At 37.6% G+C, this 61,664-nt stretch overlaps 5 protein-coding genes across 10 annotated transcripts; 3 read left to right on the top strand and 2 right to left on the bottom strand.

Moving 5' to 3' along the window:
• The first annotated feature begins 27,978 nt into the window (after positions 1–27,978).
• LOC108996448 (protein FAR1-RELATED SEQUENCE 5-like) lies at positions 27,979–33,259 on the top strand. Of its 3 annotated transcripts, none has more exons than XM_018972349.2 (8): positions 27,979–28,299; positions 29,655–31,816; positions 31,913–31,990; positions 32,099–32,170; positions 32,296–32,367; positions 32,442–32,517; positions 32,741–32,763; positions 32,871–33,259. In XM_018972349.2, exons 2-7 carry the CDS (start codon positions 29,678–29,680, stop codon positions 32,749–32,751), a joined length of 2,448 nt encoding a protein of 815 aa, XP_018827894.1. In that variant the 5' UTR covers positions 27,979–28,299; positions 29,655–29,677; the 3' UTR covers positions 32,752–32,763; positions 32,871–33,259. The 3 variants fall into 3 exon arrangements, 2 of the variants coding, with proteins under 2 accessions (XP_018827894.1, XP_018827890.1); XM_018972345.1 differs by having other exon boundaries at positions 27,992–28,299; positions 32,694–32,763; XR_004801994.1 differs by lacking the exons at positions 32,296–32,367; positions 32,442–32,517; positions 32,741–32,763; positions 32,871–33,259 and having other exon boundaries at positions 27,992–28,299; positions 31,918–31,990.
• A 2,538-nt stretch (positions 33,260–35,797) lies between these two features.
• LOC108996451 (60S acidic ribosomal protein P2-like) lies at positions 35,798–36,175 on the bottom strand. The gene has a single exon (XM_018972356.2). It carries the CDS (start codon positions 36,134–36,136, stop codon positions 35,798–35,800), a length of 339 nt encoding a protein of 112 aa, XP_018827901.1. The 5' UTR covers positions 36,137–36,175.
• A 7,059-nt stretch (positions 36,176–43,234) lies between these two features.
• LOC108996450 (tubulin gamma-1 chain) lies at positions 43,235–49,769 on the top strand. 3 transcript variants are annotated; one of them, XM_018972355.2, is made up of 12 exons: positions 43,235–43,648; positions 44,465–44,665; positions 45,281–45,392; positions 45,772–46,172; positions 46,446–46,499; positions 46,573–46,677; positions 47,258–47,332; positions 47,434–47,478; positions 47,698–47,826; positions 48,254–48,358; positions 48,431–48,508; positions 49,459–49,769. In XM_018972355.2, exons 1-11 carry the CDS (start codon positions 43,520–43,522, stop codon positions 48,497–48,499), a joined length of 1,425 nt encoding a protein of 474 aa, XP_018827900.1. In that variant the 5' UTR covers positions 43,235–43,519; the 3' UTR covers positions 48,500–48,508; positions 49,459–49,769. The 3 variants fall into 3 exon arrangements, with proteins under 3 accessions (XP_018827900.1, XP_018827899.1, XP_018827898.1); XM_018972354.2 differs by having other exon boundaries at positions 49,335–49,769; XM_018972353.2 differs by having other exon boundaries at positions 49,297–49,769.
• A 1,640-nt stretch (positions 49,770–51,409) lies between these two features.
• Positions 51,410–52,223, top strand: LOC108996465 (arabinogalactan protein 20). Its single transcript, XM_018972384.2, has 2 exons — positions 51,410–51,764; positions 51,932–52,223. The coding sequence occupies exons 1-2, from the start codon at positions 51,626–51,628 to the stop codon at positions 52,036–52,038; spliced, it is 246 nt and encodes an 81-aa protein (XP_018827929.1). The 5' UTR covers positions 51,410–51,625; the 3' UTR covers positions 52,039–52,223.
• A 1,093-nt stretch (positions 52,224–53,316) lies between these two features.
• Positions 53,317–59,615, bottom strand: LOC108996463 (mitochondrial carrier protein MTM1). Of its 2 annotated transcripts, XM_035692299.1 has the most exons (10): positions 59,141–59,615; positions 56,674–56,748; positions 56,404–56,526; positions 55,900–55,959; positions 55,592–55,762; positions 55,259–55,358; positions 54,914–55,005; positions 54,675–54,824; positions 53,990–54,048; positions 53,317–53,822 (listed from the first exon to the last, which is right to left on the bottom strand). In XM_035692299.1, the coding sequence occupies exons 1-10, from the start codon at positions 59,372–59,374 to the stop codon at positions 53,690–53,692; spliced, it is 1,197 nt and encodes a 398-aa protein (XP_035548192.1). In that variant the 5' UTR covers positions 59,375–59,615; the 3' UTR covers positions 53,317–53,689. The 2 variants fall into 2 exon arrangements, with proteins under 2 accessions (XP_035548192.1, XP_018827928.1); XM_018972383.2 differs by lacking the exon at positions 59,141–59,615 and having other exon boundaries at positions 56,613–56,702.
• Between the last annotated feature and the right edge of the window lie 2,049 nt (positions 59,616–61,664).

The following is a 61,664-nucleotide window of genomic DNA, read 5'->3' as shown; positions in this document are numbered from 1 at the left end:
CTAGTTCGCCCTAAGTTTGGCAAACTTAGGAGAGGACTAGACTCATCCACAAGTTCCACAAAGCAATTTTGAGGGAGGACTAGGGTTGTTGAGGTCGTGGTTCGCTGGGCTGCAAGTCCCTCTTACTCCAAGGGGAACTTAAGGTCGTGGGTCACCCAAAGTTAGGAAAGCTCCAAGTTTAGGACTAGGGCATGATCGCAGATCGTCCCAAGTCAAACTCAAGAGAGAAATAGGGTTGTTGATGCCAATCATCTGAAAGTGAACTCAAGGGAAACTCAAAGGAGGACAGAAGGACAGTCATTCCTAGGAAAACTAGAGGCAGAATCAGGTGAGGCTATAGGCTATCTCGTTGCAAACTCGAGGGAAGACCGGGATGGGCTGCAAGTCACCATGTGGCTCCCAGTTCCATGTTAAGGAGTTGCCTCTAGGTATCCCACCACAAAGCTGCTTCTCCCTGAAGCAAGTAGCTCGAATATAGTGCACCTACACACCATGAATGTCCTTTCAATATCGGCCTAGGCTTCAAGCTGTACATCCTATGGAAGGCACAAAATAGTTATGACAGGTACTGGTACTAAGATGGGCCTTGGATTTCGTGTTCAGGACTCCGGCGGGACTTACTCCTCTTCCTCACGCATCAAACAGGGGTCTGTACCTGCATCAAAGTGTATGGTCCTCAGAACGAAACCATAGGTAGGTTAGGCGACTATAACAATATTGCTAATGAGAGATAATGTTATCGAATATGCTATGAAAACTTTTCATGTGAATACACGACAAACACGTATATGCATGGTGAGGAATCACCCTTACTATTATAGTTACGTGCCTCATCAAAATCTGGTGAGGAATCACCCTTTTAGTAAACATATATATATAGGCAAGACAATTATGCAAAATAGGTTAAAACATACTAGTAGTATTGTGATCAGGAGTTACCCATCCCTACGTTTGTACAAAACCTGTCAGAACTAGTATTCAGCTGATTTCAACCTCTTTATATACTCCCCCCATACATGTATCGCCTCTATCGGGATGGATCGGAGAGTTACTACATGTCACCTATAATCATGTCTCCCACTACAAATATAATTTTCAAAGACTTGAAAACAAAAACATAAATTCATCTATTTCAACTTAATGCATAAATTCCTCTACAAGGTCATCAATGTGATAAATCCAATAACATAAATCAACATTGCCACAATCTCCCAATAACCTCAACATAATGAACTAATAATTACATAAGTCTCAATAAACCAGATAATATAATGAAATCCAATCTACCAAATAAAAATATTCTATTACCAATGGTACCCTTAGTTACCCAACTCCTTATCCTTAGCTAATCTTACTCACGTTTCCTATTCTTTATCCTCAGCTGAACCATCAATACCATCTGAAAATATTGTGAACATAAGGAGGTGAGTTATCAACAACTTAGTAAACAAAGAGCATATACTAATATGTAAATATGAGCCTTTTCACAGAGTTCAGAATGCAGAACAAAACATTTGAGTTTCAGAATGCGAATCCCAAGTCATAAGTCATATCGAGGCAAACTGAAGCAAGGATCGTTCTCTACTGCAAGTTGCTCAACGGAAAACTCAACAGAGCACCAAGAAGGGTCGTAAGGTGCTTTGAGGCTAGTGTTAATGTAGCCACGATTATCATGAAGCAAACTTGAGGTGGGGTCAGGTGACGCTATTTGTCGTCATGAGTCGTCATTAGGCAAACTCGTGGAAGGATTTGGGAGGCCTCGGTCATCCCGAGGTAAGCTCAAGGAAAGATTGGGTGAGGTCCAAGTCATCCCAAGGCATACTTGAGGGATGACCAAGCTAACCGCCAAGTCGACCCTAAGAAAACTCAAGTGGGCTTCTAAAATTGCAATCATCTTGAGGCAAACTCTAGGAAGGATCAAGTGCTAATAGATATTCCTAAGGAAAACTCGAGGGAGGACCTAGGCTGCTGAGGCCATGGGACCGTCAAGGTCACATGTTGTCCTGAGCAAACTCAACCGAGGACAAGGCTGACTCACAAGTCATACGAAGCAAAGTCGAGGGAGGAGTAGGGCTGCTTAGGTCCTTATCATCCCAAGGAAAAGCTTGTGGGAGGATTAGGCGAGGTCACAAGTGGTCCCTAGGCAAACATGAGGGAGGACCGGGCTGGGCCCCAAGTCCCAACTAGGCAAACATGAGAGGCCACGATCATCCCTATGAAAACTCGCAAAGCATCAGGCATGGTCGAGTCATCCTAAGCAAACTAAGCGGATGACTTGGGAGGGCTTCAAGTCTTCCAAGGTAAACACGAGAGAGAACAAGGCTTGTTCTAAATTCGCCCCAAGGTAAACTCGACGGAGGATTGAGCACTACCAAAAGGTGCGCCAAGGCAAACTTGATGGAGGTAGGATCAGGCGAGGCTACTGGTCAACCCAAGAAAAACTGGAGGGAGAGTTTGCGGGTCATCAAGAGGCAAACTATTGGAAGGCTTAGGTGAGATCACAACCATCCTAAGGCAAACTCAAGGGAGGACTAGGACGACAGATGAGATTAGGACACGGGTTGTTCCAAGTCAAACTCAAACGAGGACTGGGCTTTGCCACAAGTTGCTTGGAGGAGAACTAGAGGGAGAATAGGGCTCGATTGCAAGTCACCCCCAAGGCAAACTCAATGGAAGATCGGGTACCACCACAAGGTGCTCTAAGGCAAACTCGAGGGAGGACTAGTGCTGCAGAAACCAAATGGGACGAACAATTAGGCCGGGCTGCTAGTCATCTTTGGACAAACTCTAGGGAGGATTGTGTGAGGTCAAGCTGCAGGTTGTCTTAAGGAAAATTCAAGGGAGACTCTAGCAAGGCTGTCCAATCATCCTGAGAAAATAGAATAGAGGACTAGGCTGCACCACAAGTCATCCAGTAAACAATAGAAGACTAAGGCTACTTATATTGCGCTCATCCCAATGCAAGTTCAAGGGAGGATAAGGCGAGGTCGCAGGTTGTCTCAAGGAAAACGTTAGGGGGACTAGGCTAGGGCTCAAGTCTCCCTCAAGTTTGAGGAGGGATTAGATCAAGCCATAGGTCATCCCAAGGAAAACTCAAGCGAGGACCAGGGTTCGCCACAAGTCGCCCCAAGGAAAACTAGATGGAGCACTGAGCACTATCACAAGGTGCTTCGAGGCTAACTCAAGGGAGAACTAGTCCTACTGAAGCCACGATCGTCTCAAGGCAAACTTGTGGGAGGATCAGGAAAGGTTGTTGTTCTTCCTGAGGCAAACTCAAGGGAGGACCTAGGCTGCTGAGGCCACAGGTGACCCTGAGGCAAACTCGAGAGAGCATGGAGCAAGGTTACAGGTCATCCAAGCAAACCAAATGGAAGATAGGGCTACGTCGTAAGTTGTCCAAGGCAAACTCGAGGAAGGCCTAGGGCTGCTTAGATTGTTATCATCCTAAGGCAAACTTGAGGCAGGATCGAGGGAAGCCCCGAGTCATCCTAAGGAAAACATAAGGGAGGACGAGGCTAGGCCTCAAGTCACCCCAAGGAAAATGTGAGAGACGATTGGGGCAACGCCATAGGTTGTCCCGAGGCAAACTCAAGGGAGAATCTGCTGAGGCCATGGTTCATCCCATGGGGGACTTAAGGGGGACTAGAAAAGCTGAGGCTACAGTGTGATCATCCTGAGACAAAATCTTGGCATGGTTGAGTCATCCCCAACAAACAAAAGGATCAACCTAGGCTACAAGTCATCCGTAACAAATTCAAGCGAGAATAGGGCTTGACCGCAAGTCCGCCCAAGGCAAACTTGATGGAGGAAAGGGCAATGCCATAAGGTGCTCCGAGGCAAACTCAAGGGAGGACTAGTGGAACTGAAACCGTGATCGTTCGAAGGCAAACGAGAGGAGGATCAATCAAGGTTGTTTTTTGTCTCGAGGCAAACTTGAGGGAGGCTTGTGCGAGGTTGCGAGTTGTCACAAGGACAATTTGTGGAAGGCTCAGGCCACGATCGTCCCATGGCAAACTCGAGGGACGACTTGGTATGGTCACTGGTAATTTCGAGGCAAAATCATTGAAGATCATGTCATCCAATGCAAACTTGAGGGAGAACCTGGGTTGCTTAAGTCGTTATCGTCCTAAGGCAGACTAGAGGTAGGACTGGGTAGGGCCTCTAGTCGGCCTGAAGAAAACTTGAGAGATGACTGGTGAAGCCACTACTCCTTCCAGGGAGAACTCAGAGAGGGACTAGAGCTACTAAGGTCGTGATAAACCCAAGGCAAACCCATGAAGAATTAGGCAAGGTCAGATCATCCTGAGCAAACTAAACGGAAAGGATCGAGCAATGCCACAAACTTCTCCAAGACAAACTCGAAGGAGGACTAATGATGCCGAAACTGCGATCATCTCGAGGGAAACAACAGGGAGGACCAAGCAAGGGTGTTGGTCATCCCAAGGCAAACTCGAGGGAAGATTCTGTGAGGTACCGAGTCATCACGATGCAAACTCATGGAAGGCTCAAGTCAAAACCCACGATCATCCCAAGGCAAACACATGGTAAGACATGGGCTGGAGAAACTGCTATCATCTAGAGGCAAATTCGAGGATGGACTAGATCACGCTGCAGGTCATCTGAGGCAAACTCTAGTGAGGATCAGAAAATGTCACAAGTTTTATAGAGGCAAACTTGAGAGAGGACCGAGCTCTGCCGCAAGTTTCCCAAAGGCAAACTCGACAAAGCACAGGGCACGACTGCAAGGTGCTCCCATGAAAGCACTTGGAAAACTCAGATGAGGTCATGATCATCCCTATAGAGGATCAAACTGTGACACAAGTTGCTTTGAGAAAAACTTGAGGAAGGACTAGGGCTGCAATAGTCCCAAGGAAAAATTAAGGACGAATTAGGTGAGGTCGCAGGTTATCTAAGGAAAACTAAAAGGAAGGTCAGGAGAGGTCACAAGTCCCTCAAGGAAAATGTGAGGGAGATGTAAGGGCTATTAAGTAGCAACCACCCCAAGGCAACCTCCAGAAAGGATCTGGTGATGCCGCGGGTTGTCCAAAGGAAAACTCGAGGGAGGACCTAGGCTGCTAAAGCCATGTGTTGTCTCGAAGTAAGTTTGAGGGAGGACTAGGGCTACTGAATCTGAAATCGTCCTGAGGAAAACTCGAGGAAGAATCTGGTGATGCCGCAAGTCTACCTAAGGCAAAATTGAGGGAAGACCTAAGCTACTGAGGCCACAATCTTCCCTATGCAAGGCTAGATGGCAAGTTGCCCAAGGCAAACTCAATGGAGCATCGAGCACTACCACAAGGTGTTCCAAGCCAAACTCGAAGCACTAGTGCTGCAAAAGCAACGATCGTCCCAAAGCAAACCCGAGGGAGGATGAGGCAAGGTTGATGGGTCAGGATAGGCTACAAGTCATTCGAGGCAAACTCGAGAGAGGATTGGGCTAGGCTGCAAGCCGCCTCGAGGCAAACTCGACAAAGGACCAGGCACGACCACAAGGTATTGCAAGGTAAACTCAAGGGAGGAGTAGTGGTGCTAAAGCCACAATTGTCCCAAGGCAAACTTGAATGTTTAATGTCACAAGGTAAAGTCGTGGAAGGATCGGGTGAGGATGTGATCGTTCCGAGGAAGGACTGGGCTAGACCACAAATTGCTTTAAGGTAAGCTTGAGGGAGGATTGGTGTTGCTTAAGTTGTGATCATCCCAAGTCAAGGCAAGATTAGGAGAGATCGCAAGTCGACCAAAGGCAAACATGAGGGAGACTGGGCTAGCCCACATGTCACCTCAAGGAAAACTCGAAGGAGCTCTAGGGATGTTGAAGCCGTAATCGCCTCGAGGTAAAATCCTGGAAGGGTCAAGTGATTTCGTGGCTTAAGGAAAACTTGAGGGAGGACCTAGGCTACTAATGCCATGGGTTTTCCCAAGCAAACTCAACCGAGGACAAGTTTGTCGAGGCAAACGTGAGGGAGGACCAGGTTGCTTAGGTACTTATCATCCCAAGGCAAACTCAAGTAAGGATCAGGCGAGGCCGCTAGTGGTTCTATGTCAAACATGAGAGAGGACCCAGTTGGGCCTCAAGTCGCCTCGAGGCAAATTCAAGAGAGAATATCGCGAGGTCGCGGGTCGTTCCATGGAAAACTCAGGAGGACTAGAGGTTCTAAGCCCGCGATCATCCCAAGGTAAAGTTGCAAGGATCAAGCAAGGTTTTGGTCATCCCAAGTAACTAAACGAAGGATCGATCTAGGATGCAACTCGTCCGAGGCAAACTCGAGGGAGAATAAGGCTCAACCGCAAATCGCCCCGAGGCAAACTCAACTGAGGATTAGGCACTGGCATAAGATGCTTCGATGCAAACTCAAGGGAGGACTAGTGATGCATGATCATCCCAAAGCAAAGGCGAGGAAGGATCAGGCAAGGCTGCTAGCCATCCCAAGTAGAGGTGTTCAACCGGATCCAGATCCGGATATGCGGCCATAACCGGATCCGAATGCTAAAATATGGGCAGTTATCCACCCGGATTAATCCGGATTGAAACTAGGTTACAATCTAGATTTAACCCGGATCCAGGTTATAATCGGATTTAATCCAGGTTATAACCGAATAAATCCGATTTTTTTTTTTTTTTTTTAACTACTTTAAAACTTTCCATTGGGGATGAACCTCGGGAAGAAAAATATATATATATATATTACAACAACTACAGAATCATGATCAAGTTTTGTTTACAAACTAGTTTAGTTATGAATCTGCCTAAAAACTTTTGGTCCTCGCAATCCAAGCAAGTGCCGAGCTCTTTCCATCCTGTGCTCATTTCTAGTGGGTCTCAAAAACACATGCAAGCTTAGAATTAAAAAGTGAGCGTCCAAGTATGTTCCTAACCAGTGAACAAGACATGAGGATGAAAATTGTAGTAGAAGGGCGGCCACCAAGTCTCATCATTGCTCATTGTCTTGTCCTATGAAAATTTACAAACCTTACTCTAGCAGGAAAGAAATGCAGGAACTAGTTTAGAAATTGGGAGACAAAATTACCAATTAACAGCTAATGCCTCCGAATTTATCTTCCTTTTCATTTTTTTCTCATAAAACTAGAGATAAACAATGCTACTTACTGCATACTGAATCACAAATTACAAAGGTTGAAAAAAAATTGTATACAAGAATGAGGAGAAACTACAGTACAAAATGAATGACAAATTGACAATGAGTTGCCAAATGATGCCTGCTACTTTCCCAATCTCTGCAATGGGTCACCGATCCCACTACCCAGAAATATGGCAGGGCTATGCTTCAGGCATTACACCATCTCCCTATCTAGTGAAGAATTATTTAGAACAACATCCAACATCAGGCTGCCAAAAACATTTGAGGAGCTCTTAAACGACCATTAAACATTCAAAATTAAACATGTTTGCTAGTGTTTTTAAACACACCAATGGGTAATCCCTGCAACCTTAGTGGATCCCTTCAAATTCATCAATTGGGAAAGCTTGAGTTAATTTGAGATAAAGGGCAAGTTTTGAATACTGTCACAAAACCATAGGAAACCAAATATAACTTATTACATAAGGAGAGTTTTCAATGCATAGGGGGGAGTCCATATGCTTAAGTTGCTGAAGTTGAAGGAAGAGGGTTACCTTAAATAGAAAAAAAAAATGTAAAGGTTAAGTTAAATGGATAAATTAGTAATAAAAAAAATGTATGGTTTGGGTCACTAGCACCTAAATCGGTAGACAGCTTCGGTGAGCTAGCCAGGCTGTTCCTAACCCAGTTCATGTCCAGTTGGAGGAGGCTGCGTTCGGCTGTGAACCTCCTCACTATCAAACAAACAGAGGACGAAAGCATGAAGTCCTACTTAGCCCAGCTCAATAAAGAGCACATGACCACTGATGACCAAGACGACAAGATAGCCTTGACGGCGCTCTTGACAGGGGTTTGGCCACCCTCCCAGCTTATGGCAGAGCTAGCCAGACGGACTCCCACGACATTGCGGGAATTCATGGACCAGACCGACAACTTCATCAACGTGGAAGACACTCTCCGGGCATTGACAAAACCACGAAGGAAGGAAGTGGAGCACGCGGAGAGGAAGGAGACATCCCCAACCAAGGCCAAGCTCTATGAGAAGGGGAGAAGGGCTCCCAAGAGAAGTGGCAAGAGGACGTCCCAGCAAAGGGACCTGGATCGCGATACGACCGGACCATATTCACCATTCAAAAGGAAGATGACCGGGGAACAATGCACCGCTACTGCACGTACCATCAGTCCACCTCACACAACACCAAAGACTACTTCTTCTTTGGAGGAAGGAAGAAATATGCATAACAGCAGAGACACCACCTCTCGTCGACCAGAAGACCAGAGCAAGAGAGAAATGGAAGATTGAGGGAAAGAAGTACGGATCGAGGTGACCGGCACAGATGGGCGAATAGCCCTCAACGACTGGCGATAAAGGAGCCTCGCCAGGTCGCCCCCATTCACCACCAAGGCAACAGCCCCCCTTGTGGAAATTCAAACCATAGCTGGAGGGTTCGTAGGCAGGGGCATCACCTCGTCGAGTAGGAAAGCATAGGCCAGACGGGGCCGATACTACGAGGTATACTCGGCTGAGTATCATCCTACCAAACAACGAAGGATGACCATACTATGATAATCTCGTTCATGGAGGCTGATAAAAAAAGGGTTCTATACCCTCACGATGACACCCTAGTGGTCATAATGCTTGTTGAAGTCCGAGGAGAGCAGATATCGATGAGGGAATGCTATGTCTAAGAGCTGAAGTAGAAAGATGAAGGGCCAGCCTTGGACGGCAACAATGAAACAAGATAGGTCGGGCACCATCGAAGAAACTACGACAGGCCTCTGTCCACACCTTGCCCTGCCAGTTTTGAGGGGGGAAATAATGGTGCACGGCTTCAAAGAGAAGGATGGACGATGACCTCCCCATACCGAGATTCTGTGTCCCTTAATTTTGTAACACCTCTTCATCTAGCTTGTACATTCCTTTTTTATTTAATAAGATACGACTTTTTCAGGACAATGCAAAACATCTACTCACGCTTCCATATTACCAAGTAAGGCGCCAACAAAAGAAAAGAAAAGCACGGTCAATGAAACCTACGGCAACAAGATCATCAACAGATTACCTCATCGTGGGGCACCATAGGGAAAGGCAGGCCTAAGGGTTGCCTTATCCCTCCCATGGCGGAGTGCGGGTCAGCCTTTGGTGGCCCGAAGATAAAAAATGTACCTTCCTTGCAAACATCAACAGGTGAGTGAGGGTCCAATCATAAACTACCCGAAATTACCTCCCCATGGGATACTATAGGGAAAGTTCAGCCCAAGGGTGGCCTTATCCCTCCCATAGAGGAGAGCGCGATCGGCCTCACGATCCTCCTAAATAAATTACCACGACCTTCGTCACAACGAAAAGTGGGATCAGCACCAGCCTAACCCAACACTTACATTTCCTGTGATATCAACGAGCAAGAGCGAGTCCAATGACAGACTACCCGAACAACTTACCTCCATGCGGGACTCAACAGGGAAATGTCAGCTTAAAGGCTACTTTATCCCTCTAACAAAGGAGAGCGGGTCCTGCTTTTAAGGTTGTCTTGTCCCTCCCGCGACGGAGTGTGGGTTAGTCCTCAGCTACCCAAAATTAGAAAATATACATTCCTCATAAGTGTCAACATGCGGGAGCGAGTACAGTGACAAACTACTCGAATAACTTACCTCCCCATGGGATACAAGAGGAAAGGTAGCCCTAAAAGGTTACCTTCCCCCCCACACCCGGGCCCCCGGAGGAAGGGGGTTTGCCCCTTACAACAAATCAAAAACTTACCCCGACTTCCATTACAAGCGAAAAGTGGGTCTAGCACCAGCCTGGCCCAAGATGTTACATTTACCTGTGATGTCAACGAGCGGGAGCGGGTTCAGTAACAGACTGCCTGAACAGCTTAACTCCTTCCTGAACTCAATAGGGAAAGGCTGGCCTAAAAGCAGCCTTATCCCTCCCACAAAGGAGATCGGGTCCTCCCCTCAAGGCAGTCCAAAGAACTTACCCCGACTCCTATCACGGTGAGAGAGTGGACTGCCCCAATAGCAGCCCGAAGAAGTTACCTCCTTGGGGAGCCAAAAGGGGCTGGCCAATTTGAGGTAGCCTAACCTCTCCCAATAGAGTGCGGGTTTTAGTCTTTCGACTGCTCGAAGTAAGAAGAATCTACAAAAGGGAAGCAAAGTACCACAAAAAGGCTACACAAGCATCAGCAAGCAAGAAACAAATTGAGATTATAAACTCTCCAAATACCGAGGCAAAAGATACAAGCAAGAACAACAACGGCACATAGCGGAAGGCGGTAAGTGCGGAACAATGCAAAAAAAAAAACTAAAATAAAAAAGAAATACAACATGAAAAATGTGGAAACCGTACAACCAGATACAGAAAGTCGTTGTATTAATTATGACAAATTATATCATGAAGTCGCAAAGCTATAAGAAACAAGTTACATCATAAAGTCGCAAAGCTACAAGGAACAAATTACATCGTAAAACCCCAAGACTACAAAGAGCAAGTTACACCATTAAGCTTATATTTTCAACAAAACAAGTTCCAGTGTCAGACCCTAAACCAAGACCGTAAAATGGCCAGGGGTAATCTAAAAGATCCAGAAGACCTCACTGTTCTCAGACCCAAGAAAACCAAAAGGCTGTGATTTTAGTTCACATTTCTAGATGAAAGAAATGAGTTTGGGGTTTACAACCGTGTGTGTTTTAGACAGCGATGGTCACCATGGCACCATAGCAATGAAGGCAAATCACCACGGCAACGAAGGCATTCACCACTGCAACCAAGCAGGCAGTGAATGCGGAGAATGACTTCAAATTCGAGCCCTGTAAGCAAAAGGGCGAGAACAAGTGAGGCACAATAAGCAAAATGGCAAGAATGAAAACAAGGGGTCCAAGACCACAACAATGAAGGATTAGCGGTTCAACCCTCTGTAGCATAAGCCGCCACGACTAGCAATGGAATGAGTGCCACCTGAGGACCCGTCGCCCACTAGGGCATAAAGACTTAGTTGAAGCCATGAAGGGTATAAGAAAATGCAAAGAGATTTCGAAAGAAAAGCAAAGGAAAACAAAGGAACTGGGAACTCAAGAAGTAAACCAAGAGTCACAAGGCAAAAGTCAGTATAATGGATTTCCTAACGCTGAGAAGGGTCCTTATATAGGCAAGGTTGACATGTAGCCTCCCAAGGCACCATAACTCCACGAATCACCACGTGTCCCCCTAGAGAACCAGAATCCCTTGATTATCACAACCACTGCAGAGCATATCTGCTAATACGATGTGCAAAATTAGTACCAGTAAAGAATGGAGCCATGACAAGGAAATTGAAGGGATGCCATTTAATGCGAAAACGTAACTGGCACTGTGCTGCCTCGTATGCAAAATGCGAACAGTCACTCAGCATGCGACCAGGCAGGCCAAGAACTTGATAGGGCATAAGGACAGAGAAAATAAGAAGAATTCTCTCCACAACTTGAAGCCCCGCTAGGCCTCTAGCCATTACCCGGCCCGAGGGCACTGAACAGTCAACGAGACAAGTCATCCTAGCAATTCATGGCTCTTTCAGAACCCAGAAACTTGCAAAAAAAATGAAGGAAGCTAGTATCAAAGACACGAACAGACGGCTAAGTAGCTAACGGGGTTGGGAAGGTCAAACCGGACTCCAGTGGGGTGGGCAGAGAAAATTCAAAGGCACAGCCAGAAATGGCCACCCAAATAACAATTAAAGCGATGGCCAAATTCCGAGAACAACTATCCATAAAGGAAAAGCAAGCATAGCATGACCAGCCAGTGGGGTAGGTGGGAGCCCTAGGGACCACTTCACCATGGTCCCCCAGGCCGACCACCCAAAAAAAAAACAAAAAGGAAAAAGAGGCAAAGGCGAGACATGACAAGAAAAATATGTGCATTAGTCAGTATGTATATATATACAAGCCGCTGAGAGGCAAAATGCGGATACATGTGTAAAAAAAAAAGTATAACGAGACAAATAAAATCAAGTCTCAGCTCCAGGAGCATTGGTCTCAGCGACAACAGGAGTAAGGTCAGCTGGCTCCACTAATGTCGGTGCAAGTGCAACTAGACGAAGGAATGCATTCGGCATCTCTCTCCTTCCTAAGTCCCGATTGGTTTGAAAGGATGCCTCACTGGTGGGAATATTGCCAACCACAAGCCGCTAAAGGTACTTGGTAAAAGATCTCGAACGCAGCTCCAGACTCTCCAAAAGGAATGACTGCATTGATTTACAACCTTCAACGACCTCGCGTCCTCGCACCTCGTCGCAAAGCTTCAGGAACCACCTTAGCTGCCCTTGTAAGGAGAGGGCAGTATCCTGAAGATTTTGGTTCAGCTGCTCCAATCGGTCATTCTCCTCCCATGCTCGTGATAATCGTCCTGAAGATTTTGGTTCAGCTGCTCCAACCGGTCCTTCTCCTCCCGCGCTCAGGATAAGTCACCTGGAAGACTTTTGTTAAGCTACCTGGAAGAATTTGGTTAAGCTGCTTCAATCTGGTTTTCTCCTCTCCCCACTTTTGCTTGTTTTTCCTCTGACGGCGCTCCAGCTTCTTCACTCTCTTGGGCTCACCTAATAGGTCAAGTCTCATCCTCTCGAGTTCGCGCTTCAATTGTTCCCTCTCCTCCAAGCTTTCCTGAATGGCTACCTCCTAATCATCCACGATAAAAGTCGTGAGCTGAGAAGTACACTGGCGACGTAAAGGAAAGACTAAGAAAAAGGAAAAGGAAAAATGAAAAGAATAAAAGGTGGGAGGAAATGATCAAACCTCGTGCAATAAAACACGACAAGCACTCAACAACCCGACCAATGGCTTCCTCTCGGCTCCCCTCCATGGCTAGCCGAGACAGAAAAGGAAAGGCCTCTGCAAGGCCTGCAAACTCAGGCAATCTCGTAGAGACTTCAGCAGGAGCAGATGTGTCTCCTCTCAAACCCCCCGGACGGGGGCTAATCGCAACATCCGGAAGAGAGTCGTCCCCTTCTAGATACTTAGCAAGGGTAAGTGATTCCTCATTCAGACCCTCCAAGGAACTCCACTTGAACAAGTGGGTCGACGACTGGACTCCTTGGACCATCGCCGGCTGGAATGTGCAGAAAGGGGCTCCCCCTCTCTGGGAATGCGGCTCGGACAAAAGAATCCGTAGCAGGACTCTTCAAACCCCCAAGGACTGCAACGTTTGGAGGAGATTTACCACCTGCCTCCACACGGTTGATGGAAGAAGCTTCCACTCCCCTCATTAGCGGCCTTAAGAGAATGACACCCGATGGGACAAAGAAAGAGGAGAGATCCATGAAGAAGAGTGTTGTCCCTCATCAGGAGTGGTAGATGCAAAAATACTCCAGAGAGGGCGTCCATCTCGACCGTCACCAGTAGAAAAGGCACCACGAGAAAACTACTCCCCAGCTCGCCCGCCACAATATGCGCTAGGACCACCACTGTAATGGGATGGCTGGTCTCCAAAGTAGCCGGTCCCTGCATTAAGGGGTCCTATACCCCAGGAAGCTTTCTTCCCCTTATCCAGCAAAGGAGGAACGCTTCCAAAGCGGAGCAACTTGGGGCCACGTAACAACCAGCCTATCATCAAAAGGAAGGTGCCCCAGGGGAGGCAGAGAGCTCCTCAAACTCTCCTCGGAAAGGAGGACCTCAAAAAAAATGTTGTCAGAGTGATTCTGCACCCGGTCTTGCATGATCGTAAGGCGCTTTGCTTCATAAGGAGTGGCTTTCGGATGCACAGCCTTGTCTTCCGAGATTTTTCCCCAGTTTGTTCATATGGGGAACTCCTAGTGGTTCACCTAGCCCACCAAAAACTCCCATCCACGGCCAAATATAATGAAGAATTTGGGAGACCGGTCTTTTACCATGCGGTATCGCGACTCCAAGGTGACTAGAGCATGGGAAGCCTTGAAGCTGCTTGCATTCCCCTTTAGACATATCACCCTATGAGCAAGAAGAAACTCATGGCTAGTAAGGTTCGTGTCGTCCAGGAAGGATTCCAACAAAGCCTGCCGCCAGATAATGCTGCAGCACATCAATAATCTCCAGGCATTCAAGTGTAGTTGGGAAGGGGCCAAGCCGAAGCGGTTCAGGAGGTCACAAACAGGGCGAGAGAACGGCAATTTCAAGCTGCATGAAAACATGGAAGGATACAGGGCCACCTTGGTGGAATGGCCCTTTGAATCGACAGTGCCTTGGTCGGGGCCAAGAACTTCGAAGGAAACGAATTCTAGTACTTGGTAGATGAGGGCTAAGGAGACCAACGTTGGTTTGTTGGTAGTCGAGCGCCATTTGCTACCCAAAAACAATGACGCAGTATTGGCGGAGCCCCCGCCGGAAACATTAGGTTGAACAGATTTTTCAGAGGCCATCACTACCAGAACACGAAGTAGCAAAGAAGACTGGTTGAAGAGAAGAAAAAAAAATCAAGGGAACTAGAATATCAGGACAATCACAACATAGTGGGCAGAAACCAGGTCCACTCCCACACTTTATAAAAAGAAAGTGACGGTTAGACTCTCATGCATTGTGGCAACAAGGATACTCATTGTTTCAGATTCGGGGAATGTTTACGAAGCAACGCAAATAGCCCCCTGACACCCCTTCATTAATGAGGTTGAAAAGATGTTATGAAAATGTGAGCCCAGCTTGGAAGATAGGAACGCTGTCAGAAATGTCAATCCGCAAAAGCCTCCCGGACCTCAGAAAACCTAAGTAAGGTTCCCGGCCTTGGTAAGAAAGTGGGATCGAATCATGATAAATTCCCACCGTACTTATCTAGTGAGAATTAGCGAGGTAACTATAAGAGGATTTTCCCCTCAAGGCCCAAGGGCGCAATTAAGCCCGGTCGAAGCAGAATGCCATTAACTTAGCCCACTAAGAGGCTCATCTGTATATGACCCATAGGAGGGACGGTGCTACAGAGGATGGGACTTGTTGATCTGAGGACCCCTTGGATAGTGTCTAATCCTCGAGTGTCCGTCCGCACAACAGACATGATATACTTGGAACTGTTGATCTACTGAAAGAGAAGGTATGAACGGACCAAAGGAAAGGCAAACTGGGAGGAGAAGGTTGGAGAACCAAGCCACAATAATGGTTTCGCCACCCTGACAACACACCACATTAATGACGCCGTCACATAACCGTGCCGCATTTAAAGGCTCTGATAAAAGGAACAGTAACGGGAACACGGACTTCAGAAAAGCAGGCACGATCTACTCCTCAAACTAGTAGTATAAATAGCAGATCCCAGGTACGAGAATACTCTATTTGATCTCTAGATTCTCTTATTTATTTGCTACACTCCAAGAATATTACTAATTTTGGCATCGGAGGTTACCCAGCCCAGAGGCCTCCCTCTCAAACTGCAGCCTTTTCTACCTTGTGCAGGGCCCGTTTTTGAAAACCTGAGTTGTTGGAGATTGACCCAAAGGTGTACGAAACACGACGTTAACAAACATAATGTGTTGGCATATTCTAATGTCAAAGTTTAGTCCAATTGGATTGTAAATCTGTGGGCAGTGTCGATATTAGAATTAGAGCAAAAATACAAAAGTATCAAGTTGGTTCTTAGTGGATAGTTCTAGTCAAAGTAAAATGGTCATAGCACTAGAATTCAACATCGGGTTAAGGCAAACTTGATGGTGTTGGAAAACTAATTCAAATTTCTTAAACTTCATGTTTCACAAAGATCTTCAAACTCCAATATTTACTAGGTCATAATTTGAATTCAAGTGACACTCTTGGTCGAGTGAATGAGACCATGAGAAGACTGCCACCATAATGCTCTCCCACCTAGTACTCTAGGTAGAGTCTCATTTTGACAACCATATAGTTCCTAGTTGCCACCGAGCTCTTTTTCAACTTTCTTGGCTTTTACGTCCACCTTTTGAAGGGGCTCCATGCTCTTCCTTTCAAAAACATGGGTTTAGTGTTCTACAGAATTTGTCTCAACTAAAATTGTATAGAGCACACTTCAAAGCAATCCATCATTGGATTGTGCTGAAATCCACCTGAGTGGTGAAACCTTTTTGGCTTCATACCAAGGAAAATGGCCCGAGCTTTTCGTACCCATTTCACCATTCCTGTTTTTTATTTCCTACTTTGTATTAACTTGTTTATGGTAGTTGTTTGTACGTAATATCCTTTAATTTAACATTTTTTTTCAAACAAAGCATCATTGGTAAAGGCAAAGAACTAAAAAAAAAAAAAAAACCATCGTGTTTGGCTAGTGAAAATTTTGAGATTTTTGGGAAAAATACTTGAGTTGTATTTTGTACTAAGCTTTGTGAGTAGAAAAAATAAGGTGTTTGGTACACATGTTTTAGCTGTGTTTTGTATTAAGGTTTGTAAAAGTGAATATGTAAACTTGAAAAGTTTCTTAAATAAAAGACTTCTTATATGTGTTTGTGAGATTTTCTAAAAGTTATTTTATTTTATATGGTTTTCTATACAAAGATTTAGCCAAATGATTAGATAAGATATTTTTAAGAATCGTAAAACTTTTTTTGGTGGGTAAAAGATGCAGTTTGAATTGAAATTGATTTTTTTTAAATGTTTGACAACTTTTTTTATCAAGTTTGACAAAAACTGGAAACCAAGCATCGCATCTTAGCCAAGCTGATTATGTGCAAGAATTAATAATCGAATGCCTTTACTAATAATAAGAAAATAGTGAAGTCTCACATTTTAGTTGCTATTATTCCAGCAAAGATCGATGTCTCGACAGGACAATCAAATAATGCAATAGCTAATGAGTCTAAAACACACTTGAAGCGTGGAAGACCTATTGGTGCAAAAGATAAGACTCCCCATAAGAGAAAAACGCAAATAAAAGAAATCATTGCTCCTGAATAGGCTGTATCCACAAAATGAGCAACAAAAGCTATACATCCATCTAAACTTTCTATACAAAATTCTCCCATAATAGAATCCTCTGAAGAAAAATCTCCTGAAGAGTTATCTCCTGAAGAGGAAAATGTACTTGAAAATAACACGATCTTGATACATTATGTAAGTACTGGATCTGAAGAGAGCCGATGAGATTTGGGCGAGGAACCTTGTCCCTTGTGTAGCAAAGAGGTTTCTCTCGCCCGAAGGCAAGAAGTCTTTCCCCTCGATAGGCGAGAAAAGGGTCATGTGGTCTTTGTGACCTCCACGCTAGCCAGTTTTATTTAGCACACACAGCATCTACCCGATGGGATCTTCCCGAGTTCCGTAATCAATTTACTGACTACCAAATCCACCTGATCTCCGTAAATCAAGCCACATATCACTGAATCTTCCATTTTAGATAATTCCGATATTATTGGGATAATTTCTTTTTATGTTAATATCTATCTTTAGAAACTATTTACCAGATTTTTAGGTTAGATTGTAGTCGCATTTATTTTATTTCCGAGTTTGAGTTTTGACATCTATTTTATCTCGTCTTATGGGATAAAATGGGAGTCTTGGTTCGTAATCTTAGTTTTAGTTTTGATTTTTAAAGAGTCTGAGTTTAAGTTTCGATAGTTTAGAGTTTATTATTTGAGTTTCTTTCAAGGAGGCAGATCTGGGGCAGCAGAGGCGAGAATTGCATGTTTCATCAACTGACACCAACGAAGAACACCAATTTTATTCTTTTTCTTTTAATTTCATTATGAAATAATTTTATTTTCTAGAGCTTTGATGTAGCTGCATTGAACACACAATTTATATTCCAATTCATTTTATTTTCAATATTTTCATGATTGAGTGTTTATTCTTTGTTCTTAATGCTCACAATTTTCTAACTAACTTTTGTTCGATCTTTTGGATTGCAATGAGATCGAGATGTGATTTGCAATTAAAGCTCTAGGATTAAACACCATTAGTTGAGCGAAAGCAGAGATGCTTTATTGCGACTAGTGTGATTTTCAAGAAAAATTCAAAGAACTTAATGAATCTCTAATTAGTTAAATTTACATAGAGATATGGAGTTATTAGTTGGAGATATTTTTGGTATTGTTCGAGAGAAAATATTGAATAGTCAAGAGATTTTTATCATCAACTTGGGATAATTGAGATTCTATAACAAGGAATAATAACTTGTGTGGGATTTGCTAGGTGAAGTCAAATGCTCTAGATCTATTTTTATTATTTTTAAAATCTTAATTTTAATATTCTTTTCTTCAGTTTAATTTAGATAAACCATTCTTCAAATTTCAGTTTTCCAAATAGTAATTAATTTGGTCAATTTCAATACTCAATAGCATAATTATTCTATGTGGGTTCGATAACCGTTTTCTATAAAACAGTTTACTACTTGTTACGATTCTGTGCATTTGTAGATTATATTTTTATGCGAACAATGATGATGAAAATGAACCAAAAATCATCAAAGAATGTTGATGTATAAATGATTGACCAAAATGGAAAGAAGCAATTCATGCAGAATTGATGTCACTAGCAAAGCGTGTAGTAGCTGGACTTGTAGTCCAAACACCTAAAGGTGTGATACCTATTAGATATAAGTGGATACTTGTACGTAAACATAATGAGAAAAATGAAATTGTAATATACAAAACACGACTTGTTGCACAAGGTTTCTCGATTTTGGTTTCACATAAAAATCTAGTATTAATTATGAAGAAACGTATTTCCATGTAGTGGATGCAATTATATTCATATTTTTTATTAGCTTGGTAGTCATAAAAAGTTCGGATATGCGTTTAATAGATGTTGTTGCAACATATTTATATGGATCACTAGATAATGATATTTATATGAAAATTTCTAAAGGATATAAAATGTCTAAAGCATGTAATTTAAAATTCTGAAGTACTTATTCTATCAAGCTAAAAATATATTTATATTAATTTAAGCAATTTAGACATGTGGTACAATCATCTCAATGAATGTTTAATAAAAGAAAGATTTGAGAATAATCCAATTTTTTCATGTGTTTTAATAAAAAAGTCAAATTCCAGATTTACTATTATTGTGGTATATGTAGATAATTAAATCCTATTGGCACTCTAGAAGAGCTCATGAAATATGCAAATTATTTAAATAATGAGTTTGAAATGAAAGACCTTAAAAAAACAAAAAATTTTCTTGGTCTGCAAATTGAGAACTTTTCAAATGGGGTTCTTGTCCATCAATCAACATATACAAAAAAAAGTCCTAGAATACTTTACATAGACAAAGCTCATCATCTGAGTACTCTAATGGTTTTCCAATCATTTGATGTGAAAAAATATTAATTTCACCCTCAAGAAGATGACGAATAAATTCTTAATTCTAAAGTACCATATCTAAGTGCAATTGGTGCTTTAATGTATATTGCAAATTGCCAACGATCATATATTGCATTTTCAGTTAACTTACTAGCAAGATATAGTTATGCATCAACTCAAAGGCACTAGAATGGGGTCAAACATATTCTACATTACCTTCGTGAAACAGTTGACATGATATTGTTTTATCCAAAAACATCAAATCCTCAATTAGTTAGTTATGTAGACTCGGGTTACCTTTTCGATCCACATAAAGGAAAATCACAAACAGGATACTTGATCACTTGTCAAGGTACAATTATTTCATGGAGATCTATCAAGAAAATATTAGTTGAATTCATAAAGTATGTCGGGAATGTATTTAGTTAAGATCAGTGTGGTTTATCCACAATCAAATATAGCCCAACAACATTATATGAAAATAATGTTGATTGTATCACACAAATCGAAGGAGATTATATCAAAGGTGATAGAACTAAACATTTTTTGCCAAAGTTCTTTTATACACATAAGCTCCAAAAGAGAGGTGTAGAGCGTGCACAGGAATCAGCAAGAAAGAATGTAGAAGGTGCATTTAGCGTCCTTTAACAATGTTTTACAATGGTTCGTGGACCAGCTCAAATGTTCAAAATCAGTGATCTAAAATATATAATGAAAGCATGTGTAATTCTAAATAACATGATTATCGAAAATGAGCAAGATGATAATGGGATTCCCAAATTCAAGTACAAACAAGTTGATAATAATCCTCCTGAGCTGTCGCACAATCCTATATGTGAACTTATAGAGTTCATTCAACTTTATCATCAAATTAGAGATACTTCGGCTCATCATCAGCTCCAATCAGACCTAATTGAACATCAATGACAATTATATTCCCAAGTTTAGAAAATTAGCCAGCTAGTTTAATATCGGTAGTCAATTTGGACTCAAGATTCCTACGTATGATTTCAATTCCCTAATAAAAGTTATCACACAAGATTTAGGCTAATATTTTTAAATGAATATCTATAATATTTGTTTACCATGTTTCCTTCTCAAACCAAGTTTACCATATTTTCATCAAAACAAACATAGTCCAAAATCATGGACAATGTTCTCAAATCTAACACTTGTGAAATAAATAAAAAATGAGATACAAATTAACTAATGCTTGCCATTGGTGAAAATTGTTCGGAATCAATTACACACAATTCTCACAAAACAACTGTCATTACTTATTTGCATTACGTTTTGCCCTAATTATCATTTGACGTTACTGTTGTGCATTGTATTCCAAGTAAGGCAGTAACATCTATCAACATGATTTGTTCCTCCCTTTCTAAACTCCCTCTCCGCTTTCTCCTCCGCTTTCAATTGGGCAAATTTAAACCTATTCGCTTCCAACATTAGCCTCTCGTCCTCCTGTCGTATTTTATACTCCTTCCTTTCTCAATCATAATACATTTTCGGCTCCTTAAGACAGAAAAACTTTTTCTCTTGAGTGCTTGACTCTTCAAGAAGAGTATACTTCATCTTAGAGACCTCGAAAATTTCCTCAGTTGACCTAGTTGGGGCCTTCTGTTTTGTTTTCTCAATTTTCCTTCTCATTAGCCTATCTAATTCAACATCATCATTTTCAAGAGCATGCTCCTCATTGGCATCATTTACTGAATCTACCGCAACAAAGGTACGAGTTGGGGTTAGTGAAATCGTGGATCTTTGCTTAGGACCATCTTTGGAGCAACACTGAATCCATTTTGGTTGGTCCTTCAAAAGGTGTCAACAATGCTTGAATGGAAATTAGCTTTTCTCCAATAATTGTACATAAGCTTCGCTTTGTCAAACTTGCAAAATACAAATAAACAGAAAATAATTAGTGTGTATTTTTCTTCGACTAGCTTCATAGATAATTTATTGGTCACTTTTTGAATCATCGATCATCGATGCATTAAGGACCTAATGGTCTAGTCCGTTATACTTTGCTTATACTGATTGAAGTGCAAAAAAATTTTCTCTCAAAGTTAGGAGTGTTTTTATCGATCCATTGGATTGCATATAACTAGTATTTAACCATGTTGAAACAAGTATTTTGTGTTCCTCTTGAGTGAAGTTGGCACCCCTTTATGATTCCTTTTGTGGTAAGAACCTCTACTTGGGGTGGGGGTGAAGAGTCTTCTACCAATACTGGATTGTGTTAAGTTTGACTTAAGAAAGTGTATTCAGTGTTAGGGTCCTCATTCAGGAGGTTCGTGAAGAACATATTTTCATGCATTTGTGAGTCTATCTTTATAAAATCGTAGACAATGAAGGAATTTAGACATGTTAGAAACTCAAAATCAATGGTGACAGTTTGCAAACTGGCTCGGGAAAATAATGGTGACATAGAGGAAGTGGTAATGTCCTCAATGGTTGTAAAAATCGATTGCCAATATTCTGAGACTTCACACAGATATTGGCCATCCACATTACCCTGCCATTGAGTATGTGCCAAATTTTCCTTATCCTCAATGAAGTTGGACATCATCACTGGCAAAGGAGAAAAAGAACCCAACAAACAAACAAGCAACAACCAATGATTTAATGAATAAAGCATTCTGAACACATAACAAGTCATGATATTGAGCACAAGGGGCTGACATTTTTAATCAAGAAGAAAATATGTTAAGCATGGATATATCACAACACAAAACGACAGCCAACCAACAAATCCAAAAAAAAAAAAAACATCATGCTTTGTGGATCAGTGTTCGACCACAAGGGGCTGTCAAAAGTTTACCATATATTATTAGCAATTAACAAAGTCAAATACAACAACTAATGATTCTAAGCACATAATAGGTTATGATATTGAGCACAAGGGGCTCATATTTTTATTCAAGAAGAAAGGATGTTAAGCATGGATATATCACATCACAATAGGAAAGCCATCCAACAAGTCCAAAAAAAATGGGATGCCTAATGGATCAGTGTTCAACCACAAGGAGCTGCCAAAAGTTTATCATATGTTCTTAGCAATTATCAAGGCAAATACAATAGCCAATGATTCAATTAATAAAGCAATAAAAGCACATAACAGGTTATGATATTGAGCACAAGGAGCTGACAATTTTAATCAAAGAGAAAAGATGTTTAGCATTGATATATCACAACACAAAAGGAAAACCAACCAACAAATCCAAAAAACCAACATGCTTAGTGGATCAGTGTTTGACTGCAAGGGGCTGCCAAAATTTTACCATATGTTCTTAGCAATTAACAAAGTCAAATATAATAGTCAATGATTCAATGAATAAAGCATTCTAAGCACATAATAGGTTATGATATTGAGCACAAGGGGTTGGCATTTTTAATCACGATAAAAGGATGTTAAGCATGGATATATCACAACACAAAAGGAAAGCTAACCAACGAATCCAAAAAAATATAGCATGCTTAGTGGATCAATGCTCGACCACAAGGGGCTGCCAAAAGTTTACGTTATGTTCTTAACAATTAACAAAGTCAAATACAACCACCAATGATTCAATGAATAAACTAAGCCAAATACAACAACCAAATACCATATGTTCTTAGCAATTAGCAAAGTCAAATACAACAGCCACATATTCTCAAGGACCTTAAAACATAAATAAAGTCAAATACCACAGCCAAGTATTATAATTGAAGAACATGGGGCTCAGAATGGTCCAATTTCAAACGCAGGAAAGGACCACAAGCTCGAATGGCTGCAAAACATTTAACCCTGGTTGCTTTTGTGAAACTTTCACAATAAAAATGATCATCCGAATTACTCTACCATAGTGATCGGGCCTAGTTTACAATACCTACTGATTTTGCACTCCTTATATTTCAATTCAACCGTCATCATAACCTCATTACATTACAAATACAGCCCCAACGACAACTCGTGCATATCAACACCAAAAGTGTAAAAGACAAAGCTACTCAAGAACAAAGAAAGAACCAATTATTCAAAGAATCAGAGACCCAACAGCACAAAGGAGAAATCAACATATCACAAATCACAAATGTTGAAGCAAAATATCATAGCAACTGTGGAAGCCAAATATCACAGCAACAGCAAAGCCAAAAAACATGCTGAGCTTGCCCAAATTTCTTAAGTTTACAAAAACTTATCAAACAACATGATTGACGAAATTGTCACATGAATCAAGCAAAGCTAGTAATCACAGAAAAGCCAAGGTAGAGAACATAACACAAACACTTCTGCAAAATAAATCTCAAATCACACAAATTACACAAAGCACAAATCAAACAAGATATAGAATCAAATGGCAACCGAACTGATTGAACACAAATATTTCCAAATTACAAACAAAATCTTAGTTGTAGAAACCCTAGACAAGGACAAACAGAGACCCAAAACCATTAAGGCTAGGGTTTTCGTCATACGACTCAGTAATCAATGGAACACTAGACTGTGTGAGAGTGAGTACAGAAGAATTCAAGAATTCATTTCTCTCAGAGCATTCCCATGAGAGAGAGAGAGAGAGTGTGTGTGTGTGAGAGAGAGAGAGAGAGAGAGAGAGTGTGTGTGTGTGTGTGTGTGTGTCCAATTTAATTATGAAACTCGCTTTGGTCCAACAGAAGAACTCAATAATTTCTTAATATTATTTTTGTTTTGAGATTTGAAAATATTGAATTGTTTTTTATATTTTGTTTAGAAGTTCGAAAAAATTGTAATGATTAGGTAATGATTAAATGAAAAGTTAGAAAGTTGGAAATTTGAAATTAAAAAGTAGCTTTGTTTGAGTTGTATTTGGATATTGGTATGAGATGAGTTTAAGACTATTTGTGAAACCAAACAATGCCTAATTTTGAACTTATTATACAACTCAATCTTGTCACTTAGCCTACCACGTGGTTAAGAGCATTGGCATTGATCTCGCCAAAGCCAAAGCCAAAATTTGACTAAAACTAGATGTTTTGCCTAAAAGTCAACGCCATTCAAGTATAATCCCACATTGGACAATGTAACTATAAGCCAAAATAATAATGTAATATTATTTTCTTTTTCATATTTTGCAATTATATTAACCATATGTTAATTAATAATTTAACTTTTAATTAACTTATTGATTCTCAACTTTTTTTTTTCAACATAGACGACATCTACAATTCTTGTGAGGAATGTCTTTGTCTTTGTCTTTGCCTTTGGCATACATTCCCTGAGTTCCACTTCCAATTGCACTGGCCTTTCTTCACCAGCTACTCTCTGTTGAAAAGATTCATCTAATTCTTGCTTCAGGGATGCTACTTTTGCTTCTGCCTTCTCCCAGTCTTCAAAAAATCAGTCAACAAAGGGATTACTATATTGTCAAATTAAGATATAATTGTGAACTAGTAGATTGAACTAGTAGATTCAAAACCTGATTCCATCAAGAATAATGACTAAAAGAATTCACTTTGCTTGGTCCCCTAGCTTGAAGAGATGCATATCCAATTATTATCTTCTTCTTTTTTTTATATAAGTAAATAAGTAGTTTTATTGAATAGAATGAAATTAGGCAAAGCTCAAGTACACAAGAAGTATACAAAGTGAGACACCTAATTACATTCTAGTAAGCTGAAAAGAAGATAGAAACTCATGGACATTCCCACCCTTCAATACAATAGTAGAAAACCACTGTAAAATAGAGAATACAAAAGAATTCCAGATTTCCCCCACTATACACTCCTTGTTACTAAAACACATATCATTCCTTTGACCATAAATACCACATTAAGCACAAAGGTATCATACGCCACGCTACTACCAATTGTGCACTGATATGCCTCTTGTTCCAGCACAATCTAGTAGTTCCAACACACTCTTAGGCATTACCCAACTAAGTCTTGCTCTATCAAGGATACCATCCCATAATTTCCTCGCCACCTCACAATGTAAAAGTAAATAATCTATCGATTCTCTATTCTTTTTGCACATGTAGCACCACTCAATGACCATCATACCCCGCTTCCTTAAATTATCAACCGTCAAAATCTTTCCAAGAACAGCTTTGCTGAGTATTGTGTCAGCTGAGATTATGATCATCTCTGAAGATTTCTTTCTCCAAAGCCATGTCTTGTGGTCCATTATGCTACCCATTCAAGATTGAACAGTTAAAAGACTTTATAGAAAGAATCTGCATAGAACATTGAACAAAAAAATGCATGACTGTTGTTTCATATCAGAAACTAATATGGATCACATAGTCATATACAGAAATCTTTAAAAAATCTTCTTGCAACAAACTTTCTTGAAATTATAGTTCCAATCATTAGATATTTTTCAAATTTTTTTAAGAGTAAAGTAAACATTAAAATGGAAAGCACAGAGGAGTGCGATCTAAGCACACAAGTAACATACTGTCTCAAGAGCATTGACGATTTACCACAGGAAACTACATCTCAGCATGCCAAAGATTGAAAAAAAAATTGGAAGCATAACAGAAAGCATGCATGTACCCCAATCAAAATGGTTACTAGCCAAATGCACACCACTAATAAATCAGTTACCATATCCTGAAAAATTGAAGGCAAACAAAAAGGCCATGACACTGCCTATCCCTGTATATACAAATCAAAATCTTAAGATTAATATCTTTTTGCGATGGAACATTCTGAATGTATTTTCCTTTCTCTCCTAAATCTAAAAAAATTGCTATCAAAACAATACCTAAAAAAGAGCACACCATAATCTCTTCTTCCGAATCAAACCAGTAGAAGCACGACAATTGTACTTCCTATAACTAAATTTTGCAAATTTACACAAGCTTGTGCCTTCGCATTATGGCATAGACCCCGTATCAAACATTACATTCAACAAATTTAATTAATAAACTCAAAACCCACAAGTAAGAGGTAAGACTAGTGGTTTTGCCACTAAGCTTCAGTCAATAAGGCAGTAAATCTGATTGCTTTTAAGGCAGTCTCTCACCTTTGACAGTGAAGCCATCGGGTTTCATTGTGCATGGATTATCAGAACCGAGAGCAAAGCCTAGAAAGCGGAGATATATGGCTCTAGAGTTGAAACTGGCTATTTCCAGAAAGTGCAACAAGGAAGCAAAGAGAACCCAGAGACATCATGCATTTATATAATAATGTATAATAATGTGTGACAGGTTTCGAACTCACCGACACACCCACTTGCGGAAAGAATGGGTAGGAGGAAAATATCGCAACAAAGCAAGAAAGTGGAGAGAAAGGGAGACTAAGGGATAGAAACGCTCCAGGAAACAAAGAAAAAAAGTTTTTTTCCCTCAAATAGAGGGACAATGGCGATTCGGGAGAGAAAATGGAAAGAAAGGTAGAGAAAGTGAGAGAAAGGGAGAGAGAGTAAGTTTCATATTAGAGAATGTACCTCCAGGAAATGGAACCAAACGTGACTCGAGAAGATAGAGAGGGAGAGGAGAGAAAGTGAGATAAGGACCGGAACCAAAATTACGCAGGGCTACAAGGGACAATTAATTATTTTAATTGAATAAAATATTCCTTAGACTTCCAAACAGTAAGAGCAATTAACTTGGGCAAAGTTGAAAATTGGCCAAAATTTAGATAAGTTGTACTAAAAAGACCCCACATTGGATTGGGCATCTCTAAAATAATTTGAATTTCTGCTACAAGGATTAGCCTAATTTGAAGAACCAAATTGATTTACCAAAAGTTAAAATAATAGTTTCTCACTCCATTGAAAATATGGTTAGTGAATATTTAGATAGAATATTAGATATTTGGTTAATGAATAAGAAATTTAGATAGAAATTTAAATAAGTTTAATCTCAATTTTTGGTTATTAGTATTAAATGACCATTGAAAATGTGATTTTTTTAATATTAATTTAATTAGAATATAATTAGTATTAATATTAAATTGGTAGAATTATAAAATGTGATACAAATAAATTAAATAAACAAATTATTAATTTAATAATATTTTATTATTTTATAGAGAGTAAATTACTAATCCAATGTGGGGATTGAATTTAAATGGAATAGGTAAATATAAAAAAGTGTGATATTGACTAAATTTTGAAGATGCATTTGGCCAAGCCAATGCTAGTGCTCTAAGGAGTGGTTTGGATTCAGATATGAGTTGAGATGGTTTGTAAATAGTAGAATAAAAGTTGAATTATTTATTATATTTTGTGTGGAAATTTAGAAAAGTTGTTTTGAAATTTAAAAAAGTTGAATTGTTTATTATATTTTGTGTGAGAATTAAAAAAAATTATAATAATGAGATGAGATGAATTAAGGTGGATTGTGATGGATTACGAATACAAACGAGTCCTAAAACGTCAAATATGATTTTTGCAATACTGTAGTTTAAAGTTCCACTTTTTAAATTTTAGCTAGTTTAATGCTGGACTTTTAACCTAAAATTATATATATTTTGCAATTCATTTACATTTGACTAGATTAATACTAATATTTTAAGTTATTAAAAGAGTAGTGCTATTATGTTACTCAGGTTTGATTACTGGACGTGCATTTAGTGTAATTTGTATTTTTATTTTTATTTCAAACATTTTTTAGGCATGTTTAAAAATTTTAAAAAATTAATAATTATTTTTTTAATCATTAAATAAAAAAAATATTAATATATATATATATATATTTATATATAAAATGGTCAAATTGAATAAGCAAATTCAGGGATACAATCATACAATATCACTTCAAAAAAAAAAACACAAAAAAAGGTCCCCCCAAAGTAAATGCGAGAGCCTCTGTCCCGCACAAACCAAACTCAGCAAAGAGAATAGTGGTTGAAACCCAGAACCCACCATGAAGATTCCGTCCGCTACCGAGCTGCCTGAACCCACCAGCTGTGAGACCTCTTTCCCACGCCTGAACCCCAGTAACCACGTGAGAGGCCCTCGTCCCGTACCCTTTCAAACCAAAGCAAGCAGTGGAGACTAAATTTTGAAACCCTAGCCTGCAACCTCTCATTCCGTCCAAGGAGCTATTCCTCGTTCCCACCGGCTGGTTAGTTCCTACGTTGCTATTTATTGTTGTCTGTTTCATTCTGCTTTTTATTTCAAGCTTCCTGAGTCCGTTTGGGAAATATTTGGTGGTAAGACTTTCATGATTGATGCTAGTTTTTGGGTTCTTGTGTTGGACCAAAGAGACTTCTGTTTGAATTTTTTTGGGTTGTGAACTTTGGAGATGTTGATGATATGTGCAAGGTTTGGGTTTCTCGCAGTGTCTGTAATTTTTTGTTTAGGCATTAAATTATACGCTGATATTATTTAAATGAGTAGTGCTATATGTACTTCGAATTTTACGTACAACATTAAATTTGGAAATTGAGGTAGAATTACATGGAGTCAAATTTTATTGGTTTAAATAAAAAGCGTTTACAGTATCAATTTATACCTTCTGTGAAAATAGCATCAATTTGAATTGATATGTGTGTTAAAACATGAGAATAATTTTTTTTTATTGTCACTGGGTACTAATCCCGGCAGCGCACAGCCCCTTGACTAGGAGTTTTTCACAAGTGCACAATGGGTAATTCAATGAGAAAATCTCCGTCCGATAGCCCATAGAGATTGTTTGCACCCAAGAGGATCTGAACCTTAGACCTAAAGGAGAGCATACCTCAAACCCAAAGTCTTTCCCACTTGAGCCAACCCCTAGGGGTTACATGAGGATATTCTTAAGAGCAAAACTAAACATTTCAGTGGTGAATGAGAGTACCTTAATCATTTAATACATATTTCCATTATAGTTTGTGTGATAATTGTACTAAATCATATAAGTGGGGAAATAATATTACCAATCCAAAAAAGGCTAGTTTCTGAGAGGCTAGTTGAAAGTATAAAGTATTATTTTCATTCAATATTAGACCCAACAGCTCATTGCAACTATTATTATAAACAGAAAAGGCTAGTTTTTGAGAGGCATGAGAATGTTCTTTAATTATTCAAAGAACTGTGTCACAAGCAGCTTGAGAGTATAAACAGGGTTCTTAGAATCAAGAATATAGGTTGAACTTATGTGTTTCCGAAGCTTGAATCAGAAATTACTTCAAAGACTACAACTAATACATAAATTATTTCAATGTGGTTGAGTCGATAACATGACTTGTTATTATGGTTTTCTTGCACTATTCTTATTGTTGTTTGGGTCCTCTGATACGTATCCAATGAAAATTTCCTTGTTTTGTGGAAATTTGCTACTTTAAATAGTTATATAAATTCAATAATGCAAATCTGGTTGTGACATCAATTTATTATATGCGACTTATGCATAATTACTAAATTTATTGAAAATCCCTATTCCCATTTACTTCGAGTTGTTAAAATTTCCAATTTTTTTTACTGGTTGGATCTTCTTAGAAAACTCCAAGGCTGGACTTGCTATGGATTCCGACATAGAGCTCTCTGATAACAAGCATGATGAGGTAAGCGTTGATAATGGGCAAGATAACAATGAAACTATTGAAGAACCTAAGATTGGAATGTCATTTTCAACTGAAGAAGAAGTTCGGTCTTACTATATGAAGTATGCTAAGCATAAGGGGTTTGGGGTGCGTAGAAGAAATTCTAGACAGGGAGACGATGGGAAGGTTAGATGGTTTACCTTGGTATGTGCGCGACAAGGCACACCAAAGAGTCAGGCTACCAGTTTTCTCAAGCCAAGACAAACAGAGAGGATAGGGTGTAAAGCTAGGATTAATGCGATTTTAAATGATGAAGATGGATATACCTTGTCTAGTGTAATATTGGAACACACGCATGTTTGTAGTCCAGAAAAGGCAAGACATTTCAGATGTTTTAAGAAGGTAGATGCTCGTGTGGCTAAGGGGCGTGAAATAAATAATGCGGCAGGAATACGTATGGGAAAGAACTTCAAGTCTCCAATTGTTGAAGCTGGGGGAAACGAGAATGTGTCATTTGGAGAAAAGGAGTGTCGAAACTATATTGACAATGCACAACTTCGTCTTGGGGTTGGAGGTGCTGAAGCTCTTCGTAATTACTTCAGAGAAATGCATAAAAAAAATTCAGAATTTTACTATGAGATGGACGTGGACGATGATATGAGGTGTAGGAATGTGTTTTGGGCTGATGCCCGAAGTAGAGCTGTGTATCAATCATTCGGGGATGTAATTACATTTGACACAACATACTTGACAAATGCGTATGAGATGCCTTTTGTATCGTTTGTGGGTGTGAATCATCATGGTCAGTCAATCCTATTAGGGTGTGGATTGATATCCAGTGAGGACACACAAACTTTTGAGTGGTTTTTTGAGTCATGGTTGAAGTGTATGAACGACCAAGCACCAAATGCAATTATTACAGATCAAAACAAGGCAATGCAACTTGCAATTGCGAGGGTGTTTCCAAATTCTAAACATCGCTTCTGCTTGTCGCACATTATGAAAAAATTTCCTGAGAAGTTTGGATCACATTCTCAATATGAGGAGATCAAGAGTACTCTAGAAAAGTGCGTATATGACTCTTCAAGTGAGCAAGAGTTCGAAGAACGTTGGTTCAATTTGCTTGATACCTATCATCTTCATGAAAATGCATGGTTGGGATCGTTACATAGTGATAAGCGTTTTTGGGTGCCGGCATACGTTAAAGACACATTTTGGGCTGGAATGTCAATTACACAACGGAGTGAAAGCATGAATGCATTCTTCGATAACTACGTTAACTCCAAGACCACATTGAAACAATTTTTAGATCAGTACAATTCAGCCCTTAGAAGGAAGGTAGAGAATGAAGCTGTTGCTGACTTTAATTCATTTAACACCGAGATTCCGTGCATCAGTCACTATCCTCATGAGAAGCAATTTCAAAAAGCATACACAATTGCAAAATTCAAAGAAGTACAAGATGAATTTAGAGGATTTTTATATTTATCTACCTCACTGCTGGGATGTGAGGGTGCAAAATATACGTACGCAGTTGCTGACGAGATTAAAGTGAGTGATGAATTTATAAAACATGCAAACTTCATTGTAGCGCTAGATGAAGATCCGCTTGAAGTTAAATGCAGTTGCAAGTTATTTGAGTTTAGGGGCATATTATGCAGACATGCTCTTCGGGTCCTGGCTCTGTTAGGTAAGAGTAAACTACCATCAAAATACATCTTGGATCGGTGGAGGAAGGATATAAAAAGGAAATACACCTTTATCAAAAGTAGTTATGAGGCAAACTGCAACCCTGAGAGACAAAGGTATGATAGGATCCTAAATTGCTTTTATGAACTGGCCTCAAATGCATCGAAGACCGAGAAAAGTTGTGTGAAACTGATCAGTCAGGTAGAGCAGTTGAAGATAGAGTACCTTGAAGACAATTCAAGGTGTGGTAGCAATACAGATAAGCCAGCTACATCCATGGATGGCATGACAACAAGTACAAGTAAAGCTTTTAGTCCCTTGGTAGTTCAAAGTAAAAAAAGGCCACCATCTAATAAGAGAAAAATGCACCCCGCTGAGAAGGATCTTAGGAAATCATCTACAAGGAGATTGCGTTGCTGTGAAGTTGAGGTTGTTTATTGTGTTTTTTTTTAATTAAAAAATTAGTTCTTTTGAAGAACATGTCTAATTTACATATCTTGCATTTTTTCATTCCATGTACTGCAGAGTAGTCAATTATCAAGAGAAGATAGAGCAGATGAATACCATGAGAGCGGCCCACAACATGAGGCTCCTCAAACCCAAGTACACTTAATAAATCCATTAGTGCTTGTTAATTGCTGTTTTTTTTTTTTGTTATGCATAAAATACATGCAAAATGATGAAACCGTTGCTCGGATTAAATGGGTACAGGATCAACAAAGTCAAGCTTGGACTCATGTGCCAAATTATTTTTGTACTTCTTCGACTGCTCCTCCATTACAGGTAATGTCGACATGATCATGGTAGAGAATGTGGGTTTAGCATCTTGTTGGTTCTTACTACGTTTTTGTATATGTATAAAATACGTGCGAAATGCTAATAATTTTATGCGAATTAAATGGTTACAGGATCAACAAAGTCAAGTTTGGACTCATGCTCCAGATTATTTTTGTACTCCTTTGACTATTGCTCCATTGCAGGTAGTGTTGACCTGATATGGTGCTCCATATGGCTTTAATTTTTTGTTGGTTCTTACTATGTTTTGTTCATTTAGATGCAACCTTCTCGATTGCATCTCTCAGACCCGGATGGAGGCAGTCATGATAATCAGCTTAGAGACCTTAATGATGGTATGCATTGACACTAAGAATGGTTTTCAAATATTGACTTAAATGTGCACTTTTTGTTTATGTAACGGTTCTAATAAAAATCATGTGGGTTACAGATAGACTTGTATTTGCTTTTTTTCATGATCTTTTTCTATTTAGATTTCCTTTTCAAATTCCATATGGATACTTGTGAATAGGTAAATTTTTCCCTCTAAATACACAAGCTGCCATTTTCTTGTTTCAGGAGGTCATTGATACATCTGGAGGGTAAGTTATCTGTTGCAAAAGGATGCACTGTGAATTTCAGAAATTTCCTTTGATTTTTTGTTTTGTTTCTCAACTCCTTTTACTCAAATAAAGCCACCTGATTTCAGAGGTGGTGCCCAGAAATTCGTGATGCCCTGGAAGAAGAAATTAAAGAAATTCATGCTTTATCAATTAAGAAAGCTTTGACCCCAGAGCAGTGGAACCAAAAGCGTTATTCTGAAAAATCTCATCCTACTTCTTAGAACATGGGTTGAGGATTTTGTATGATAAGTGAACATGGGTTGAAAATAATTGTGACAAAAGTGTGTGCTATTGCTGATAAGCATGGAATGACTTTGCAATATGTCTTGAGTTTGTTGAGACTTGGGTCCAAGTTTATTTATGTTTGTTGCTCGGGTCCAGGATTTAGCGTCATTCTGAAAATAAGCCATGGATCTTGGCATGAAAAAGTGTGTATGTTCTGAAAATAAGCCATTGTGTATGTTTTTTCTCAAAATTTGATTTCATTGATACCATCGTGATAATTATCACTACTAAAAACAAAGAGAGAGATCCGGTGTGGACAGATGATTTACACACTAATGACCTTGTGACACATCACGTCACATCACCGTTTGAAAAAGAATAGAGCTGGCCTAAGTAACCAAATCCCAACCTCCCTCTTGTTTTTTTTGTTTCTCCCAACTCTCTCTCTCTGTGTCTCTCTCTCTCGTGCCCACCGGACAACACGATAAGAATTTTGTTGCGCTTTTAAGCTTCTTTCCCATTTTAGTGTTGATAGAAAGTGGGGCGACGATAAGAACCATTGGGCTGCAATGTCAAGAACCAGTGGATGACGATGGTAAGAACTAGTGGGCGGTGACAGCAACAACCAGTTGACGTCGAAGGCTGATAGATGTCGTGGTTTAGAAATGCCTAGAGAAGTCGGATCTGAACATATTTGGGGTTGCCATTTCAAATTTAAAGAATATTTCATCTACGATGCGTGCAGTACAGAGATTATGAGAGAGAGAGAGAGAGAGAGAGAGAGAGACGGGGATTGTATGCGATTGGGGCTGGTTCTATTATTTCACTTTTTAGAATGGTGTTGTATCACAATATCCTAGAAAGGTGTTAGGTTTCGTTTGGATAGCCAATATATTTTAACACTTTTTAAGTATTTTTATACTATTAAAAATATTTCACATGCCAAACAACTTAAAATATTTTTAATGGGGCTCACTACCTCACTTTAATCTCTACTCATAACTATTTGCAAACATTCTATAGTATTTATTTGAATAAAATTGTTATAATATTTATCATTATTAAATATAAATAAAAAAATAAAATCAATAATATTTATCACTATTATATATAAATCACTATAATATTTATAGCTATTAAATATAAATAAAAAATAAAATCACTATAATATTTATCGCTATTATATATAAATAAAAAATAAAATCTATAATATTTATCACTATTAAATATAAATAAAAAATAAAATTACTATAATATTTATTATTATTAAATATAAATAAAAAAAAATGAAATCACTATAATATTTATCACTATTATATATAAATAAAAAATAAAATCACTATTATATATAAATAAAAAAATAAAATCACTATAAGATATAAATAAAAAATAAATTCACTATAAGATATAAATAAAAAATAAATTCACTATAATATTTATCACTATTATATATAAATAAAAAATCACTATAATATATAAATAAAAAATAACATTACTATAATATTTATCACTATTATATATATGAAAATAAAATCATTATAATATTTATCACTATTATATATAAATTAAAAATAAAATTATTATAATATTTATCATTATTATATATAAAAATAAAATAAAATCACTGTAATATTTATTAATATTAAAAAATTACTATAATATTTATTATTAAAAATAAAATTACTATAATATTTATGAGACCCATACTTTTTTCAACTACCTATCTAAAAATTAACAACTCAATATACTTCACACATCCAAACAACTCAAAATACTCTCAATAGAATTTATAAATTCACTTTAATTTCTACTAATAACTATTCACAAATATTTTTAATACTTCTCAAATATTCTTCACTACCCAAAGATACAGTAAATCTCCTCTTCACATTCCATCCAGTTTGAAGTTATTCTAAAAAAAAATGCAGAACTTTATTGGCCTGTCGGTTTTGTCCTTTTTGGTGTCGTGTACTATACTAGTTTGGTTGATCTCCTGGCATTTTTTTTTTTTTTTGTTTTTAGGCCCGTTTGAAATTAGTTTAGCCTAATTGAATTTAATATTTAGACATTTAATTTTTAAATCACTAAAATTCATTTTAATTTAAAATCTTTTTATCGTGAGATTGTATACTCAACATTTCTTTACATGCAGAATTTATAATTTTTTTTTTAACTTCTCATAAATACATTTAAACTCATCTTAACGTCTAAACGCATCTAAATTCATTCAAATGAGCTATACAAAATTCACACCATCATCTCAACTCACAATTATTCACAAAAAAAATTAACTCATTTTAACTCAACTCAACATCTAAATAGGACCTTAATGTTCTTTCATGGATGATTAGACATTGTTGCGGGTTAGGTAGCCCTTGGATATGCATGTGGATTTAGAGTATTGACATTGATTTCATCAAATTTATCTCTAAAAATTGATGAAAAGTATATATTTTATATAAATCAAAAACCTCTTTAGCCGTAACTTCGCATTGATTTTTTTTTTTTTTTTTTTTTTTGGGGCAAGATATAAGTAAGATATATAATAAATCAAATCCTAGGATAAAATAATAGACCAAATTCAAATATGACATTAGAGTGGTAAGTACTGATCCAGCCTTTTTTCTGCCTAAAACTAAGCTATAAACTACAAAATTATAAGCTATAAACTACTAATTCATTCTCACGCCGGCGCCGTATATTGGATATTGGAGCTTGTATAAACTAGATCCAATGACAAGCTCCAATATCCAAGGTTTCATAGACTGACAAATGAACCAAGTACTCCTTAATCAAAGAGACTGAAGCACATTTCTTCATCAGATTCCTCTTTCTCCTCCACCTTTTCCAGCTCTTTCTTTGGCTCCGCAGCGGCAGCAACAGCACCACCATCTGCAGCGGTGGCTGCAACTGCAAAACCATGAGCAGAAGACATAACGGCCAACTTCTCCCTCCCAGTAGCAATAAGTTCTGTAATGTCTTTGCCCTTGACCAGTGACAGAAGAAGCTCTATCGTATCATCATCAGCTTCGGCTCCAACCGAGCCAAGGATGTTCTTGATATCTTCAGCTGAAGGGCTTGTGTTCCCTCCCAAAAGAGCCAGCAAATACGCAGCAATCACCTTCATGTTTTCTAGAGAAAACGGGGAAAAGAGCGAGAGAGCAAACAAAAGCAATAGAGCGAGATCAGAGAATAGTAGTACTGGGCGTACAAAAGTTATACGTGAAAAGATAGGATCTTGTAGCATTATATATAGGAGTCTCGTCCGTTAACTATATATATAGTCACAGAACTGGAGACGTTTCGGAGTTGGACTGGGAGAACGCTAATAATCCCAAGTTGTAAGAGCATTGGCATTGGACTATGCATATGCATATGCATAGTTATATTTGGATAATATGACCTTAAAATCATCCACATTGGATTATGCATATCTATAAATTTGGCTACCTATGAACAGTTGTTATCTAAATTTAGATAACAACTATTCACCCTACATATTATATTTTAATAATTAATTCTCTCTCTTCTCTCTCGACCGACCCCCCCCAGACGGATTATTTTCTTTTCTTTTCTCCCTTTTCGTTTCAGTTCTCTGGTTCTCCCCTCTCTCGACTCGAAAACCCAACGGAGATAAAACCCGTGCACCTCTCTCTCACGACGGCTGTCGACGCTCCTTGCGACGGCTCTGGGCTCATCACGGTTGATTTTTCTATTTGGTTCCCTACATTTCAGGTATGAAATAGCTCTGGGCTCCCTCTGTTCTTCACGGTTTCGATGTGTTTCTATCCCTTCACGGTTTTGATTTGTGCTATTTCTTCATTTCTTGTTCTTAGTTTTAGATTAGGGTTTTAGATTAAGCCTAACTAACAACATATTTTTGCACTGAGAAAGAGAGGGTTTCTGGTTTCGATGGCTTAAATTTACACGAAAGACTAGGGTTTCGATGATGATGATTTCGATGATGCTGGTTTCGATTATGCTGGTTTTAGATTAGGGTTTCGATGATGATGATTTCGATGATGCTGGTTTCGATTATGCTGGTTTTAGATTAGGGTTTCTTCAATGTACAAACTGGTTCTGGTTTGGGGCCAAACCGAATATTGGGTTAAACTTGGTATAACTGAATGCATTTGGTTCTGGTTTTGGCCCCTGTTTTTACTTGATCTATGTACACTTATGGAACTCATGTTTTGGCCCCTGTTTTTACTTGATCAAATTGCTGGTTTTGCTGGTATTTAACTGGTATAACTTGGTATAACTGAATGCATTTGGTTCTGGTTTTGGCCCCTGTTTTTACTTGATCTATGTACACTTATGGAACTCATGTTTTGGCCCCTGTTTTTACTTGATCAAATTGCTGGTTTTGCTGGTATAACTGGTATAACTTGGTATAACTGAATGCATTTGGTTCTAGTTTTGGCCCCTGGTTTTGGTATAACTGAATGCATTTGGTTCTGGTTTTGGCCCCTGTTTTTACTTGATCTATGTACACTTATGGAACTCATGTTTTGGCCCCTGTTTTTACTTGATCAAATTGCTGGTTTTGCTGGTTCTCTTTGGCTTGTGGTTTGTTATTGAAGCCCTACAATATGTGCACCCTGTTTTGCTTAATATGTGCAAAATTTAATAACATTTTGTCCTTCAATATTTTGTTGAAGGATGAATACTTTAATTGATGAGGATCCCTTCTTCACCACACTGTTGGAAAGTGATGAGGGTGGCAGTAACAACCCTACTATGGATGCTGCTTTCGTTGATGTCCAAGCGACACAACCCCAACGGGAAAAAAGGGCATCTAAACAAAAATCCCAGCGGGGTGTGTCATTTACTATTGAGGAAGATACTCTCCTCATTTCAGCTTGGCTTAACGTTAGTATAGATTCCATTCGGGGGACTGACCAAACCTCCACACAACTGTGGTCTAGAATTTATGATTACTATTCCACTTATAAAAAACCTAACAGTCAAGAACGTTCCGTGAATTCTTTGACCAATCGGTGGTCAGCCATTCAAAAATGTGTGAATAAATTTTGTGGTTCCATGGCCCAAGTTGAAGGAATGCATCCAAGCAGTGCAACCGAGCAAGATAAGGTATAATCGTTTAAGAAAATTGTTGCTGTTTATTTTTTGTTATTGTTCTAATTATGAATGATTTGTCCCACTAATTGTTAAATAAAATTTCAGATTGACAAGGCAAAAATCTTATACCGAGAGACCCAAAAAACCAACTTCACCATGGATCATTGTTGGAATCTTTTGAGACACCAAGCGAAATAGCAAACACACGTGGACAGCATAAGAAGAAGAGACAATGTCTCACGTCCAGGTAGTATTCCAAACTCAATACAATTAGGAGAAGAGATGGAAAATGTGCCCGTGGAGTGTGAGAGACCTCCGGGCAAAAAAGCTGAAAAAGAAAGAGAGAGAAAAAAAAAATCTAGGGAAATAGAAGATACTGAATTTAGTGATGCCTTAAAAGAAATGACACATGATAGGAAGATTCATATGTTGGAGAGAAAAGAATCAAATTTGAGGTTAGACAATGAAAGGTCTGAGTTATTGGCTGTTAAGAAGAGAATGGTTGAAATTGAAATTAAGGCTCAAGAAGAAAGATCTATAATACTTGCTGAAAAGAGGAGGAAAAATGATATGGAAATTATGAAATTGGATATTGGGACCATGAATTCTATGCAGCAAGAGTATTTCCATAATCTTCAAATGGAAATAATTGAGGAACAAAGGAAAAAAGCTAGAGCTCATATATAGTTGTATGCTTTGTTTTGTGCAGTTTTTGATAATTTTTTTTTACTGTGGTGCACTGTTTTGAGTATTATTGTATTGCTGAAACTCTATATTAAAGTGTATTTTGGTTGGTGGTTGGTGTGATGTTCTGAGTATTATTGTATTGCTGGAACTCTATATGAAAGTGTATTTTGGTTGGTAGTTGGTGGTGGGTGGGTACGAATCAATTGGGTGAATTTTGTTGTTGGTGGGGTTTGGTTTTGCTGGAAAGTTGTGTTGCTGGAAATTTGTGCTTCTGGATGTGGTTTTCGGCTGCTGCTGGATGTTGTGATGCTGCTGTTTTGTGGTTGCTGCTGCTGAACTCCTTGTTTGTCCCAATGATTTGTGGTTGCTGCTGCTGCTGGAAATAAATGGAGTTGTGTCTGCTGCTGGATGTTGGACTTCTTGCTGCTGCTGTTGCTGCTGCTACTGGATGCTGGATGCTGGAGTGCTTAATATTTCGATGGCTTGAATCAAATTTCTATTGTAATGAATTTGTATCAAAATCAACTTTTTGGAACTTGTATCAAGTTGATTTTTATACATGGGTTAATTGCTGCTGTTTATTAGCACATTTGATTCATTTTTTGTGTATATAAATTTGATGTATTTATTATATATGGAATTGCTAAATTTGGATGCATGAAATTGTATTTAGGCAAAAAATTAATAATAATAAAATAATAATATTTTATTATTATTTTGTCTCAAATATGCATAAGCCAATGTGGGAATTTTACTTAAATGTCAAAGTGGTTATGCAAAATGGGTGATTTTACATATGCATATGCATAAACCAATGTCAATGCTCTAAAGAAGTCATTTTTGGGTAGGATTGACAAATCCCAAGTTGGAAAGAACTCAAGCGGGCCAGGGCTGACTACCACGTTGGATTAAGGACAATGTTAGAGCCACCCTTGAGATTACTAGGAGATCTTGCTCTAGTGTGTGCTTTTTCATATAATATTTTTTTTAAGTTATTTTTTATATAAATTTGTTTAACACTTTTAAATATTTTTAAAAAAATAAAATAAATTTAGAACATCATTAAAAAGTACTTCATTAATCATAAAGTAAAAAAAATTATTAAAAAAATATTTCTGATTAAAAAAGTATTTTTTTAATGATTTTATAAATTCTTTATATTTTTTTAAAATATTGAAAATTGTTAAAAAATCTATATAAAAAAGAACTAAAAAAAACACATAAAAAACACATGCTAGTGCCCAATGGGAGCTCCCATTGGTGGCTCTAGCATTATTCTTGGATTAACTATTGGATTAGTCAAAATAATAATATAATATTATTTTTTTAATAATAATATTTTTAATTTATTTTTTTTTCATATATTATAATTATATTAATTCTATGTTAATTAATAATTTAATTTGATACTTAAATTATTATTTCTCAATTTAAATATATTGTGGCTCAAAATTGAAAAATAATAATTTAAATAAATAAAATAATAGTTATAGAGTATGAACAGCTAGTCTTTAAATTTAAAGATGAATTTATATGTATGTAGTTTAAAATTAAAAATTTTAGTATATGCTGAATAATTCAATATAATGATTTTAAATATAAATTTATCAAATTTGAAAGATGTCACTCATGATGAACCTAAATAGTAAAATGATGAACCCGTGATCGAGTTCACGTGTCAGTCTCACAATCTGCACAATCGCCCTTAAATGACGAACACGAAAGAGCATAAAGCAAGCCTGGTTCCAGCACGCCAGCCGTGGATTCCCCCTTAATGCTTTTAGTCCAGAATCTCACTTTATTCGTCCTCATATTATTTATTTAGTTTTTAGAAAAAGGGATCAAAGCCATTCCCAAATCCCAACAGACAAGTTCACCAGGACAATATTTCCTGCATTTTCATTTCTAGTTGTCCAACAAAAATAAGGTCGATGGAAGCTCACAAGGTAATCTTGGCACTGCAGGGGCTGGAGGAGTGCTTAGGGATGCAAATGGTGATCTGATCATGGCCTACTCAATCTCACTTGGTACAGGTACGAACAACTTTGCAGAGCTTATGGGTTTGTTACATGGCCTTCGCTTTGTTAAAACTATGGGAGTGGTGCATATTGATTCGGAGTTAGATTTCATGTTGGTGGTCAAATAGGTGAAGGAGGAAGGTTGTGGAGTGTGCCAGCGTGGTACGTAGAAGACTACTGGGATGAAATAATGGAGCAATTAAAAGGCTTTTATGTACAAGTCACACATATATATCAGAAAGGGAATACCTTGGTAAATTTTTTTTTGTTTTTTTTGATGTAAAATTCTTAATCTATTCCATTAGAGAAAAGCTACAATACAAATAAGAGGATCCTTCATAGTTACAATGAAATCAGATATAGTAAGAGCATTTTTTGTAAATAAATGGGCTATATGATTGCCGTTTCTCTTAATATGAGAAACTTTCCATTTAGGAAACAACTTGAGATAAAATCTAGCCTCACTCCAGAACATACTGGAGCTACTCAGTGCTTCTCTATCTTCGACCAAGGCCTTTGTGACTTGCAATGAATCACCCTCGAGTATAATCTGGTGCAAACCGATCTTCCATGCAAACCAAGTATATTGGGAGCGGGAGGTTGAACTCATTAATAGTTTTCTCATGATATTCTTACCAACCTTAAAGGGCTCTTACGTATGGATAAGCATGGGTTTCCCTTTATTAGGCTTGTTTAGCAGGTGCTATGTTTTTTTTGTTAGGGTGTGTAGGTGTTATTTGCTTGGTGTTTATTTTGATAAGCCTTGTCCTTTGTTTTGACAGTTTTCCTCCCCTATAAATAAGGTAATTTAATAAATAAAGGAGGTGTTGTCCTCCTTTACACGAAGAAAAAAAAAATCTATTCTAACATATATTCACTAGTATAGAAATTGTCTATTCCAACAAAATCTATTCCAACGGATTTTGATTTATCAATTGATTGTCTTTTGATCATATATTGGTATTTCAACGTCATACCAACAAAAAAAATTTGCAATAATACTCAACCTACAAAATCGACTAGTACATATTAACAAATAATGCTACCAACACATGAAATGAGGGCAAGAAAAAATTTTACCATATAGTTTTGGCATAAAAAAAATTGTTGCCTCTCATCAAAAAATTTAACCATATACTCGAAATAAGTCTAGTATAGAAATACCGTCAAAAGTGAGGGTTGATTAATAAAATTGGGATAGGGGCCACTATTGGATATGGGGCCTAACTCTTCCAAAAAAAAAAAAAAAGTCTAGTATAGAAATAATTTAAATACTAATATAGAAATAAGTGTAATATAATAAGTTAATAACACATAATATTATAGTATAATAACATATAATTAGACATAACAATATGTAATACTATAGCATGATAACATTTAATTAGACACTATATTATAAGTCTAGTATAAAAAAAAGTTAGATATTAGTATATAAATAAGTTTAGAGTAATAAGTTAATAATACATAAACTAGACACTAGTGAATGAGTATTTATTAATAATCAATACTCACAATTGTAAAAACTATAAATAAAAAAACTTATGGTTAAAACAAAAATTAAAATTAAATTTAGGTTATATAAAAATAGGGTTTAATTTAGGGTTTAGGAAAAAAAAAACCATAACAGGGTTTTGAGAAAAATTTTAGGTTTAGAAGCCCAAAACTGCACCAGCTCAACCCAAGACGCCTAACCTAACCCACATTCCGTCGTTTTTAAAGGAAAAAAGGCACCATTTTGACTAGGATTGGGGCAGGTTTGGGGACACCAGATAAAATATAAAATTTTCATCTCATCTCATCTCATTATTACACATTTTTTAATTTTTCATACAAACTATAATAAACAATTCTACTTTTTTAAATCTCAATATATTTTTTTCAAATTCCAAAACAATAATAATATTAAAATATAATATTTTAAACTCTAAAATAAAACACAAAATTCTCATCTCATCCCTCAAACCTGCTAACTTTCTAACCCAACCCACATTCAAGCAAAATGCCGTCGTGTTTTAATGAAACTTGTACAATTAATATATAAACCTTATATCCAATTATAATATTATAGCAATTTTATGTATATATTTTTTATATGGTCCCAAGTAGTATATGACGTTACCAAGTCCTATGTACTAACTATTATACAAATAATTTTTTTTTTTTATACGTTGGGAGTGGGATTTTGAAATCATTTAGAAAATGGGGCCGAATGCCATTAAGCCATCAAATCCTTGACTATACAAAAAACTTAAGTACTTAATTAACTAACTTATAATTAAGGACTATATTCAATATACAGGAGTAAAGGATTAGGCATAAATAACGGGTTATATATTATATGTTTAATTATAAAAGTTATTATACTTATATATACTTATATTATTTAATTTAATTTACATGTTTACATTTTATAACACATCATAATCTACGCATTGCGCGCACGCTAGGGCGTTTCTGTCGGGGTCAGATTACTGCGTTTACAGTGCCGCTCGAAACAGACTCCGACGATGACATTCACTTTCCTCTATATTTCCTCCTAATTTCCCCGTCATTTCCTTTCCCTTTTCAAAAATCTCCCCGCGCCACAGCAAGAGGGAAGGAAGGGCAGAGGGAATCCCATCTATTTTCTTCTTCCTCTTCTTCTTTTCCCTTTCCCTTTCCGGTTCAGAACCCTAGCTATTTAGTTTCCCCCAGAAGAGGAAGAGGAAAGAAGAGAAGAAATGCCGAGGGAGATCATCACGCTCCAAGTTGGACAATGCGGGAACCAGATCGGCATGGAGTTCTGGAAGCAGCTCTGCCTCGAGCACGGGATTAGTAAGGAGGGCATTCTCGAAGATTTCGCTACTCAGGTCCTTGCCTTCCTCCTCCCTCCTGCACTCGTGTTTGTATCCGTGGGCATGCGTATAGCTACTGAATTCGCCTACAAACGTATTTCAATCGCTGGCTACTGAGAAATTTGTGCAGGAAGAAAATATATTGAATTTTAAAAAGTAGCCCAAACTTTTTTCTTGTAGGTTTGTTCGGCTTATTTGAGCCCTGATTTTTAATTTTTTTAAGGCACTTATAATTACTGAAGTTTTAATCAACTCGCTCAAATTATGCATAATTTGTCTATTAATGTGTTAAGTCGGAGATTATGTGTATGAGTATGTATTTATTGTGAAGGAGAGACCCACCCAAAAACTATTGAGCAAATGGAATTGAAAATGGCCTAATTAAGCTCAATAGGTTTATCAGGGTTAGGTGAATGGTAATTTTGTTTTGTTTCGTAATTAAAGAGAAGCTTAGTTTGATTTTCTCTTCTTTATTTTTCGTACATTTTTCATTTTGGAACATGATTAGGTATGATTGCTTGCTTGCATGGGTTAATGTGTATTTGGGCACATCGCCTGTGTTTTGTTTCCAAATTAAAATTGAGGAATATCAGAGGAGTTTTATTTAGACTCCTGTTCAAAATAAGCGGAGTATGTGTTTTAGGTTCAGATATGAGGTAATTTGGCTTACTTGGATGATGATTAATGCAATTTTTATCCAGAGCTTCCATATTTTTTCTGACCTTTTATCATCAAAGTAATGCTAAATTTGTTGTTGGGGTTGTCAGTAGGTATTATTCTTTCTTATAATTGACATATAATTTGTAGTAATTTGACTTTGAGATGCTGCAGGGAGGTGACAGGAAAGATGTTTTTTTCTACCAAGCTGATGATCAGCACTACGTCCCACGGGCTTTGCTGATTGACCTGGAGCCCAGGGTAATTAACGGCATCCAAAATGGTGAATATAGAAATCTTTACAATCACGAGAACGTCTTTGTTTCAGATCATGGAGGAGGTGCGGGAAATAATTGGGCCAGTGGTTATCACCAGGTTTGTTGCTTTGTTTCCATATAGTAGGTTTTATGACAATCTTTGTCGATTCTAAGCCAATGCTTTGAGGGCTCTGTGTGCATAAGATTTACTCGTAGGTGGTTGGTGTATTTGCATGTTAATTTAATTTATTCTTTACTATGTAACAATTATGCTTTAAATTCAGAACTAAGATGGCTGCAGGCCAATGGAGTGAATTTCTTGTGTGGTGTTGAAGAAAGACAAGCTGCTTTTCTGGATGTTGTCAAAGTGACAAAAGTAGGGAATGCATTCAAAGATAAAATATATTTGTAATCTTGCGAAGATCCTGACTAATAAAAACACAGATCTATGATTTTTGGCATTGGATGACCAGTCAAATATTTCTATTACACTTAAATTCTTTGTTTGTTGAATTTATTATTCCACATGTCCATACTTCTAAGTTGAGTTTTATAGTCAGAATTTCTTTTGAATCACACATGCTTCAACCATTCGGAGAATCATTATTTGCACCAGTTTGTAAGAAACATTGTTATCTGAAATTCCTTCTATAAGCTTAAAATTTTTCGGATTTCACTTGCATGTGATGGTCTGCTTTTCATATTTTTCATATGGTTTCTAATTTATGATCAGGGGAAGGGTGTTGAAGAGGATATAATGGACATGATTGATAGAGAAGCGGATGGTAGTGATAGTCTTGAGGGTTTTGTTTTATGCCACTCTATTGCTGGAGGAACAGGATCAGGTTCTTTACTTCTCTGTCTTTTGCATTGTATAGCACATTCTTTTTATGGCATTACTGAGTGATAAAGTAATTCTACCATTGGCATTGGTTTCATTGGAGATTAAAACTAATTCATAATTTCAAATTTTGAGAAGGAACTTAACTGCCTTTTGTTTTACTGAAGTTGAACAAAATTCGGATTACTGATATCTTAAAGATGAATAAAACATATACATACAACCTTGAGCATCATTATGCTCATTAGCTCAGAATTTTGCCTCAATATCAGGGGATCTTTTGCTTACTTCACATTTTTAGTATTTGCATGATGACATCTACATGACTGCAAGTGCTCCCTTGCCTGTTCGCTTGTTGACTATGCTCACCTTAAATAATGTAGGTATGGGTTCATATCTGTTGGAAACCCTTAATGATCGCTACAGCAAAAAACTGGTTCAGACATATAGTGTATTTCCTAACCAGATGGAGACAAGTGATGTGGTGGTCCAGCCCTACAACTCGCTTTTGACGCTCAAGCGACTAACATTAAATGCTGATTGTGTTGTTGTCCTTGATAACACTGCATTGAATAGAATTTGTGTGGAACGTCTTCATCTATCAAACCCCACCTTTGCAGAAACAAATTCTTTGGTTTCCACTGTAATGTCTGCCAGCACAACCACTCTGCGATATCCAGGCTACATGAACAATGACTTGGTTGGCCTTCTTGCCTCCTTAATTCCAACCCCAAGATGTCATTTTCTGATGACAGGATATACTCCACTCACTGTGGAGCGCCAAGTAAGTTTTAGATATGCATTTATTTTTTGTTCATTGTTATGGGTTATTAGTGTTTCTATAAAAAATTATGATTACTTAGAATATTTTATAAAAAAAATTTGACTGCATTAAATAGAGGTAGCAAACAATCTAGTTTGGTTTTCATCCTGTTCTCTTTTTCTTTATTTGATTGATTTGATGTCTTATATTGCTACAAACTTTTGAATCAGGCATGTTATGCTTCTAGAACATTGTTTCAGCTAAGTCTCATCTGAATCTATCTTTTCTTGGCAGGCTAGTGTGATTCGTAAAACCACTGTACTTGATGTTATGAGAAGACTTCTGCAGGCAAGAATATTTGCTTATGGTTTATAATCCGTATGTGTTTTTGGCATTCCTTTGATATAGATCTTTTTCACAGACTAAGAATATTATGGTTTCCTCATATGCTCGGACAAAAGAGGCCAGTCAAGCCAAGTATATATCAATATTGAATATCATACAAGGGGAAGTGGACCCAACTCAGGTATGTTAACAGCTTAGAAAATCTTTGAGTTTATAATATTTTCTGCAAATTATACTTGTAATTGTATGGAGAAGCTGGGCATTTGTTTTTATGACAGAATATACTTGGAACTCCTTTTCATTCTGACCTCTTGTGATAAATAATTAATTTTTTATTATTGATATTATATTTAATGTGTCCACAAGGGCAGATAACTTTTATGGGGCTTCTAATAAACTCTCATGCACCCCATGATCACTTACATCAACATCCAGCAGCCTACTGCTTTTCCTCCTATTTTAAAATTTGTTTTAGATTTAGATCCTACCCTTTCATGCCAAAAAATTATGTTGTTCAATTTTTCAATTTAATTTCAGAGGAAAAAAGTAAAAAAAAAAAGTCATGGTTTTACATTGCGGAAAACCTTTTACATCTACTTGATCAATCTAAAAATCATTGCTTGTTAAAGTGATTATTATTCTTTCAAATTGTTGGTGGTGATCTTGGAAATGAATGCTAAGCTATCAGGGTTCTAATGGAATTTTTTTGGGGGATTTTTTGGTTGCTGCTGGGTCTAATTATTCACCTTCTCTCTGATCAGGTTCATGAGAGTTTGCAGAGGATACGTGAAAGAAAGCTTGTTAACTTTATTGAGTGGGGCCCTGCAAGCATTCAGGTCTCTTTTCTGAGTAAAAGCAATTGCTTCTGATGCTTAGTCCATTCTTTTGAACTTTATTATAGGATCCTCTGTGTGTGTGTCTCTCTCTCTCTTATTAGGTTGCTCTGTCCAGAAAGTCTCCATATGTTCAAACTGCTCATAGGGTAAGATTCCTCCTTTTTTTTTTCCTTCTTGTGATAATGTTCTCTCCTTCAAAGATTTTTCAGGATCATACAATTTCTTAAACTTGAAATTTTATTAGCGTAATGGTTATGGACATGGGCTTCCCTGTTTTTCTTATGAAGTAATGTGCTTTTTAGTTGTGTGAAAGAAAAATAATTGAGAAAATGGTTAATAAATCTGGTGTGTTTTGCATTTGTTAGGTCAGCGGACTTATGCTAGCTAGCCATACTAGTATCCGGCACCTTTTCAGCAAGTGCTTGAGTCAGTATGAGAAGTTGAGAAAGAAGCAAGCATTTCTTGACAACTACCGGAAATTCCCAATGTTCGCTGTAAGTTGCCATCATTATAAGTATAATAATCTCATTTCAGATCTAATTTGTCTGATGATAGACATTGCAAACTCTTAATTTACAATATTCTCTTGTATCTTTATCTTCTAGCTAGGCATTTCTTTTGTATAGATCCAGTGTACCTGACTTGCGCCTTTTGCACTTAATAATAAAGGATGAATTATTACTTATCAAAAAGAAAAAAGAAGTTCTATTGGTTGCAAATTGGAAGGATTGGACAGAATTTATTAAAAAAAATTGCACTGCTTTTAGAGATAGTCAAGCAATATGCCATTTACTTTTTTCCGTAATACCTGGTAAGTGATACTGATGATGGATTAGATTCCATTTTGAGTCCGTGCCAGCATTGATGAGTTCTGGGATTACGTTAGGGTCTTATTTTAAAATAATCTTAAAATCTGTACAGGACAATGACCTTTCAGAATTTGACGAATCGAGAGACATAATCGAGAGTTTAGTCGACGAATACAAGGCCTGTGAGTCCCCAGATTACATCAAATGGGGAATGGAGGTAGATGCCTGCTAGCTTAACTCCTCATTTTGTTCTTAGTGTTTTTCTGATGAGTGTATTATATATGTGCAGGACCCAGACCAAGTTCTAACAGGAGAAGGCAATGCCACTGGAACCGTGGATCCAAAGTTAGCTGTTTGAACACATCAAGTAAGATATTATTAGTTTCTAATAAATTTCTGCATTATTGTCAGTACATTTTCAAACCATTTAATCACATTGTTGAATCTACAACCATATATGGTTTGACCCCTAGGTAGAGCATCCATACACTAGTGCATTTTTTGAAATTGCTAGTTCCCACTTAAATAAGCTTTATTGGAGATCTCTTCATGATCATTCCAAGTGGTTGTGTTTTTTGCTCTTTGGGACCCTGCCATTGTGTATTCAAATTTTTTTTGTTTAATATTGAAGCTATATTCAATATGGTCAGCTATCCAAATAATTCAATTAGCATGCTCTTTCTAGTGGAAACTGTCAATAATTTGATAGAAACAAGTAAAAGCTGGAACAGACATTGTTGCCTTGCAGATATAATTATCATAATTACCTTTTTGCCTTTGACGATTCCACCTTATTCTATGCAATAAGATTTTTAAATGATGAAGCAACACTTGTAATTGTGTTGTGTGAGGTCTTTGTTGTGTTAAGAGTACCTATTTTTATTGTTTTATTATCACCCATTACATTATATTATACGAAGACATGTTGTGTAGCATTCTGCTTTAAGGGGCTGGAATTGTATATTCTTCAAGGTGGTAACTCTAGACCATTTCCTAGAGTAACATGTTTCTCTAGGATGTATGAACAAATTTTAAATGTTGGAAGTGCTCCTCTCTGAACTTCCGTTGTCAAGGCGTTGAGTCTGTGGTGTCAGCACCTTTCTGTTTGCCCCATGGTTGTCTGTAGCGCTAAATGATAGCCTTTTCTTCTTGCAGTCGAAAGGTGATTTGGGCTTTACTTCTACTTAATGCAGATTATAGTGCTGTGTGCCAAAAGAACGTGAAGAATGACTTTCTTAAGTTGAATTCTTCTTGTACATGAAAGTTCTTCCTGCTTTGTGTGCCATTTGGTTGTTTGTAAGGCTTTGATTTTTTCAGTTTGCAGACTAATTATGTTGGTCGAATCTCGATGACCCTGAAATCTTAGGAAATCCAGGTGATGCACTTGATGCCAAATTACCGGATTTCTGTCCTCAAAAGTCTTCTTCTAGGCGTTAGGTAGATGATGCTTTATTTTCATTGGGTAGAAAGAGTATTGTAATGCGACCAGCCCATGTGGCGGCAACAACGCAAAACTTGTTTCTTCACCACAGCATGTGCTTTAGTCATGGTTGTGTTGTGTGGTTTGCGCCCATCATTGGATTAATACTACATTATTGAAACACTAATAAAATATGTAATTAATCTGCCATAACGTATGTGGATAACAATATCTTATGCATGACGGCTTTGTGGTGGTCAATGGTCATGTCTCAAAAACAGATTTTGTGTTGTTGTCATTGGACCAACTGTGCTACATCAGAAATATGGAGGCCTTTTAAAAACAAAAACAAAAACAAGATGTTAATTAGATGACACCAATCTGTGTTTTTTTGTTGTTTCCGCCTTTTCCTTTTTTACCTTTTTTGAATTTGAATTTTGAATTCCGCCGTTTTTAATTACCTCATGCATTGGCGTAAAAGATGAACTAAAAGCAAGAAAGTAATTGGTACGGTCAGGAAGATGGGCCCTACAGCTACAAAAGTTTAAAACCTTGTAGACGAAAATGGTACAAAAATAAAATAAAATAAATATATAATATTTTTCATAACATATGTCGCAGCTATGTTTTAAATTGAAGGGTATTGTTGTAAGATATCATATAATTAATATACCATGGCATATATAATTTATATAGTAAACCCCATTTTATCTCTAATATTTTCTTTTTTCAAATGATATCTCTAAAGATTTACGTTTGGATTCAGAGATAAATTGAATAAAATATTGTTAAAATATTATTTTTTAATATTATTATTATTTTAAGATTTGAAAAAGTTGAATTGTTTATTATATTTTATGTGAAGATTTAAAAAATTTGTAATAATGAGATAAAATGAATTGATATGAGTTTCTAATTCAAATCGGGACATATTCTATTCTCTTGTGTATAGTATAATTTAGTAAAGAGAAATGTTTTGGATTTCGAATGTTTTTTTTTTTTTACTTAGTGATTAAGGAAGTGTTTTTTAATGATATTATGAATTTTTTTATTTTTTTTAAATGTTTATGATGATTAAAAAAATACATAAAAAAAAAAGAAAAGAAAAAAAAATGAAATACACCATTTGGGACACTTATTCGGGTCATTTTTTCGGTGGCTGTAACAAGACTCTTTAGTAAAATATTTTCATGATGTAATTTGATTTGGAATAAAATTTTAAAATTTACAAATCAAATATTATATTTAAGTGATACGAATTATGTGATTTATATACATACTTGAGAATAGAATAACTCTTTATCTCTAATATTGTTTTGATTAGTAAACAAATTTTTTCATCAACTGTATTATCTGGAACATCACTTTTAAAAGTGTTATATTTTGACTGGTATATTTACCAACTGTAACAGTAAAAAGAATAAAATCGATTCGAATATTAGCCGTTTCGATCCGTTGAAGTAGAGGTCCCACTTCAATCATTCAATCCGAAGTTGCGTTGCATTTGGAACCGAATGTCTCGGCCAAACGTTAGCTGAGAGCCTCAGAGTGGCGTCCAGACTGTCCGTCCCGAAATGCAGAAGAAAACAAAGTAAATTAAAATAAAAACCAACCAGCATGTGCATGTGCATGTGCATGTGCATGTGGCCTCGGAAAATGTTAAATTCTAAATCGAGTAAAAACTTTAAAAAGCTATGAAAAAGGTTGTGTCATTCCATAATTATGTATGTATGAATTTCCTTATAAATTAACTGACCTACTGTTATTTTAAGCTAATGGGGTCTTTCCTTATGCATGCATGGTATGTATGTATATATATATATATGTATATATGTATATGTATATGTATGTTTATGTATGGTAGATAGAGTGGCCAGCCGGTGGCTTTCCCCTCTGTTTTACCCTCCTCTATCTATATAAAAAGGATAACTTTCGTCTCCTTCGCACCCTCTCATAACCATTCTCGCTCTCTCTCTTTCTCGATTCCTTGGGCGTTTCTTTCTTTCTTTTGAGTGCAGCGATTTTCTCCTTTCTGGGTTCATTTTCTTTCAGGGAGAGAAAATAATGGCAGGTTTTTCTTCTTCTTCTTCAATGGCAGTCATTGGAATGGTGGCGATCTTTGCTCTATTGTTCGCCATTGTTTCCCCGGCTGTGGTGGTGGAAGCCCAGTCTCCGGCTCCTGCCCCTGCCCCTACCAGCGATGGTAAACTTGACAACGTTTGCTTTTATTAGTTAGATCTGAAACATCGGGCATTGTATTCATTTCACCTTTCTTTTTCTTTTCTTTTTCTTTTTCTTTATTTTTTTGTTGGGTTGTGGAATCTTAATGTTGATGGAATCTTTTACCTGTTGTTGACGTTGATATTATAGGGACTTCAATTGACCAAGGGATTGCATATTTGCTGATGTTGGTGGCGCTGGTGCTCACATACCTCATCCACCCTCTCGACGCCTCATCCTACTGCAACCTCTTCTAGTTTTCCAATTTTAGGACTTTAGATGCGTTAGAGCAGAGGCCAGGGTTTTGTAATGGAATTGCTTTGTTCATATTTGTTACCATGGGTGAGGAGGAATTGTTTTTTTCTTTGGTGGGGTTCATTTGTATTCGCAAATTGAATGAATGGTTTTATCGATTTGTTGAATGAATTTTACTTTCTCTGCTCTCTCTTGGTGCTCCACGCTTCATATCCCTATCAAGAATTAGGTCAAAGAACTATATAGAATCTCAACATGCAGTGCCCGTTGGTGATTATCCATGTTGGCCCCACTCGCATATGAACTTTGACGCATCAAAGGGATGCATGAAATAGCAGCTCACAATTAGGTTGAACCTTCAAGCCATTAGAACTCAAAAGTCACTCGTAATTATTCACATCTGAAATAATAATCTTCAGGGTGCGAAGCAATTCTTGTAAACTCTCACATTTTACACTCCGCAACTTTGTGAAATGTTAATACCAAGCAAAATTTACGAAACGAACAATTAAAGATCGGCCCTTCTCATGACAGATTGCTAGTCAAGATTTGGAATTCAATTGGGAAATTGCAGGGTTCCTAGTGCTGTTAGGATGTTTGTACGGACAGCTTGTAGCGAGGCATTGCCCACAATGGCCAAGCAGAGCTCATGGAGGTGGCCATGATCACTCTACAACTTTGGTCTTGAAGCAATGACTTTGTTCATGGTAAAGGATTTCTGCATCCTAACTTACTGATCAACAATGCAAGAAGAGATTTGGAACTTTTTAGTTGCCACATCCTAGTTGCTTGTTGAAGCCTATTGAAGGGACCTACAAACTAAATTGGGATGCTGCTATTAATGGGGTAGATGGCTTAATTGGAGTTCGTGCAATTATGAGGTTCAGGCCAAGTTATTGGCACTCCCCGAGCTAGAAGACATCTGAGAGTTAGCCCTTTCAATGGAGAAGCTTATGCTTTGCTGTCGGGAGTTCTCTTCTGCAAGGAATTGGGCATTAACAAGTTCATGCTTGATGCATTGTAAGTGGTTAACATGTTGAAGGAAACTAAGCATGACCGGAGCTGATTGAAGATGCAAGGAAGTTGCTGAATTCATTTGCAGAGTGGTCTGTCACTCACATAAGAAGAGAGACCAATAAAGCAGCTCATGTTTTAGCTAAGAATGCTCTAAGTTGTGTTGAACTGGAAGAAATTCCAAGTTGCATTTTTCAGATTGTTATTGATGAGATGTTGTAATTCTTTATAAGCAATAAAAAGATGTACTGTATTAAAGAAAGAAAAAAAAGAAGATCGGTGGTTTTCATATTCTCTTACAATTAAGAGAATTTTCTGTTAGATTGCAGAAAGCAGACTTTTAAGCATGAACTTAAAAATGACAATCCTAGCTTGGCATTTCCAGGCTTTAGGAAGAATGGGGAAAAAGAAAAATCATAGTTGCCTAAGCATTATTTGTTGGCTCTCAAACCGGAAAGCCAATCTTGGTAGGAGGATCCTGTGTGAACATTATATCCTTTCAAGAATTGAGCTAGTCGTCAGTATGCAAACTGCTGTTAGCTTTATAAATCGGAAAGCATAATCTCGAAGGCTGACCACAAACAAGGAGTGTCTTCCGGATTATTTAGTAAGTATAATCTCGTAAGTATGCTCCCCTGATTATTGAGTTCCAAGCCTGTGATGCAAAGCATACTTGACAACTTCATAAAAGGAGACAACTATGCCGACAGAGGGTCCAGCACGACCAAGACGGGGACTGATTCCTGTAAATAGTCCCTTCATTCCACCATCCCTGATCCGATCAATATAATTAGTATTGTTTCGATAGGTCCATATCATTAGTGACATAGGAACCATATGTTCTACATGGAAGTACACTATCTTTATGTTAAGGGACCTTCAGGATGCAATGGGGTGGAACTGTGCAGTTGTATCATTTACTAACTGAGTGCTACATACCTCCAAATTTCGAGCAATGTTTTTGTTGTTGTCATCCTTAATGCCTTTACTGGGTCCTTCTAAAAATTCAGGAAAGAAAACTACGTCAACAACCAAAGCAAGTACAAAAGAACATAAAAGGGGAAAAAGAAAATTCCATGTACTTGAATTAAAGAAATTTAACTGTAAATTCATGCAAAGTAATTTTGCAGGTCCCAGTCACGAGGTCAACAACTATCTAATTCTAATAATGCCTTCAACTTCATCCTCAATCCCTAGGGAAGGCATGGAAATCTAAGGTACACCTTTGCAAAACCTTATTACAAGCCATTACCTGAACCCTACTAATATTCAATATATGGGATATGAAAGGAACATAATCTCAAGAAACCTACATGGGAAAAAATGTTACTAGAAGCTCATGACCATAAATTGCACCATTTTTTTCTTATCTGCCAAGACCATACTGATGGTTACATTTCATTTATGTAAGAAGCCGTTGCCCATGACTTGAATTGTACTTCCCTTTTTGCTTTCTGTGGTGTTCTTCAATCATCATCAAATTTAAAATGCAATTGCATGTGGTGGTTGGGTTTATGTGGTCAAAGAACAGAGAAGGAAAAAAGCATAAGAGGGAAAAAAGAGAGTAAAAAAAGACTCTGGAAAGGCAGATGCATGTTGCAGAGGCTTGAATTGGAGATAACACCTCTATCTGCCGTCGGGTTCTTGCTACATCCAGTGGACATGTAGCAGTAGCTGCAAGGCTTCCTGCAACAAAGCCGGCACAAAAGTTTGCCCCAAGCACACTGGCTGCACTTGCTTCATCACCCATCGTTCCAAGCATTCTTCTCCGAATCTGCATAAAGCAGAAGAAAGTGGCCCAAGTTGGAAATATGTGCTTGAAGCAATACATAATAAGATACCAGTGTAGAAATAATGTCTCACAGGCTCAAGAGTTGACCAGCAGATTGCAGAGAAAGGAATATCACGAGCAAGTTGTGCTCCGAGGCCAGTCCACAAGATACGATAGTTTTGCACTGTTAAAGAGAATGCAGTTCACATATCTGATAATAAAAGCCAAAGAACAAACTACGACCATAAAACTTTTGAGCATCCATTGCATTTTTTCATTCAAACGATTACCAGACCACCACAAAAGACGAACAACTCAAGAAAATCTAGCCAAATAACTCCAGAGGCACATTTCAAAATCTAGATGTATAAATTCAGCTTCAGAGTGGAGATAGAACTCAGAAAATTCTAGACACATCATTTCAGAAGTACACTTACAATTTTGATGTAGGTTTGTGCTTTTCACAGGATTGATAAGCCCAAGCAGTGTCTTCCTAACTCCAGCAGGCTTAACGCCAGTTTGGGTTTCTTTAAAAGCCTATGTAAAAAAAGGAAAGACCAGAATGAGATACATAAATCTAGAAAGTTCTCCCTCAATTCTCTCCACTTGTGGTAAAGAGCACTAAATCTAATGGTTTGTTCCTTTTATTTTCTTTCCCTTTTTGATATTCCCCAATAAAAAAGACATTTTCTTGACATACTTAAAGCAAGCTCTTAGGACTGGAAGGTAGGTCCAGTATTAGACAACTCACAAAATACAACACAGCTTACCTGCATGCGGGTCCTTGCCAGTTCAATAGGGTAACAAGAAACACAAGCTAATGTGCGTGCAACTGACCCTGCCACTAATGGCACATATGGAGTCAAGGTTGGTGCATTTCGAGTTGTAAAATCTTCCATTATATTGCGGAAAATGTCATAACAAGGCAAGTAGATGCCCACCTGGTTGTCAGTCAAAAAATAAAAACTTAAGCAAGAGAGCATGCGAAAGAGGCAAAAGATAACATGAATCTGCAATGCATGGGAACAACCCTAAGAAGAAACCACAAACGCAAAACCCCTGGCTAAAAAAGACTTACTGTTGGCACAGCCAATGCCAAGCTTGCATTTGTGCCTCTCCACAGCCCAGCAAAACCTTCCTGCACAAATTCACTCCTTGAAGCTCCTAGTGATAAGTGATTTCCACACCAAACAGAAACTGGACAGTATAAATAATAAATAACTTTTTAATCCGTACAAAACGGGCGCATCTACTAGACAAAGAATATCCTTTTTTTTTTATAAGACAGAATATCTTAACAGCATTATGTTATAATAAACCTTATTGTAAGAGTGTCATCCATGACTCTAATGAACTTGTTTTAAATAACAGTTTGCCACTGGTCAGGAAAAACTAAATTTTCTTTTGGGTAGTGGTACAGAATTTTCTACTCGAAAAACAATGAAATACAAACTTATCTCTTTATATTATTCTACAAGGGATAAGGAGGCTAGAAGAGGCCAGTTAGGCATCAGGGATATTTTAAAACATTTATTTTGTGGGGAAAATTCAAAATATACTCATAGTCCATATGTTCACTAACCTGACGTGTGACTTTGTATAAAACATCAAAAGTTCCTTTATACCGGCTACACTCTGGAGGGCATCCTGATTCAGAGCCAAGAACCGCACGCGTAGATAATGAACATCTCAAATCTGGTAGCATCTAGAAGAAACAGTTCATAAAATATAAAAGATGGCTCAAGTATTCAAGAAACCACACGCAATCCAAAAATAAGTCAAAACTATTACCTAAGTGGGCTAACCTACAAACTGCTGGTAGTTAAGAATCATAGACTGTTCGTATGCTCACCGTGTTTGTGTCAAAACATGTCATGTGGCACAGCCCCTGATAAGGAACTCCGGCAGCTTGCGCTTGCAACCTTGTCTGTAATTAAGGATTGTAAGGTGTTTAAAATACATAATTTCAAGAATATATTACCAGAGAAGAGAAAAATCAAGGAAAGAAATGCTTAAAAAGGCTACAAACAGTAAACGCAAAAAAAATTGTTATATGAAAATGTGGGAGAAAACTATAGTTCAAAACCAGTTTCGACATGACAGAATATGATTTTGGCAACTCTCATATGAAATCATATTTCAGAAGGAGCAACATTATATTAAGGTTTGATATGAATATCCTAATCCTTAACTTAAAAAGAACAAAAGAATACAGACATTTCAAACTATTATTATGCCCCCCAAATATTTTTATAACTGTTATTGGAGTAGTATTCTATATGAAAATGTACCCAAACTTATAGTTTTACACCAGACAACTCCTTTTTAAGTTTTGATCATTTTATTTTAAAAGCACATACCTATCAAAACAATTTTAAAAGAACTTATATGAATACACACACATATAACAAAATAAAAATTAAGTTTTGAGTTCTATACATTCTATGCTTCTTAATATGGGGCACAAAATTCTTTAAGTATCATCGTATATCAAAGCCCAATCAGGTATATATATGTGAAACAAACACTACATAGCCTAGAAAAATCTCCAATTGCTATTATTTAAGGTTTATTAATGTTATAGTTAGTCTAGTGGTTGGGTTTTAATTTTGGAAAATTTAAATTCAAAAGGGAAGTTATTTTTTAAGATTATTTTATAGATGTAAAGCAACGACTTCCTGTGAAAATAAATTTGAGACTTATCTGTTTATGTTTTACATAAATGTTCATACATACAAATATAGAGACCACATGCATCTTCTTGCCTAAGAAGAGCTTATCTTCAATTGAGCATTGGCATAAAGAAGGGTTTTATGCCTTCCAAAAGGATATGCCGCCACATAAGATTTTTCTTGAATCAAGAAAATACACGCATGGCATCTGATTACCACAGAAACACTACCACCAATGTAAAAGAAGTTTTCTTTCATTATTCTTTTACTCTCTCTATCTCCCAAACCAATCTATTTTGTTGTTTCACTGCCCAATCGTACTAGTGCCCCTCTGCCGCTCCATTCCCTCTCACAATAAACAGCTATCCATAGATCCACCCCCACCCTTGATTTGTAGCCTCACCTTCTCTTTCTTTATCTATCTTCTCTGCTACTTTGCCCAATCGCATTGGCCTCCATGTCCTTGTAGATCTGATTATACACTCACGCTCTGAAGCTCTATATGACGCAATTCCAGCCGTATTCTTCTTTGCATCTCTCTTTTATGCTCTCTTTGAAGGGATGAAAATCGGTGCGTATTTGACCTCCTGTGATTTTTTTTTTCTGTCCCTAGTATAAGTTCTTCGGATAAGCTCCAAATTATTTCATGTATTTGTTACAAAGCTCATTTTTTTTGTGATTGTTTAGCTTATAGTTGAAAATCAGAGACATTTTATTTTTTAGATGGGTTTTCTGAGTCTTGAAATTGTTGGTCATGGATCGGTTTTTCTTGTGAAATTCATAAATAATAGGACTAGTTTGTTAAAAATGAGTTGTTCACACATATCTCATACCACAACAGAAACTACAGAGACTTGATAAGGATAAAAACAATAAAGTCATGGCAAAGCTGAGCATATAGCACCGTTAAAAGTTGAAGAAAAATGATCTGATAACGGGGGATTGCTCTTGACAACTGACAAGGCTGAGCATATAAGCTTGAATAATTGAGTTTCTTATCAAATTTATCAGGTACATTATATCATTCTTAACTACTTTGCTTTATATTCTTAGAAGTTTTTTTTTTTTTTCACATGTAAATCCAATTACACAGATGAATTCTTTATATACACCAGTACACGAGAAAGTGGGTTCAGCTGCCAAAATTATAATTTGCTTTTCTTTCGTAATTGTATTTTAAGCTTGTGGTTGATCAGATGGTTTTTCTGGTTTCTGAAATGTTATAAGTTGTGGGTTATGTTATGCTATGTAATTTATCGCGTAGTATCATTTTTCTTTTCAAACGAGGAAAATGATTCTCTGTTATTCGGTTTATTAGAAATACAATGCTCACGTTTCAGCCTCCCATTGGGTGGTGTTAAAGACTGGTTTACACCAGCTCTGGACTGTAGATGCACTGGCCTAAGAAATTACGTCATAAGTTGGCTCCATCCCTGAGAACTAGGTGTCCAAATAAAACCTACAAATCTACCCAATCAGTTAATTTCTCTAATTATCATCCACAATGAATCTATGATGGGTGTCTCAAACAATACGTTGCCAATTGAGGGAAGAAATAATTTTTTTCGGAAAAAAAAAACAGCAGTATATGTGAGCATTTGAAGTACAATGAAATTAATAAAATGGGTATTAAAAGAAATTGAAAACCTTGGCGACATCAAGAGGGTTAACGATGACAGCGGAGAGGGCAGCGGCACCGGCGGCAGCGAATGTTCTCTCTCCAAAGCCCAAATCCACATCCGCAAGTTCTCTTGAAGAAGAAGAAGAAGAAGAAGAAGAAGAAGCAACCTCCTTGAGCATATCTTCCTTTCTTTCAAAATCAAGCTTTGTTACTGCTGCCGCACTAATCCAGGAAGGCAGACCCGGCTTTGAGGCCACCATTCCTAAAAAAAAAGAAAAACACACAGAACTAGTTTTATTTGTATGAATTCGGGATTGATTTGCGTTGTCTGTCAGCTTTGATGTCGCGAGGGGAAGGAATAAATTTGGAGAGCAAGTAGGAAGAGAACCGTGACTGATTTAATAGTCGTGGAAAGGAAAAGGCGAGAGACGGTTATTGGAGGAGGAAGACTCGGAGAGGAGAGAAATGTAAGGATGGGCGGGCGGGGGTGCACTTTCTCATTCCACGGGATTGCGTGGCAAAATAGGAGTCGTTAGGACAGATATTGATTCGTGGCGTAAAACTACGCATTCGCCAAACAAAACACTCCCAAGTTCCCTGACGTGTCACATTAGGACAGATCGTTATTCGTGGCGTACAACTGCGCAGTCGGCGAACAAAACACTCGCGTCAGCTCTGTCGTGTCACCTCTCCTCTCCTCTCCTTCGTTTCTTAACAGGATAACGGTTTTTTTTTTTTTTATAACATCAGCATAACTTCATGAAAGTCAATACAAATAATAACTCTGCATAGTTACATAGCAGCGTCCAAGGCAACTCTAGCTTGTATAAATTCTGGACAAAAATGTCACCATTGCAAAGTATCATCAATAAAATAACCATGTCTTGCAATAGATAAGCGGCCTCATTCCCTTGACGACCAACGTCGAGAACTTCAAAAGAATTAAAACGATTAAGAAGACTTTTGATTTCATCAATCACAGACCCTCTTCTAGTTAAATTAGCATCATTGGAACAAATAGTTTCAACAATATTAAGTGAGTCACCTTCTAAAATTAGATTCAACAATCCCAAATGAAGAATTAACTGCAAACCCCGCAAAGTTGCTAAAGCTTCAATATCATCAACTTCAAAAACCCCATGTTCCTTACGACTTGCAGCCATCAAAGCATCCCCATTACCATTTCGTAAAATAACACCAATACCAGCTGAATGGTTAGAATGAAATAAAGCACCATCGAAATTAAGCTTCACTTTTCCTTGAGGAGGACCTATCCACGAAAGAACTTTTTCCTTATACAGCACTACATGGCACTTCTTCACATGAAGATAACTCTCAACATAACCAAGACAGCTATCTATAAGTTCAAGGATACAACATTCAGAGTTCTGGAAAATTTTCAGATTCCTATACTTCCAAACTCCCCATGAATGGTGAGAAATATAGGGACTACGCTAGGATCAGATTTCAACAAAATCCAGACCAACTCTGAAAAACTTACCACCTTCGGTAAATGATGCAAAATTTGTGGACAGCGCTGTGCCCAAGCTTCATGAACTAAAGGACAATCACAAATTGCATGAAAAGCATCTTCCTCCCACTGCTTGCAGTGAACACAAAGGGCTGATTGTAAAATCCCTCTTCTCAGCAGATTGTAGCGTGTTGGTAGACTATCCTTGCATGCTCTCCATCCAAAATTCTTCACTTTATTAGGCAGCTTTAAATGCCATAAATTTCTCCAAAACCACTTAGTAGCTTCGAAATGAGAGCTCTCAGGACCATCATGTTGAGACAGCAACTTCAGAGCTGCATAATATCTAGACTTGACAGAATATACCCCATTCTTAGTGCCCAACCACGAGTCTATCATCTTCCCGTCTGGACAGCAAAGGTAGAGAACATATAGAGGCAGCCACATTAGTAGGAAAAATAGAAAACACCAACTCCTTATTCCACAAAGGTAAATTCTGCATTAATAAATAATCAACAGTGATATCCGAATGAATAATATGCTGAGTGGACTGAGCTCGCAATTGAACATTCATAGGCAGCCATTTATCTATCAAGATTTGGACTTTATCACCCTTACCAACATTCCACGTACAACCAGAGCAAAGAATTTCTTTAGACGCATAAATGCTTCTCCATGCATAAGAAGGCTTTCTTGGTAAACTAGCATGCAAAAAATCTCCATTGGGAAAATACTTAACTTTAAAGACCCGAAAGAACAAAGATTGAGGTTCCAACAACAACCTCCACCCTTGTTTAGCAAGTAAAGCTAATTAAACATTTTGAGATTTTTAAAATCCATCCCTCCACTAAACTTCGAATTACACAACTGTTTCCAACTCAACCAGTGCATCTTACGTTCAGAATTTTTTTGTCCCCACCAAAAACGAGCAAACATAGACTCCAATTCACTACAAATTTGCTTAGGCAACAAAAAACAGCTCATAGTATATGTTGGGAATGCTTGAACCACTGCTTTAATCAAAATCTCCCTGCCGGCTTGAGAAAGTAAAAGTTCTTTCCACCCTTGAAGCTTACCCC

Source organism: Juglans regia, chromosome 7, assembly GCF_001411555.2.
Source record: "Juglans regia cultivar Chandler chromosome 7, Walnut 2.0, whole genome shotgun sequence".
In the NCBI taxonomy this organism is placed as follows: domain Eukaryota; kingdom Viridiplantae; phylum Streptophyta; class Magnoliopsida; order Fagales; family Juglandaceae; genus Juglans; species Juglans regia.
This window is presented reverse-complemented; position numbering and strand designations above follow the sequence as displayed.

Coding starts and splice junctions, on each gene's coding strand:
- LOC108996448 (XM_018972345.1), top strand. CDS start 29,678: ATGGATTCCGACATAGAGCTCTCTGATAACAAGCATGATGAGGTAAGC. Junction 32,171..32,295: donor CGACTGCTCCTCCATTACAG/GTAATGTCGACA, acceptor AAATGGTTACAG/GATCAACAAAGTCAAGTTTG. Junction 32,368..32,441: donor TGACTATTGCTCCATTGCAG/GTAGTGTTGACC, acceptor TTGTTCATTTAG/ATGCAACCTTCTCGATTGCA.
- LOC108996451 (XM_018972356.2), bottom strand. CDS start 36,136: ATGAAGGTGATTGCTGCGTATTTGCTGGCTCTTTTGGGAGGGAACACA.
- LOC108996450 (XM_018972355.2), top strand. CDS start 43,520: ATGCCGAGGGAGATCATCACGCTCCAAGTTGGACAATGCGGGAACCAG. Junction 45,393..45,771: donor TGCTGGAGGAACAGGATCAG/GTTCTTTACTTC, acceptor TAAATAATGTAG/GTATGGGTTCATATCTGTTG. Junction 47,333..47,433: donor GGGGCCCTGCAAGCATTCAG/GTCTCTTTTCTG, acceptor CTCTCTTATTAG/GTTGCTCTGTCCAGAAAGTC.
- LOC108996465 (XM_018972384.2), top strand. CDS start 51,626: ATGGCAGGTTTTTCTTCTTCTTCTTCAATGGCAGTCATTGGAATGGTG. Junction 51,765..51,931: donor CCCTGCCCCTACCAGCGATG/GTAAACTTGACA, acceptor TTGATATTATAG/GGACTTCAATTGACCAAGGG.
- LOC108996463 (XM_035692299.1), bottom strand. CDS start 59,374: ATGGTGGCCTCAAAGCCGGGTCTGCCTTCCTGGATTAGTGCGGCAGCA. Junction 55,763..55,899: donor TGGCATTGGCTGTGCCAACA/GTAAGTCTTTTT, acceptor ACTGACAACCAG/GTGGGCATCTACTTGCCTTG. Junction 53,823..53,989: donor ACATTGCTCGAAATTTGGAG/GTATGTAGCACT, acceptor TGATCGGATCAG/GGATGGTGGAATGAAGGGAC.